The sequence below is a fragment of the Bidens hawaiensis genome, unplaced genomic scaffold (assembly GCF_021521415.1).
Source record: "Bidens hawaiensis isolate Kalapana, Puna unplaced genomic scaffold, B.hawaiensis_p1.1 tig00025819_1, whole genome shotgun sequence".
NCBI lineage: Eukaryota > Viridiplantae > Streptophyta > Magnoliopsida > Asterales > Asteraceae > Bidens > Bidens hawaiensis.
The window spans coordinates 1-61,452 of NW_027494148.1; the positions used below are offsets into that span (position 1 = coordinate 1).

The 61,452-nt window shown below is 34.5% G+C and overlaps 4 pseudogenes across 1 annotated transcript; 2 read left to right on the forward strand and 2 right to left on the reverse strand.

The window, feature by feature from the left end:
* Positions 1-3,046: 3,046 nt before the first annotated feature.
* Positions 3,047-3,527, forward strand: LOC143572380 (ylmG homolog protein 1-2, chloroplastic-like; annotated as a pseudogene).
* A 16,363-nt stretch (positions 3,528-19,890) lies between these two features.
* Positions 19,891-21,134, forward strand: LOC143572374 (putative purine permease 10 pseudogene; annotated as a pseudogene).
* Positions 21,135-26,418: 5,284 nt separating this feature from the next.
* LOC143572375 (protein TIFY 6B-like) lies at positions 26,419-45,721 on the reverse strand (annotated as a pseudogene). The gene is made up of 8 exons (XR_013142247.1): positions 45,682-45,721; positions 32,209-32,264; positions 30,962-31,092; positions 30,790-30,880; positions 28,599-28,902; positions 28,440-28,519; positions 27,395-27,934; positions 26,419-26,771 (listed from the first exon to the last, which is right to left on the reverse strand). The product of XR_013142247.1 is annotated as a protein TIFY 6B-like (transcript).
* A 3,661-nt stretch (positions 45,722-49,382) lies between these two features.
* Positions 49,383-56,243, reverse strand: LOC143572377 (uncharacterized; annotated as a pseudogene).
* Positions 56,244-61,452: the final 5,209 nt, after the last annotated feature.

A 61,452-nucleotide genomic window follows, 5' to 3' on the forward strand; every position in this document is an offset into this window, starting at 1 on the left:
CAGTAACACTTAGAAGGAACTAGTTAGGGTTCCATTGTATCAATATGTTAAATTTTGCAAAAAGAAGATATCATGAGCCCTCAGTTTTTACTTTTTACCATCCAGATCTACTACATACTCTTCCTATCTAGTAATCTCTATTTTCACTAGTTTTTACTTGTAATTTAGTTATGTGAAACATAATATAATAGTTGCTTGGTATTCGATACTCATCTTAGATTCATAAGATAGCCGACTAGATTTAATTGAGTATGCAGCAAAATAGTGGGAGATGACTAATTGCGTCTTTAGGGTGGTGGGTTTAATAGATTTTGATTTTCTGATCTAGAAAAATACTTCAAAGCAAGCAGAAACTAAATTACCGCCAAATTTCAAAAGCCGGTCGGTTATTTAGAGAACGGGCTAAATGCCACCACCCGGACCGCTGTACTTACCCGTTTCCGGTCCGGGTTTCAAAACATTGATTTAAAGACTACATTGCAATTGCATGTACCCTTTCAAAACATAGCATATAAACTTTAATTAATTATAAAATCACATGGTTGCTTGCATCAACTGCTGCTTGTTGCTTTGTAGTGGTCGTGTCTTCGTCTTCAAATGAATAACTCGGTAGGAAGCTCCATGAGTTTAAAATAAAAAGATAACTAATAAAAAGACAAGCACTGGCAAAAATTTGTGTCCGAGTAAATAATCGGCTAAGAAGCTCCTCATCGACCTCCAAGTTTTAATTTCCATGTGTGTCATAAGTTTATGGTTTTGAAATTTTCTCAGTCGATTTCTGACTTTTCGGTTTGGCTAGCTTTGAATTGGGTAAATGATAATACTAGTTAATTATAAAATAAAAAAAAAATCATTAAAAAATAAAGCATAATGTCTAAAAATAACATAGCCTTACATAAGAGCATTCTCATCCAACCCCTTATTTTGTGTGAGGGTGTTTTTATAATTTGGAGGGTGATTTAGAAAAAGTATTGATTTTTCTGTATATTTGAAAAGTTACTGTTCATCCCTTATAGTTTTTTAATATATTTTGAGAGTGGTTGTGAGTGAATGAAAGATAAAAGGTATAAAAATATTATTTAATTGAAATAGAGAGAGAAAATATAATGAGTTTTAGTGTAATTTTTTATTTAGAGATAGAGAGCTAGTTTTCATCTTTTGAAAATGATTTATTAAATTTTCATGATTTAACATCCCCAAACAATTATTTTTTAACATAATAATAACTAGGTTGTTTTAAAAAGAAAAAAAAGTTTGAACTCATTTCAGAAGTAGAGTGTTACAATAACTTTTTATTTATCGTTTATTAACTTAGGTAGTGTTTGAGATTGCTTATTTGAGTCTTCTTATAAATTATTAAGTTTTTAAAAAGTTAATAAGTTGTTTGGCAAACAAAAAGGATTTATGGATATTAACTTATCAACAAGACAAAATAAGGAGGTTTTGATAAGTTAGGAAAGTGTAACTTATTAACTTATTGTATTTGATTTAACCATTACACCCCTTAAACTCTCAAAACCCATTATACTCATTTAAAAAAATAGTTTTCTTTTTTAATCATTTTGACTTTCCCCATCATATAAGCTAATTCAAACACTTTTTTTTAAAAACCACTTTTAAAAAATTCATAATTTAATAAGTCCTTTTTGACTTAAATAATCAATCCCAAACAAGCACTAACTATTATTATTTCTCTAAATAGTAATAATAATTAATATTCTATGGTTATGACGTAAAATTAATGTGATACGCTAAAACGTCTAAACTGTTTTGGACATGTTGACTAGTTTATGTATCTCACTAATTGATTTACCCGTTTGGATCAACCCCATAGACTATAATGTCTAATGTTAATATTTGAGTAGGAATGACAATGGTTTCCGTTTGGAACGGGGGGTATAGGTATTCTCAAACCAATACTCAATTATTAAAGTCCTACAATATGTTGGAGTGCACCTTATACTAGAAAATTGGCTATTTTCCAACGGCGTTTTTCGTATGAAAATTGTCAGAAACAACACAAATTTCAAACAAAAAGGCGTTGTCGAAAAAACCCTCGTAGGAAAAACCTATCTAGACAACATTCCGACAAAACTTCCAACAAATTAGACACAAAAATAAATCGTCGCTAACTTCCCACAAAATTCCCACAAAAACTATTTTTTATTTTTCTTTGTGTTAGCTACAATTTTCCCACAAAATTGTGTTTTCACTATTATTTTATATTCATTGGTAAAATTAACAATTACATATTAATTCTTTCATTAATTAAAATACAGCTAATTAATTTTTTTATTCCGACAACTTTCCAACAACAAAGTTTTCTTTCTACACCATTTTTCGCCAAAAGACAAATTTTATTTTTTACCTTTACCTACAATATTCCGACGAATGCTAAAATATAAAATTTTTTTGTACGTACAAAAATACAGAATTTGGGAAACCCCATTTTGTGTACCAAAAATACATATAAAACCCATTTATAACCTTTCAATTACAAACACATGTTTGGTTACAAAATGACCACAATATTTAGCGCATGCCTTTCACAAAAAAAAACATATAACACACGCGATGCGGTTCACAAAATAATTCTAGACAACACATGTTCTAGATAATACATGTTTTAATAGATAACATACTAAGATTACTTATCGGCCAACTTTTTCATGATTTCTTCAAATTGTTTTGGTAATTGTTGCTCCCTTTCCTCTCGTTCAACCCGCTCTCTTTCACGATCTTGTTCCATTTGTTCTAAACGGTTTTCCAAGTCTTGTCGAGCGTCGCGTTCTTTTTCTAGTTCGGATCGAACTTCTTGAACCTACAAATTGTTGAAGCATATATAATCAAGGAAGAATTACAAATTTTGTCCTTTAAACAAAGCCAATTTATAGATCATGTCCCTTTTTTAGTTTTCTTACAGGCGGTGTCCTTTAAACATTTTTTTCCTACACGTTATGTCTTTTACGCTAACTGGGTTAGGAAAACGCAGTTAAAAAACGTCACGTGAGTCGCATGTGAGGGCTGTTTGGTCTTTTCATCTATAATGGCTTCTTCCTCTGTATCTCCTATAATGGCTTCACAAACCCTAATCCTCCAAACCCACACTCTCCTTCACCCTCACAAGCCCTCAATCATCACTTTCCCCAAACTCAATCCCCAATTCCCTTCAAAACCCATGCAATTTTCCCTAAACTCAAACCCCTAAGAAATCCCTAGTGTTCGCCTCATCATCATCCTCGCAATCTCCAACACTAAACCCAAATCCACAAGTGGGTTTCCAACTCACCGGGTCAACTCGAACATGGTCAACGTTAATTGCAATCGCCGTCAACGTTCTCAAACTATTCACCCACAAACTCACCAGTTTAGCCCTAAATCCAAACGTTCAGCAAACCCTGATTTCCACCAGCGGCAGTTTGTTTTTCGCCACCATGAGTGGGCGGCTGGCGCGGCTGCACACGCCGTTGACGGTGGCGGCGGCCGGAATGGCCAAGTGGCTGGATATCTACAGTGGGTTTTGTTGAGTTGGTTCCGAATATTCCGTGTGACCGGCAGCTGTTGTCGGCTATTAGTTTTGTGAGGTGCTGTTTCTCCGACGCTACCGGCCACTCTAAACTCCGATGCATTTGGGTTATTGAATTGAAGCCCTAATCCGGGTGGGGGGGGGGGGGGGGGGGGGGGGTTAAAAGAGGAGGGAACTGACATACATTTGCAGGTATAGATGAAAAGACCAAACAGCCCTCACATGCGACTCACGTGACGTTTTTTAACTGAGTTTTTCTAACCCAGTTAGCGTAAAGGAGATAACGTGTAGGAAAAAAATGTTTAAAGGACACCGCCTGTAAGAAAACTAAAAAGGGACACGATCCATAAATTGGCTTTGTTTAAAGGACAAAATTTGTAATTCTGTCTATAATCAATAACATAATACATTCAAACAAACAAGTGTGCACATGCTAAAAAAGGTTTAGGTGAAGACGATATGTGCTTAAAGTATGTGCAGATCAACACTAGTTGTAATCAAAACGAGTCCATAAAAAATATTGCAAATAAGCAAATATATAAAATTCTAACAAGAACTTGTTACTGTCTAAAAAACCTATTAAATCAACTAACAACCTAATAGAATAACATTGTAATTTACCAAGGCGACCCGATGTCACCCATATCCAAAACATTGAAACCTACTTAACATACCCAATCAACACATATTTACATACACACATATGCATATAAACATGTTAACATGATTTACAAAGCCGGGCCTAACTCGACAACAATGCCTAAACAAACAATGCAATGCAACATGAAAACAATGATTTCCAAAACCTTTCCTCCAAACCCGGTAACAACTAAGCCAAAAAATATGATCAAAATAGTACAGTGTAATTCCTAAACAATAATAAAAATAACAATTACAATAATAGCAATACCTCCTGTGACTGTTGCCCACCACTGAGTGATCTATGCCCGTAAGCTACGAATGATGGTGTCCCAGCAACCAAGAAATGTGGATCAGAAGATCCTATCCTGAACATCCAGCGACTACTACTGTTGGGATGCAAACTCTCCCACACAGCAAGATATTCACGATCTTTCAGATTCTGATTGCGATCCTTCCCATACAGCCTCTCAAGTTTCTTAGTGAAAGATGCCTACATTTTATCAAAACAAAGTGATTGTTGCTATACTAAAAGTTGATGCACTATATATAAATGATAAAGAGAACTTGGAAACGATTGTTTTGATCGATCCGTAACAAACTCCAACTTTTCCAAGTCATTGACATTAACTTCCCCATCTTGTAATCTTTTTGTGCTTTCCTTAGTGTCGTGAGTATCAATAAAGACTATGTCAAAGCCAACTGGTCCACCATTTCGTTTATCCTATATAAAAAGGATTTAATGTGATTGATAAGTATTTTACATATACAAACAACTACTAAACTTCATAAATATGATCAGCTTACCAACTGGATAGGATGCTCATCAAAACCCATAGACCCGCTTGCATGACAGGATAAATCATTGGAACGATTGTTTCTCCTTGCTGCGGACCTTTTTAACCATTGCGAGGTATTCCATTACTGTAATTGGTAAAAGCATATGCCATGTCCAGTTCGATTCAGTTTTAGCGGGTAAGAACCGTTAAGCGCCAATAAAAATATGTAAAGAGAAATCAATTTAAGAAAAGAAAATTAATGTATTTTCCCAGCCTTGCATAAACTTTTCCATCGTTCAGGAGGCACAACATCAGGCGGAAATTTTCGTGTTATCTCAAAATTCTCTTCATCATCTGCAATATGGTGTCCTGCCTCCCTGGCTTTCTTTTTTGATTCTACTCTAAAACCCTTCATAATATCTCTAAAGCAACCTTTGAGGACGCTAATAAATCCTTCATAAATGTCTTGGTCATCTTGTGGATCCTATTTCTACTTAGTCTGTAAAAATAAAGATAAACATACAAATTAAAACAAATAAGGGTGTGCAAAAAAACCAAAAAAATTGTTAACGCATTTGTTTATTGAACTAATTATGAAGTAAACAGTAGCAACATACATGCACAAGCAGACACACACACATAAATATATATATATATATATACACACACACATATATTGAAGTAATTTTAAAGCAAAAGTAGCTTCATTTGTTTCAAATTAATACATCAGTAAGTTTTTTTTATGAAAATATGCAACGATCTAGAACAAACACTACTAACAACAAATAATTATAATCGAATTCGGTTAAACAAATTCGAATAGACAATTTCAAACTTGGTTTCTTTGGATTTCGGTTAACAAGAATGAAATTCAAATGAACGGGTCCAAACTGATTTAGATCCTTAAAAACAAATAATCATAGCGTATACAAATAATTGGCTGATATTACCCGAAAGGTGTTAAACATTTTCCTCTTTTTATTAACCGGGACCTGTCTAAACGTAGCCCAAGCTCCACCGAAACGTTGTTCTAATATCGAAATGGCACTCTGATAGAAACTTGAAAAACTAAAGTACTAAAATTAAGATAATAGCCACATTCGAGATAGGCTTGATCTCCAAATATAGAGTTTAAGAACCCTAATTCTGATAAATATAAACATCCATAAGCCTAACATTATCTCTGCGGTAATTTAAAAAGAAATAAGATAAACTGCCCCACAATTATCTCCTACATCTCTGGTAACTGACTTAAGTACGTGGGTATGTATCAATACTGTCACACCCCGACCAAAGGCGGAACATGCCGGGGCATAACGTATTGATTGGACAGTAGCTCAAAAGATACTAAATAAAGAGACAGTAATTATTTAACTTCATTAACATTAAACAAGTACACAAATTCAATAAGTAAATACATCATAATTTGTAATTTGAATAAATATCCTAAGGTCAACTAACTATCTTCGATCTTGAATATATCAAATACTTGAACCTGTAACATGTATAAAAATAGAGTTTGTCAACACGAATATTGGTGAGAATACATAAGTTTTAGTTATGTGTGTGTGTGTATATATATATATATATAGGGAGAGGATCAAGAGAAAACTCACATTTAGAGAGAAAATTAAAAAACTCCTAAAAACTCCTAAAGAATTATTTTTAATTAAAAATAAAAAAATATTTTCAAAACTCTGTTTTAGCCATTATTCTTATATTCACTTGAAAAATATAAAAAAAATAAATAAAAACCCCGCTGTAATGCACATACGTATTACTGTGCGATACCGTTGTATTACACATGTGTATTACTATGTATTTTTGAGTTTAATAGTGTTTTATTGCATATATTCAATATTTGTGTATTGTATATATGTAGTAGTGTTGTATTATATGAAAAAAAATAATAATAAAATAAAAGTCGATGTGGTGCACATGTGCGTTAATGTTGTATTACACATACGTACTAATGTGTATTCGATGTGTGTATTAGTCTTATATTGCATATATACAATAGTGTGTATCAAATATGTGCAATAGTGTTGTATTCTATGCAATACAAACACTTTTGCATTTATGCAATGCACACTATTACACATGCGCACTACACCGACGAGGTTACCGACAAGTTTTTTTTTTCTAACCAATAACAATATATAAGAATAATGGAAAAAAAAGAAACCTCAAAAAATTTTTTTAAAAAAAAGTTAAAAATAGTTTTTAGAAGTTTTTTAGGAGTTTTTAAGTTTTCTCTTTAAGAGAAGTTTTCACTAGAACCCACCCCTATATATATATATATATACACACACACACACTAGATTTTATCCCCCGTATTACGGGGGTTATTTTACATTATTCATTTTTAATATTTATTTAAGTATATTTGGATTTTAATTTTATTTATTGTAAGAAAGTTAATAATTAATATACTTGAGGCTTGATGATAAAATAGTTTCACAAATAAATGATATGTTATAATCTGGTTTAAAAGCTATCTAGGTTTGGTGATACTCATTACCCATTTATTTTCTTTATTATAAAATTGTTTCTTAATTATAAATAATATCTTTTTTTAAAAAAATAAAGTAGGATAGTATATCCCTATTTTATAGGATTTTCATATCAAATATTTTATGAGATTAATTTTTAATATAATGAGATGTTATAATCCGTTTAAGAGCTATCGGGGTTTGTGAGACCTTTACCCTTGAATTCAGGTCAAATGCGTGAGAAACCTTCATTTATAAATAAAGCAATCTGATGGCTTGAGCGAATGGTTGTTTTACATTTTCGTTTTTTTAATATTTATTTTTTGGATTTTAATTTCTTTATTGTAAAAAGTTAATAATATACTTAGGGTTTGCTGATGAAGGAATTTCATAAATGAATGATATGTTATAACTCGTTTAAAAGCTATCTGGATTTGGTGACCCATGACCCGCTTATGTTTTTATTATAAAATTGTTTATTAATTATAAATAATATATTTTTCTTTTTAAATTGGATATTAAATTTTAGTATATCCCTATTTTATAGGATTTTCATATCAAATAATTGGTAAAATTGATTTTTAATTTAATGAGATGTTATAACCCGTTTAAGAGCTATCTGGTTTTGGTAAGACCCATACCAATGAATTTGGGTTAAATCAATGAGAGGCCTCCAATTAAAGATTAAGCAATCTGGTGGCTTCCATAAAAGGGGGGAGCGACCACATCGCGACACATAGGATTTTAGGGTTTTCGTTTATATATATTATAGATATGTAAATCACAATTCATATGTAAATGGTAAGCATTACAGCACTTATGAAAATGTAAACAACTAAATAGATGTAGACCCGTTCTTATTGATACAAAATCAATGATACTTAGATAAGTGTATGATCATATTAGATGAGAATAGATGATGATGAGATACCAACCACCAAACATAAAATAAACACTTAAACACATAGAGCATAATCATAAAGCGCGTAATAATCACACATAGACATAATTGAATTGTGTTTTCAATAGATGAATAAATAAAACATGAGTAAAGTTGATAAGGTATACATGCTACCCCAAAAATAATAAAAGATGGAAAAAGGGGGTATTTAAACTCACCTTAACGGGTGGATTAACAAAGACGAGATGACAACAAGTTAAGATAAAAGCGATCAAGCTCCTCGGGATATGCCAACAAAAGTCCTAGTTGTTAACTTTAATATAAATTAGTTATAAGGGAATTATTACAAATACAAGGCATATGACGGATTCGAGATTCGGTCGGGTTTAAGTAAAATTTTAATTAAAAATATTATTAGTTTAAATATCATTAAGTTTTGTAAAGTAATATACGTAACTAGAGAGTATGACAATTAAAATAATGCAAACGACTTTAACGGTTTCTAATAAGTTCAAAAAGATTTAGAGTCCTTTAAGGTTTAAACTATTATCATCATCATCATCATCATCATCATCATCATCATTTTTTGCGTTGGGTTTAATTTCCAATTAAATAAATATGAACTACGGTTAAATAAATGAATATTATATATAATAATATTTATATATTACTGGAATTTGTTCCGACCGTTATTAGGTCATTAGTTCGGTTTAATAAGCGAGTGATAAAAAATTTAGTATATATCTATATTTTTTATCTTGTTTATTAAATGCATGCATGAGTGCATACATACATATGTATACATGTATAATAATAAGGAAACGAGGGTTTAAAAACAAGAAAGCAATAAACCGGGCGTTCGGTTTATAGAATATAATGTTTATCTAGTGCAATGATATAACAAAAATGATTAAAAAGGAGTTTTTAAAAAAATAAATACTCAAACCGGGCCTGGAGGACTCAAACCCGGCCGCAGGCCAGTTTGTGCCTTAATAACACATGCGTTGATCATCAGGCCAACACTGCAAGTTGTTTAGTAGATGAAGATGAAGCATGAAATAGATTTCAACCCAGTTCATGTTCTTCTAGTACAAACCCTTGGATTCAAATTGGCTTAATCGTTAATTGTTTATTAAAATTGAGTTGGGGTTAATGTTTATTGGGTAAAAACGAACATAAGCATATTACAATTACCAGAAAAACGTTCGAATGGATGGTGAACGGCGAATCGGGTTTACGGCTCTGAATGTGATGATGCACGGCTCCAACAGTGAGGTATAATGTAATTAACTTAGGCTTTAGGGTTGGAATATCGTGAGGAAGGTGTGGTGACGTTTAATTGAATTAAGATCGTGTATTTATAGGTGAATTGGGTCAATGAAGCTGCGGTCCTTTTAAACGAATATTCGGTCAAATTCGCTGTCAAACACGCGTTATTACCATATATCTGATTAACGTGTTGGACAAGACGCGAGTGATTATGTCAATTTCCGTGTTTTCCGGCTTGATTTGAGGATCAAAACTTGAAGAAGAAAGAGGGGGGGGGGGGGGGGGGGGTCGCTGTCGTCGGTGGGGAAGAACAAAAAGAAGAAAAAAAAATATAATTAATTTAAAAATTTGCAACTTGGTCCCTAGAGTTTGATTGTGAAGTCAGAAATGATAAAACAAATGTTAGGGTGGTTTTCGTACTAACAAATTTGTTGAACGAATAAAAGAAATCGTGTAACGAGATAACGTAAATAGAACATTCCAAGATAAAATGATTAATACGCGTTATTTTATTTATTAACGGAGAACAATAATAATAGAAAGAATAAAGAGACAAAAAAATTTAGCAGGTCGGGTTTTCAGGTCTGAAAATTGACGATTGTTACAAATACTTCCGGCTCGAAAAATCGACTTGTCCTCAAGTCGAAACAAGGGGAACTCGTTTGCCAACAACTCATAATTTATCCGAGTCACTTCTGTCAACGGATGCCATAACTTTGTTATGTGCAAGTGGACTAACCCACACTTGATGACTGTAAGTGTATCCCCTGTTTCTAGTGTTCAACATACACGACAACTTCACTAGAATTTGATTTTCTTCCAAAATATTCACCTGTAAATTGGTATGCAACAACTTTAGGGTAGTTTGGTCTTTTTCCAAATCACCAACCTTCAATTGAGCAGCATCTCTGATCTTCAATTGACTCCCAAAAACATGTTCAGATTGATCTTTAATCTCCAATTAAACATCAAAAACATGATCAGATGGATCTTCAATAACAATACCTCCTTCATCGTGTTCTAAATCATCGTATGATTCTTCACTATTACAACCATCTCCGATCACCCGAACTTTGATATCTTCAACATCGTCCCTTAAAGATGCAAGAATGATGCCTAATCGTGCTGCAATTGTTGCTAATTGATCTGCTAGATTCCGGGTTGTAGGCGCCATTCGATTTCCCGGCAATGGAACCATTGATAGAAACTTGAAAATCTAAAGTACTAAAATTAAGATAATAGCCACATTCGATATAGGCTTGATCTCCAAATACAGAGTTTAAGAACCCTAATTCTGATAAATATAAACATCCATAAGCCTAACATTATCTCTACGGTAATTTAAAAAGAAATAAGATAAACTGCCCCAAAATTATCTCCTACATACCTGGTAACTGATTTAAGTACGTGGGTATGTATCGCACTCCTAAGAATACGTTGACATGCAAACCTGCATGATTAAAATAACCATATAAGTATACTTATAACATGAAAAACAACATAAAGTTAAATTAGAACATACTTTTTCCCTATGTGTTTAATAAAGTTCCTCTCAGATGTGTTGTCAACCACCTCATCATGATCCTCACCATCAGGAAATCATTAATAGCATCCTCTTCAGCAATATCATTCACAACACCCTCACTAGAATCATACTCATCATCGGGGATATCCTGTAGCACCGTAGTGTTACGTAATACCCAGCCATATCAGCAAACGAATCACCACTAGCCACACGACTATGACTATCAGCAGTTCCCCCGGTTTTACCACCACGCGTTACAACGTATCTCCCACAATAGTATTTCTTTCCTTCAACAGGTTTCTTACTTTTACTTTCAAAACCAGACTCCTGGGATCTACGTCTCCCGAAAGTAGCCTCGGGCTCCTCAATACGAAGAATGTCGCGTCTCCGTGAGATGGGAGTCTGACCAACAACATCAGCACCACTACGATAACTGGGCTCCTCAATATGAATAATGTCACGTCTCCGTGAGCTAGGAGTCTGTCCAACAGCATCAGCATAATTACGACCAGACTCCTCCCCACCACTACCACATTGTCTCCCTGCTGGCGCCTTTCCTCCACGAGTACCAGCACGACGACCACCACCACCACGATTAACTTGACTACCAGCCATAATGTACATCTTGAATTTAATAACAAAAATTATAATATACGATTCACAGCCCTATGAGGTGGGGCGTTTTTGGGAAAATTGAGCTCCGATGTTTCATGGAGACTGCATTTGGGCGTTTTGCTTTCTGGTTTTGTGGTCAATATGCAGATTGTTTCTTAGCTAATGCTGTCAAAAAGTGCAGTTTTTATTGCACTTTAATGTTGTCAAAAATGTAGTTTTTATCTGCATTTTTTTTTCTGTCAACAAGTGCAGTTTACATGCATTTTAGTGTTATCTAAAAGTGCAGTTAATGGTGTTAAAAATTCATTTTTTTTTTCCTTTCAGGAAGTGCAATTTTGCTGCATTTTATTGTTGTAAAGATGCAGTTGGCTGCATTTAATTGTTGTCAAGCAGTGAAAATTTTAATGTAATTTGTTGCTGTCAAAAAAATCTGGCCATGACCTAACTTTGTTGATTTTTTGTGATTAAAATAGGTTAAGTGAAGTAAAAGAAAACAAACAACATTAGTTTCTTTTAGTTTATTGACCCAGCAGTTATTCGTTAATAATGTGTGTTTTACACTTATTATATGTTTCAAATTGTTTTATACTTAGGAAAATTGGAAATAAATAATCTCACATTTTGTGTATTGGCCGATAATAATCTCACCTTTAAAAATCACTAGCAACGGTCCCACCTTTTAACTACTTTTGTCTCACTGGTCCTCCGTTAAAAAATACTTAATGTCGTTATGTTGTTTCCCTACTTTCAAACCGATGTTTTAGGGCTTTTGATCGGAACAACGATATAAGTTGACTGATGTAAAACTTATCTCGAAACGGTGATTCAAATGGCTTGATTTTTGTTAATTGGAAATTCAAGCACCTGAATTGAAACATCATTTCGTCGTTTGGATCACCATTTCGAGATAAGTTTTACATCGGTCGACTCGTATCGCTCTTCCGATCAAAAACCCTAAAACATCGGTTTGAAAGTAGGGAAAAAACATAACGACGTTAAGTATTTTTTTAACGGAGGACCAGTGAGACAAAAATAGTTAAAAGGTGGGACCGTTGCTAGTGATTTTTAAAGGTGCGATTATTATCGGCCAATACACAAAAGGTGTGATTATTTATTTCCAATTTTCCTTATACTTATTATATGTCAAAATTTAGTGAGATCCTATACGAAACAGCTCATGAGCAAAAAAAAAATACTTAAAGCGGCCCGTTTAAAGTATACACGAGCTAGGGGTGTTCACGGTTTGGTTTTCGCGGTTTTTAGGTTAAATCGTGAATCAAAACGTTAGTAATGGTTTTTTAAGTTGTAAACCGAAACCAAACCGTATAACTTTTAAACCGAACCAAACCAAACCGTTGGTCGGTTTGGTTTCATGTTGTAAACCGAAACCAATTTTTTCTTTATTGTAGTAATAGTAGTATTTGTATATGCCACAACAACTACATAATTATACCTAATAATATTATTGTATATACATATTATATAATACTTAAAAAATAATATAACCAAATCATACGGTCCGGTCCGGTTTTATACGGTTGGTTGTTTATATCAGTTTGTAACTAGTTAAAATATATCTTAGCGAACGATAAGTGGTCAATGTTGTATTAATGGACCTTATTGGGCCTTAACAGCTCTTAAATAACCCAATATGCATTTTACGATGTCATATTAGAACTTAAAGAGTTGTATTAGGTTTGTAGTGAATCATATTAGATCTTAACAGACAACAAGTTATAGTATATCCAAGACAGTCATATCCGTTTTAAAATGACTTTGTTGGGCCTTGATAGCTCTTAATAATCCGATCTGGCATTTAATTTATAATGCTATATTACATCTTAGGGTCTATTTGGTATGAGGTAATGAAATGAAGAGAGGATGGAATGGATGAGGGAATGGATTGGCGGCGATGTGGTCAGGTGGCGGCGGTGGTGGTGACAATGGTGGAGACGACGATGGTGGTGATATATGGCGGTGACAATGGTGGAGACGATGATGGTGGTGGTACGTGGCATCGATCATGTGGTGGTGATAGTGATGGTCAGGTGGTGGCGGCGACATCAAGTGGTAGTGATGGTAGTCAGGTGGTGGTGGCCGCAGCAGTGGTTGTGGTGGCGGGTGATCAGATGGTGGCAACGGTGTAGCAGTCAAGTGGTGGCGGCAATGGTGATGGTGGCCCAGTTGTGGTGGTGGTAGTTCTCAGGTTGTGTTGCCTAGAGAATAAGGTGAAGGGAATGGAATGAAAAAAAGGGGGTTAGTTTGGTGGAATGAGATTCTTTGTATAATGGTTGATTCCATTCAGTTAACCAACCAAACAATCATTTTTCATTTCATCACATTGATTTATTTCATTCCTCCTCTCATTCAGGCATATCAAACAGTACCTTAAGATTTCTATTGGGTTTGTTATAAGTCATAATAGATTTAACATAAAAAAAATTTAATTATATTAATTAATAATTAATTAAACAAGCATAAACATATATTATATTATTATTAAAAGGCAACTTATAAAGTTTAGTTCTTTGTAATTTGACCATCAAAAGTTTGTCTTTGTACCGGGCAAAGTTTAGTTCTTTACACTTTGGCCACCAAAATATTCTTTGTATTTTAGTAAAAGTTTTGTTCTTCATACTCTATACTCTGGCCATCACAAGTTTGTTTGTTTTTTTTTACTTTGGCCACAACAAGTTTATTCTTTAAACTTTCGTCACCAAAATTCTCATACATTTACACTTTTGTCACAAGTCTCTCAAACTTAAAAAGATTTGTTCTTTGGACTTTTGCCACCACAAATTTGTTCTTCAAACTTTTGTCATCAACGCTTCCCATCTTTACACTTTTGGCTCAAGACTTCTAGGCTTTCAACTTTGGCTACGAAACTTTTACACTTTTACAAATTTTATAAAACTTTAGCCTTTCAACTTTGTCACAAAACTTTTGGACCTTTTCAAATTCATAAAAAAAACATTTTCACTTTTAGCCCCAAAACTTTTCCACTTTCAACTCTGGTCACAAAATACTTTATTTTTTCAGTAGCATAACAAACCGATACTGACCAACCTACAGCTGTGTTTCGGTCGCAACACGCCATTTTAAAGAAACCACAAAGAGAGGGTTTGAATACCTTCCAGGTTTCAGGCGAGGTAACAAACAGAGGCGTTAGAGTTCCTCAACAAATGAAGTTCGAGCCACCGTAATGTGCGGGGTCTCCAATTTGTTATATTTAATTACTAAAGAATTTAATTATTAACCCTATTAAACTTATAGAAATAATATGTGTTTAAAAAAATCAAGGTTGCAAAAGTCGCTAGGCGCTCCCAGGGCGGTCGACTAGGGAGTTGCGAGTACTCGGTCTAGGTTGGGTGTACTCGGGGAGTACTTGGCATGGTGTTTTATAAAGAAATTAAGTTGTCGAGATTATGTATATGCCAAATATCAAAAGTTTACTAAATATTCTACAAAATATAAACGAAAAATATAAAAACAACTAATAATACTTACATATTAGTTCAAGAACATATCTCTATTGATGAAAGACGTAACTCAATCAAACTAAAATAAGAGGTTTGCGGGTTTAGAACTTCGAATCGAATGATAACAATGGTGGTTGCGAGTTTAAAACAAAAATTAGGTTGCGTCTTAGCGTGAAAAGGAAAAAGAGCAGTGGTCGGCTCTTAGAAAAATTGGTTTTTTTCTAATAAAAGTCAAAATTTTGTTAAGACCGAGTTGGACCGCCTAGGGCAGAGTAGAGCCGCCTAGGTCCGAGTTGGACCGCCTAGATCCGATTCAGAGTTTTTTGACCTTGGAGAATAAAAGTGGTGCAGTGAAGTGCCGAGGAGCGCCTAGGCGCCGAGTACTCGGCCACCTAAGCCGAGTTTTACAACACTGAAAAAAATTAATAATCATTGCTTGATAAATAAGTTACATTGTTTAATAAATAAAATAGCTACAAATAAAGTTAGACAAATCAATATTGTTTTTGTTTTGATTCTCAAATCAATTCTCCATTATTAAAGTTCGACAATACGTTGAAGTGCACCTTATGGAGCACTCCATGAATCCAGACATTAAAGTTAGACATTCATTTGTCTGTTATTGTTAAAATAACATTACTACTAGACTACTAGTAGTAGGTTTTTGTTTGTTTGTTTGGTGAGTGTGTGTTGGGGGGGGGGGGGGGGGTGTTTGGAGAGAGAGATATTGTTATGATTGTTTTGTTGTTGGATACAATTTTGTTAAGGCCATAGTTCATGTTTGAAAATTATTTAGGCTGTTAGGTTGAACTTTTTGCAAATTTGAAACTGAGAACCAGGCTAATTCTTTGCAGGTTAGGGCCACATGAACATAACATAAGCAAAACACCACACCAATTTGGCCCGCAGCGACGCGCATATACGTGCAATTACTAGTCTCATGTTTAAATGGACCTATGATGGGGCAAGAATCAACCAAAAAAATATGGGAGGGGCCTAACGTTGGTGTCTGTGTGGTGGTGAGAGCATTTAGAGAGAGACGGGGTTTTTTTCTTATAACTAATTTCTTTTATTTCCTGGGTGTTTAATATATATTGTGTCTGTCATCAAGTCATTATTAATCATGTGAAAGAGAGATAATAGAGTGTGGAATTTAGGATTGGAATAGGTCCAACAAAGCACAAACCAAGACCTTTTTGGATTGGTTTCTTTTTTAATGGATGATATTTTGCTCTTTATAGTAAAAGGTTAAAAGTGAAAATGGAGAGATTAAAAGCTAAAAATTGATTGAAATTAGAATGAAACTAAAGCGACCGTAAAAAAAAAAACTATTGAACTAAATCCTTTTATTTTAACATACCATAAAACTATATAGATTTAGAGTCTCTTTGGAATCTTTTTAATAAGTTCATTAAGATTGTGTTAGGTTCACTAAAAAAACCACTTAATTGTTAATGAGATCTCTTAACGGTAGATTAAGAATCTAAGGGATGCAGAATAATTCAGAATTACCTCTTAGTCAGTGGTCTTCGAATGATTCAAAGGTTACTAAACAACCTACTATCTAGTATATTAGCTTAGCAAATTTTAGGAAAATGATCGAGGGTGGCTTAGTTTTGTCTACTTCCCGTAATAATTAATAAATAATACGTTGATTTGAAAAATCAAATATCTCGAATTTATATAACTAGGATTTAGGAACCGCACTTCGTGACGGGATCATTGAACCGAACAAAAAAACATACATCAAAACGTTAAACCATGAACGTGCTGGGAGTTGACGCGAAATCATCATGTATCAAGTTACAACATTGGAACTAAACAAAATAAATAAGCCCGTCAATGCCAAAATATAACAAATTATCATATGTAAAATCAAAAAACCAGCACATTATAGCTGCTAACCGATGCAAATTCAGTTAGTAATGGCGGCACCAATACAAATTTGTAAGCCAAAAAAAACATATTTTAAAGGCGCGGTATCAAACATCGAAGCGTGGATATAAAAACATGTGATGATGGAATATTTTTAAATTATGATAAAAATATTGGTCATTGTAGGATCAACTATAAGAAATACGAAAGTAAAGTTAAAAAAAATAGTTTAACCAACAAATAAAACATGTAAAGTTGACACTTGTCCAAGTTTAAAGTTTAAATTTTAGTTTGTTAAATTTTATAATTAGGTGAAAAAAAAAAGTAAAGTAAAAGGAATAAAAACCAAGTGACAGTATATAGATCTCTAATGTATTTTAAAAAAAAGTTAAAAAATATATAAATATAGATAACAAATATATAGTAAAAGTTAATTAATAAAAAAATAAAATACAATAATATATTATAAAATTGAATAGTAAATTGAATAGTGTTTTTCTGAGGGAAAGAAAATCCTCTTTTGAATATATATACTAATTTAAATCATGATAAAAATATTGGTTATTGTAGGACCAACTATAAGAAATACGAAAGTAAAGTTAAAAAAAATAGTTTAACAAACAAATAAAACATGTAAAGTTGACACTTGCTCAAATTTAAAGTTTAAAATTTTAGTTTGTTAAATTTTATAATTAAATGAAAAAAAAAGTAAAGTAAAAGGAATAAAAACCAAGTGATAGTATATAGATCTTTAATGTATTTTAAAAAAAGTTAAAAAAATATATAAATATAGATAATAAATATATAGTAAAAGTTATTTAATAAAAAAATAAAATACAATAATATATTATAAAATTGAATAGTAATTAAATAGTGTTTTTCTATGGGGAAGAAAATCCTCTTTTTAATATATATACTAATTTGCAGTAAAAAATAAATTAAATCAGTATATGTGTTATATAATATTTTATTGATAAATATATGATGTTTCAAAAAAGTTGTGGGGTATAATTTACACCATGCTTTTGATGGCCAAGTGAATTTTGATTTGATATCACCTTTATTTAAAAGTGAGTAAGATAAATTTAAAAGCGAGTAAGATAAGAAGATAAACTAAATACGGAATTTCATATTAAAGCTACTTGTCATTTTGGTCTTATTATATAAAAGGAAAATTAATTATATTTGAAATTAGGGCTGTAAACGAACCGGACAAACACGAACAAGGCCTTGTTCATGTTCTTTCGTTAAGAAAACAACGTGTTCACGAACACTTACCAAACGAGATTTTATGTTCATGTTCGTTCATTAAGGAAATTAATATGTTCATGAACGGTTACAAACACAAACGAACACAAATAAAATCGGCAGAGCCTAGAGATTGAGGCAGATGTATTCATCAATGTGAATAATGAAAGCCTGTAAACGAAACGATTGAACACGAACAATGGCATGTTCGTGTTCGTTCATTTAACTTTAAAATAACACGGACACTTAATTGAACAAATATTTATGTTCATGTTCATTTATTTAAAAATGGACATTTGTGTTCGTTTGTTTAAAATCTAAATGAATATAACTGAACAAAGATAAATGAGCATGTATGAACAAACGTAAATGAACACAAATATAAACGAACTTAAATGAAAACACATAAATGAACACAAATTAACAAATATAAAACCTTTAAGCAGATGACCTATGCAGATAATATTTAATTATTTTCTACTAATACATAAACGAACATAAATAAACAGACATAAACGAACGTTCGTGAACATAAATGAACGAACGGAATATGTTTTCATGTTCGTTCGTTTAATTAAACGAACAAAAATTTTTTGTTCATGTTCGTTCGTTTATTAAATAAACGAACATAAACGAACTACCCACCAAATGGTTCACGAATAGTTCATCGAATGTTTGGTTCGTTAATAGGCCTATTTGAAATACCTTTTCCTATAATTAAAATTAGAAAACCTATAGTTAATTTTATAGATGATAGATTAATGAAAAGTGTAAACGGAACGATCGTCCAATGAACTGGTCATCAGTCGTTTAACGGTTAGTTCGTTCATGTTTGTTTTCTAAAAACCAAATGGACGTGAACATAAGTTTTTGTTCATTTAATCAAATGAATTAACAAGCACATATTGCATTTGTTCATTTATGTAATTGTGAACGATCGTTTATGTTCGTTCATTTAAGTTTGTTTATGCTTGAGTATTCAGCTATGAGTAAGGATGTCCACTTTCGCTTTAAAACTGTGACAACATCCAAAATGATCACCATTTTGGTTTCTCGGTTGGATTTTCTTAACTTGCGATCCGACGGCCTTAATAACTTTTATTACACGGTTTGGTTTGTGGTTTATAACAAAAGTCAGTCGTATAAAATCATACTAAACGTCACATTTTGTTATATTTCAACTTAATTTTAAAATATTATTAATCAATAAAATATTCCATTACCCCCTCCTCCTCAAGTTGGAATTGCGTAGATCTCAAATGCCCAACTTGAAACAACTACTTAAAGGTTGTTATATAAGGGACTTGGTGAGCAAGAGTCTGCTATTTGTAGTTTTGAGTCATTGGCAAGTTTACTTCCTTAGAATTATTAGAATATAAATGTGAATTTAAAGCTCTAAGAATATGATTTAAAAATTAATGTAAGATTTTTTTACTAATTATTTTTATAAAAGTGAAGCAACTTCCATAAATAGGCATTGCATAGCTTATAAATAAAGACGCTTAGAATTCTCTCACACTCATCTCCGATATCAACAACAAAATGAATGTAGAGTATGCCAGGGGTAAGTAAACACAACTTGGATCGGTTTAGATTTTGCTTTTATGTTTGGCGTGTATATATATATAATAAGGTATTAACGCAAATTCCTTTTTTGGTTAGCAGAAATCCGGTCCTCGAGGGTTGTTCGGCTGAAACGTTGGACGCAAATAGCATTGCTCACGTTCTTCGTGCTTTCAGGCGAATCGACAGCAACGATGCTAGCTAGACTCTACTTCAACAAGGGAGGAAATAATACATGGATTACAGCTCTAGTTCAAAATATCGGATTCCCACTCATGCTGCCTTTGATCTTGCTCTATCGACCGTCAAACACACCCTCAACCGCGCTGCAAGAAGTTGCTAGAAATCCTTATTGGATCATCCGTTGGATTCTCTATGTGTGTCTTGGGGTATTCCTGGCTGCCGACTGCATGCTATACGCTTACGGGTTAAAGTTCCTACCCGTTTCAACGTACTCGTTGATCTGCGTGAGTGAGCTCGTGTTTAACGCGCTCTTTTCGTACTTCTTAAACGGGCAGAAGTTCACTCCCTTGATTGCGAATTCGCTAGTTCTTCTTAGCTTTTCGTCTTTATTACTTGTGTTCCAAAGTGGCTCTGAGCAAACCGCAAAAACCTCGAGAAGCAAGTACATAATCGGGTTTATATGCACGGTTGCTGCTTCTGCAGGTATTTTTGATGGTTTCAATTATTATTGGTCAAAATGTGAGCCAAATAGTTACTAATTAAAAGCTTGGCTTCAATGTTTAAGACCCTATGTAAATTGGACCATTGCAGGGCACGCATTATTGCTTTCTATAACGCAGCTCGTCTTTGAGAAGGTTCTGAGATCACAAAGCTACAAAGTCGTGTTCGATTTGACCACCTACCAAAGCATGATAGCAAGTGTTGCAATTGTGGTGGGACTATTTGTTAGTGGTGACTGGAAGGATCTAAAAGGGGAAATGGAAGGTTACGAGACTGGTAAAGTGTCATACATAATGAACTTGGTATGGACTGCGGTTTCGTGGCAGGTTTTCACCATCGGTTGCGCAGGCTTGATTTTTGAGGTTTCATCCCTGTTTTCGCATGTAATTGGCACTCTAGGGATCCCAGTTACGCCGGTTTTGGCAGTCGTGTTTTTCCATGAAAAGATGAATGGAGCGAAGGCTGTTGCAATGTTGTTGGCCATATGGGGGTTTGCGTCGTATATCTATCAGCAATATCTCGATGACTTGAAGGAGTAACCAGAGGTTACAACTGCGCAAGACGATCTTATAAATGTATGAACTTGTTGATGTATGGAGCACGTTTGGATGTTATTTTTCAATATCATGTAACTAGAAGATTACACGATTACACATATATTTAATCCCATGTAACTCAATGACAAACTTAACTTATTTATCTAAATATATGAAACAAGTTAGTGGTTTGTGATGTGTTGTAATTAAGTTGTAAACGATTTAAAGCAATGTTTTCAGACCCGGACCGGACATCGACCCGGACGTCTTACTGGGTCACAGGTCGGACCGGACATCAACCCGGATATGTCTTGAAATGAGCTGAAGGTAGTCCTTTTATTTTTCAATAAACCTGATTAACATATTAGCTTAATTAAGTATAAAATGTGATTTTGCTTATAAATTTGATTAATTACCGTTTTCTTTGTGAAAGTTCCTTCTTGTGATTTTGTGATATGATTGATTGATTTTGTGAAAGTTCCTTCTTGTGATATACACGGAATTCTGCCATACCTCAGGAGCTTCTTTCCAAAGTTCTTTCATATCCGGGTTCGACTTAGCTGAAAATTTCCAAAACGATGTATTTACATATCAAAAAAGTCTAACTCGTGAACCGAAACGTAAAACTATTATTTGCAAGTCAACCGAGCCCATTTTGACTCGTACTAAAAATTGCTTGTTTTAACCCAAAAATCACTTTTTTTTGAAACACGAATATATTCGTTGAAACCAACCAAACGATTTACAATGAAGTGGCAGGTAAGCGGGCAACAAGTTGCGCCGCAACCCCCTTTTGGATAGCAAACCCAATCCTACTAAAAACAAAGTTTTGATTCTTATGAGCCGATAAATTGCCATGCATGACTTTTTGAACTCTGTTTAGAAGGTCCACGGCATTTGGAGCTAAGTAACCAAAAGTGTCAAAGGCAAAAGGGATAAACATGTGTTGATTCTCCAAACAAGCTTTCTCGTGTTTAACAACCTTACCCAAGGCCGCCTTCAATGCTGCCTGACAAGCAACAAACCCATCACTCGTTTTCACACAACCCCATTTTGACCTATACTAAAAATTACTCGTCTTGACACAAACCTACTCGTACTAAAAATTACAAAAATTTACTCGTGACACAAATACCCTTGACATGAAAATGATCAAACTGACCTTAGGAATGGGAAGTCAATAGGTCAAATACCGAAAAAAAAAACAAAAAAAAGCCATTTTAAGGATACTCAAATTAAATACATTTAAATTTCTTTGGCTTATTACGATTTAGTCTGCTTTTTCTAAAATTTTTCAAGTCCAACAAATTGTTGCTCACATTCATTTTTAATTGGTGTCCGCTCAGTTATGTGCGTTTATGTTTGTTCATTTATATCCGCGAAACATTTGATTATAATATTAATGAACGAACATAAACAAGCACAAACAAGAAAATCTTGTTCGTTAAAGTGTCCGCGCCTGGTTGTCTGTTCAGTTAAAGTTAAATGAGCGAGAACATGAACATGCCCCGTTCGTGTTTGATCCGCAATTTTCTTACCAAATCCTCTTCCCTTGCCTTCAAGATGACCAACCTACCTTCAATTCTACACTCCTCGATGAAGAAACTTAACTGAAATATCAAGAATCATATTAAAAATAAAAACAAAAACAAATAAATATTATGTTCAAATGCTGAATTTAAACAATACCTTATGAGCGTATATTCAAGTTCGTGTTGTTTCATTCTCCCAAGTAAGAGTGTTCTTTCTACATATATAGCATCTGCATAGATATGCTTCAATAAAGCCTTAGGATTATCTTCAAAAATATCCTGCAATGCAGATTTGAGCTTTTCCTGGTTGGGGTATGACTTTTTTCATCCCACTTTTTCTGAACCGTTAGATTAGAATACCAATCAAGAACTTCTGAAATACAGATTTGCGCCTGCAAACACAGTATCATAAGTTCATATAAACAAAATAGTTGAATAAAACTAGCATGAAAAGTTTACCATTTCATTTTGTAGATACCGGAGATACCTATCCTTATTGAGAGCATGTGTTCGACCAAACCTGTAACATGAAACAGTTGGAAAACAAATAAAAAAAAAAGGTTCACAAAGCATGTTAATCATGATAGCAATGTGTTCGACCAAGCCTGCTATCCATAAGAGTCTTCGTGGCCTGAATGTACCTTCAGGGATCAACAAAGGTTTGGATGTAAAAGTTAAAACACAAATTAATTCATGATAATAAAAAAGACGCATTCTTACTTTGCAAGTTACACATAACGTGTGGAGTTTTCCATAACAAAACTGGCCATGTATTTCGGTATTAGATCCAGTTTCAGTTCCTCCTATTAAACGCAAATAATTTATAACTGGTTAGACGGTTTTTATTAAGATAATTGCAACACTAGAAGGTGTTGGAAACAGCGGTCAAAGACAACTACATCATGTGTTGGAAAACTCCGGAAGAGCCGCTTGATGTTAAAACAGTGGTCAAAGACAACTCCATCATGTGTTTGAAAAATTTTATGTAAATAAAATATATTTTAATTATGAATTTCTTTATTTTATATGATTAATTGAAAAAACAAGATCTAAACATGAGGCTTGAGGAGTGGTGAACAACCTTAGAGACAAAAGGTTTAAAGATTAGCCGATCTAAGACGGAGTACCTCCACTGTGATTTTGGTGGGATAAACGACAATGAAGACGCACATATCACAATTGAAGGGCAGGTGGTCTCGCAGGTAACGAAATTCAAGTATTTAGGATCATTTGTACAGAGCGATGGGGAATTAGACAGTGATGTGACCCACCGAGTTCAGGTAGGATGGTGTAGATGGAAAGCAGCCACAGGTATATTGTGCGACAAGAGTTTCCCGACTAAACTAAAGGGAAAATTCTATAGGGTGGCAGTTAGACCTGCAATGCTATATGGAACAGATTGTTGGGCCATCAAGAAGGCACAAGTGCGGAAGATGGAGGTAGCAGAAATGAGAATGCTACGTTGGATGTGTGGGCACACAAGGCTAGACCGAATAAGAAACGTTGTGTTTCGCGAGAGATTATGGGTGACGAACATAGCAGACAAGATAAGAGAGTGGAGATTGAGATGGTTTGGACATGTAAAGAGAAGACAGACGACGAATCCTGTTAGATCCGTAGAAAACATTACTATAGAGGGGAGGAGGGGTAGAGGACGACCGAAATTAACTTGGGATGAGAGGAATAGGCATGATTTAATAGACCTAAACCTCTCCGAGGACATGGTTGAGGATAGGAATTCGTGGAGAAGTAGAATTAAAGTTAAGGATTTTTAGAGAGAATTGAATACCTTAGGGCTTAGACTTAACTTATTTAGGTCACATACCATAATGGTATTTCCCTTACATATATTATTATTATTATTATAATTATTATTAGCTTTTATATAGCTATTAAACTGTGATCTTATTATTAATATTATTATAATTAGTAGTAGTTTTTATATAACTGTTAAACTTTGATTTCCTTTATTTTGCTTCATACATATGTACTTAGAGCCGAGGGTCTCTCTGGAAGCCACCTCTTTATTCATTTGGATAGAGGTACGGTGTGCCTACATCCCACCCTCCCCAGACCCTACTTATAGCTTTGCTGTCAGTGGGATTTTACTGGACATGATTGATTGATTGATTGATATGATTAATTGAAACATCTTTGATTTAGTTAAGATCATTTAATATGTCATTAAGTTTTAATCAAAACTTAAATGTATTTGTTAATGTTGATTGGGGTGTTTCATTTTCTCCTTTAATGATGGTTGAATGGTTTCAACTTTCTACTAGTATAAATACCAAGAAAGCTCCTTAGTTGTAGACATACAAAAAACACCAAATAACACATTCTCTTTTGTGTTTTCTCCAACTTTCTCTCTTAAAAATTCCAACATTCTTGATCATCTTCATCATTTCTTCAAGGTACTATTCGGGTGTTAGAGCCCTCCCCGGTAGTACATATGGCTTAGGCCGTTGTACCCTGGGAAACAAAACTGGAGAGAGACCCGGAATTTGTTTTAAGGGTCCCGCGTAAAACACGATCCTCGGCCACAAATACCATGACACTATTCTTCTTCTACACATTTCTTGGATTATTTTATTTCGATTGTATTTAATTTTGATTTTTTCCAGTGTAATTCGTATTGTAATTTACTTGCTTTCCTAGATAGGTTTGATTCCTTGTATTGTAATCATTTTATTAACGTGTTTTATTTTTATATGCAAACGGTTTCCTACATCATGTTTTGTCAAAATGAAGTCCCAACCGCTAGTGAAAATGAGGAAATAATGGATTTGGTGGACTCATTTACCTTCGTGGATCACCGTTTCAACTTATGGGACTATGTTTGAGAAGAACGGGTTTCAAACTGCGCTCCAAGTTCCATATAGGTACGTTTTCAATCGAGTTTAAACCACGACCACAACTACAACTATGACTAGTGATATGCCCATTTGAAACCATTTTATGTTAACAAGTTTTATAAAATGGCCCAAGTTGAACTATTGCATGATTTGAGTTAATTAATTTGTAGTGTTATACAATTTGACTAGTACCAAGCAAGCCATAACTAAATTGAATTTATGTCTTCACCAAATCAGTTAAGCTCTTATAACCAATGTTTTCATAACCGGATCGGACACTAAACCGGTTGAACCGGTCGGACCGACCGAACCCAAAAATTATGAAAAAAATGTTAAATGGCAAAATATATACAAATCCCATAATGAATTGGTTGAATCGGTCCGGTTTTGCGGTCGGACCGCCGGTTTTTTGGGAAGCGGGTGAACTATATCGAACCGGATCGGTCGGGTGACCGAATCTCGGTTCCGACCGGTCTAACCGGCCGAACCGGTCCGGTTTTAAAAACATTGCTTATAACTAACACCTGTAACTTTTTCATAGGATTGAAAAATCAACGTAATTAATTTATTTGATGCATAAATATTGGTAATACACGTAATGCTATGGTTATTTGTAGGGCAATGCACACGGTTGGATCAGAGGTACAAGATCCAAAAATAGAAGTTCCAACATTGGTGACCATGGGTGAGAAAGATTACGTGATGAAAATTCCAGGAATGGAGGATACGCAAGGAGCGAGGCAGTGAAGAAATATGTACCGAACCACAAAACAACTAGTACTTTACCCGTCCGGTAGACGGGAATATCAATGCGGGAATATAGCGCTACACAATTCAGTAACATGAACGATAGCTATACTTGCTAAAATCCCATAAAGATACTTGGCAAAAGAATAACTATATATCATATAATTGAAAGTGGTTCAATACACCACAAGAAAGTAGATCACAAGTTTGTATGAGAACAAAACATTTAAAAAAATAATAATAACCTATTAGCCGTATGCCACCCGTAGATTGGATCTTCATATACATCAACGAAAACCTGCAAGAAAGTAGGTTAACATATTATTTAAAACTTGCATCACCAAGCCAACCAAGTAGTTTTTTGTGGATATTAAAGAACTTTTATGTGTTTAACAGACGTACAGTGGTCATGATGTAAACTGGTCCAACCCGACCCCTTTTTAGATTTCCAATTTCCCATTTTTTTGTTTATAGTTAAAGCCAAAAGTAACATTTGGGTTGCTAATCTGGGACTGATATGTTGATTTGGGTGTGGGTGTGGGTGTGGGTGTGGGTGTGGGTGTGTGGGGGGGGGGGGGGGATTTATTGGGTTTGGGCCATGTTCTACATTAACAATATCAGCTTAAACGTTAGATATTTTGAGGTGGTTCAGCTTACATTGCTTCACAGAAAAGCACATTGAGCCTAGAGACTGTGGCCAGTCACCCACCCTTTCTACCCGGACAATTTCTAACATAAACAAAATTATAGGCTCTCTTTCCTTAGTTTAGTTTAATTTTATTTAGGGTAGCCTTTTGTTTTGTTTAGTAGTATTTACATAATCAAGTTTATTGAGCGGATTAATTTCATTTATTTTGTTTTTATTTGCTTTTTTCAGACCGGGCCTATTTTGACCAAACCCAATTTAATTTGACCTATATTTTGACCCCTCCCCAACAGAAAATTTGTAGATCCACTACCACAACTGGTCTATTCTGACAGCCATTAAGATCAACTACTACCAAAAAAAAGCTATGTTCTCATAGTTTCAAATTACATCAAAATTAAAAAAAAAAACACTAAAAAATAATTGCTAGATTTTCAGTAGCAAATTGTAAAAAAATGGGGGCCTTAGCAAAGAATTTCTAACCTTATGAAATAAGCCGACATGTTATTCACCTGCATAGCATTTGAGCTTTGTAGTCTTCAAAACCATTCACTGAAAATAGTTAATTTTGACTCGTTCATGAAAATCGATAAGTTTGACATGTTTCATGTCATGAGAAGTTTGACACGTTTATTAAAAACAACAATTTTATCTCGTTTAAAAAAATGGTAATTTTGACACGTTCACTTAATATGATAGTCTTGACCTGTTTGCTAATTAAAACTAATATGTTGGCCCCGTTTACTAAAATCGAAAGTTTTGACCCGCTTACTAAAATTATATTTTTTACCCGTTCACTAAAAATGGCATTTTTTTACCTATGCGGTCAACATCAACACAAATTCCCTTATACGCTTCACATGCAATAAAACATATATCAAAGTTCCTAAAACACGCAATGAACATAAAACATCCAACACTAGTTAAATATACCGACATCAGCTGCAGCTACAACATTCATGTTGCTTGGTCCACCGCTGACAATTGAAACCTTGGTCACAATGTAAGGAACCGAAGACATTACTTTGTGTAATCAAACACTAATATAAAAATGTTATCTTTAATAGTAAAAGCTACAAACACAATTAAAAAAATCATTTTCAAAATGACCCGTTTTGATCCGCACCCATTTTGTTCAAAACTTGTTTTGACCCGTAAGTCACCCAACCAACCCAACCAAATCCTTCTGTTTTGCGAGCCTTACATTTGTCTATTGGGTTAAATGTCTAAAATACCTTTTTTAAGGTTTAGTAATACATTTTTGTTTTTGGTTCTTTGGTTTATTTAATTTATTAGTAAAAAGAGTGGGGGCCATGAGATTTTAATAACTCTTTTTTCATTTTTAAACTTAGGGTATTTTGGTCATTTCAGGTGCACTTTACAGAAAAAAAAATAACCTTCATTTATTTTAGGGGCCAATGGTGATATGTTTGTGCCAACATTTGGTCCAAAGTAATAATTTTTGAACCTGTTTTGACTTGTTTTTACCAAGCTTACATTTGACTACTGGGTTAAAAGTCCAAAACACTCTTGAAGGTATATATATACCTTTCTTTATGCTTCTCTATAAACTGAGCCAAAGTTGCCTTCCTTGCACTTGGGGAACAGCTGAATATCACAAATTGATTGTTAACTTCCCTATAAATAACTTGAAACATGTTGGAAGAAAAATCTTACAAGTAATAACATGTTACCTGATCTCATAACTTCTTCAAGTGAACTAATAACTCTTGAGCTATCCACTTTGCTAACATGTAAACATGAGCCGCCGAACGTTGTAGCACCTTCATCTTTGTAAGTGGGGCCAAGAGGGCGTGGGACACCGACATCGGGCTCGAGATGGCTAAGCAAGGCTGCGGGTTAACCGGTTGGGTCACATAAACCATGTTTCCTACGGGTGTTCTTGAAACCGGCACCTGGGCTTGAACCCTAGCCTGAGGTGTGCTTGTGGATGCACCATTTCCCACCAACAACATGATAGGTGATGAGGTCTAAAATAAACATATTATTATATAAATATTCTCTATGCTTTTAGATACTTTTGAGCCATGTTTTTATTAGATGTTATTATTACTTGATTCATATCAATATTTTATTGATTTAAGGGACAACAAGCTAAATTGATATATTTGATATTAATTATTTACTGTGTATTCAAGAAAATATATTTGAATGTAAATAGAAGAATGAAAAATAACAAAAGGTTGCACGAATATATGTCAAATTTTTGGTTTAGTAAACCAATTATTTTGTTGACTTTAGTTCAAACCAATCTTACGTAATATCCATATTTCAGCTTTCAAAATGAAAGCTCACTTATTGTCTACATTGATTTATTATTGATTTTTGCTAGGATCAAATCAAGATGAAAGGGGCTCGAATTTAAAAGATCATATGGGCCAGAATAAAGGATAAATTAAAAAGCCCAAACAAGTAATTTAGTGTGTTTCTGGAAGTCGGTGGACTAGAGAAAAACGAGGGGTGAGGCCACCATTATTTTATATATTATAGATAGGAGCCTAATAAGAATTGGAAAAGAGGGAGGAACCCTACGGACAAAAAAAAAAGAAGAAAAAGATCGAAGGCTGGGGTTCGACCAGAATCAAGAAAAGACCAAGAAGAAAGTTAGAGAAGAAAGAGTTCAGCACCTACTCATTCAGACATTATTATTATTCGGTTTGAATTTATTTTTTTCGTCATGAATTTATTATTTGAACCTTATTTATTTGGTTTGTTCTTGAGTATGGTTGTTGGCTAAACCCTCTAGACCGCCTAGGCTTATGATGAACCTTTGATTGACGTTTGATTTTATTTGAGATTTGCTTTTTGTTATGGTTTTATGAACTAGTAAAAGGTTTAATTATATTGAGTTGATGCGGATGTGTGCTTGAGGTTGTTTAATTAAGTTTTATTATTCCATATTGTCTTGATTATTGTTTGTCATTATGATAGGTTTCTATTAGGTCATCTACTTTGTGTTTTTGACTATTTTATGATTGATTTCGAATAAGATCATAGAAATAATATTATTTAATTAAATAAATCTAAGTGTATTGCTAACCTAAATAGCTGTAAGGTGCTAGGTTGTTGATAGGTCTTTGTTGATCAGGATTACTAGATTAGTTCTTCATAAGGAGTCCGTCTATGTTTGATTGATCAATTTTGTCTATCGAGTTAATTAAATATTTTAGACTGCCTTTGATTTCCGCGTTGTAAGGTAGGATTTCGTATAAAGGAACCAGTTTGTAATTAATTAGGTGACCGTAAGGAAACTTGATTTTTAATACTGGTGTGCGTTAAAACTTATTAGAAACCCATAGGTGTCTCTTGAGAAGGGTCAGGGGTCTTGTTCAGGTTTTCTTTTAAGCGCCTATTTTACGATCCCAGTTCCATAACTAAGTATTCTCCCGGTTAATTGATAACTGAAACTTAGGGGATTCTAGCCTAGGTGGCTGTTTGTCATCATCTGAATTAAGTCCAAATTCTAAGTTTAGTCGTCTTTAGTTTTCTTAATTAGTTTAAAAATTAGTTTATTAGTAAAACCCCCCTTAAGCAAATAATAAATAAATAAGTCGTGTCTGTAGTTGAGTCTAATTAGCTAGTAAACGTAATTAAAGAGTCTTGTGGGTTCGATATCTGGACTTACTTAGCTGTACTAGAGTCCATCGGTTCACTTGCCGGTTAGTAGTTTAGTTAAGTTTAAGAGTCTAGAATTTATTACTTCGTGTCTAGATTAGCGTAATTTTAGTTAATAATATTAAACTACTTTTAGCACATCAATAGGTTGAGCCTAAATAAAATAGTCAAGAAGATAATAAAGACTAAAAGTTTTTATCATCAATATTTAATTTTTGACAATAAAGATTTGATTTATATACCTCAAGGGAGATATCATCATACACATTCACCATCCTGCCATAAAAGATGGTTAGTTGAGCGGGAGCACAAGAAACCTTGGAATTATTATACCTTCAATTGACCCAAAAATAATAATTAAAAAACCATAATCTCAAAATGGAATAAAAGTATAAGACAATACAAAATTCATACCAAGGTTTGGTGGTTCCAGCAAGAAAGAAACCAGTGGATGGAACCGTAATTCCATGTTGCTTAAAGGATACACTGTCAAACTTTGACAGAGCCCGGTAGAACGGGTGGCTCACGAATATAGGAACCACTTGCTTACCAATGGTTTTCAGAAAATAGTAAAATAAAAACGTAAGCAATAAATATATATTAGTTTCTAAATATATCCAATAATGCTGTACTAATTATTTTGTGACTTATAATACAATTTCAAGAAAATCTTTTAATGAAAGATCAAAAACTAACCTGAAGTTCACCGGCTTAACGGTTTTTTCATGCCTTCAGAACCATCTGCACCTGATACATCAATCAACCAAAAAAAGTTAGCTTCAACTGTTCATAAGGTTCATCAACAACCTTAAAATACATTCAACTATTTGAGAATGTTTTTACAGTTTAGACAAAGATCTTTGACAGAGACCAGTTGACTACAGAGTTCTTTAAGTATGTAGTATGGACTTGGAAAGCCTGTGTAAGGACATGAAAAAGTTGAATAGCTGCAGCTTCATCAATCACCAAACACGACCCAAATCAACCCAAACAAAGATAGAACCATTTGACTCACTTTAGCACGCGTTTGAGATCGAACACAACCCAAAATTCAATAGCTCAATATTGGTTGATAACTTGTATCAGATGGTGAATACCTTGTAATGCCTTTTAGCTCTGAAACCCGTAAAATAATAAATAGAATCATATTTCTATAAATTTTTATGGAACTTTGAAATGTGTCATATAAACAAAGAATTATATCATTCAAATGATAATCTAACTTTGAAAATAAAAAACCATCAAAGTAGAGTATTCTATGCGTTAAAAATACACTTTTGACAAATTTATCATTGTAGTGATTCATTTTATCTATTTATATTATTTGGTTTTTATGTTAATCTAATTTAGAAAAAAAAAAGAAAGAAAGAAAGAAGATTTATGAGTTTTTATACATTAAAAACAAACTTTTCCGCATCGTTCGACCCATTTAACCCAATTCCTTTTAAGCTAACATTTCTGATTTTCCTGGTAAACATAAGTCACACAAAACTAATTCTTAACATCAAGTGGCATCTATAAATTGATTCAAGGAGCACATAAGTACTTTACTTTCTTCGTGCCTAACTTCCTTTGCTGCAAAAACTTTAGGACAAATGGCACTTCTGAGTTACTTGCAGAAAAGGTACCAAAAAAAAAAAAAAACAGCCACCAATACTTACCTCCAAATCTAAGTGTATTTCCCAGAAAAACCCGTTGGCAGCATCACATATAAGATCTGGTACAAGAAAAGTTTTGTCATCACCATTTAAATTAACTGTTGCGCAATTTGTCAGTGTTAATTCTGAACTTTGTGTGTTTCTTTTAGTTGGTGAGCCCCTTATCAAAAAAACAAAGTGGAGCAAACTAAGGTGCTTGTAAATCAACGTATAACAGAATAACTTTAAAATAAAAATGGTTAATGAAGTATCATAAACATGAAGTTAATGTGTATTCTTTAGAGAAAAAAAACCATGAAGTCATGACTCACTCATGCAATTAGTGTCAAACGGTTATAGTTAATGTGTATTTTTAAACGACTTTAACCGAAACCAAACCGAATCTTTGAATCTCATATGCAGACTAGTTTATTACGATTTGGGCAGTTGAATTTAACACCCCTGCCTGTTAAAATGGGGAAAAAAAGTAATGTTACTAATCCTAGTGAAATAAATGCACCATTTTACTTCTGCCATTTTTTTAATTAGCTTTTAAACTTCCGCCCAGTTGAACACTCTAATCCTCTGTATATTCAAACTGAGCTTTGGTGCAAAATTCAAGTTGAAAATAAAGATAATTATATAGATTTTAGTTGTTGACGTCACATGGCTCCTTGAGTTTAGTTCGCTAGAATCACTTTTATTTAGAACAAAGAAAAAATATATATTGGATAATTAACCAATCTTAACCAAACCGACCCATAACTGATGGTTAACTCATCGTTTATGGCTATGGTTAAGCAAACTTCTATAACCGAAGCTTGGTTATGGTTAATCCTCCATAACAGAACCGAACCGACTTTGCATGCTCCTAATATAGATGCTCAATGCATCACTATATCTGGTTTAACTGGTAGTGTATTTTTAATGAATTTTCAGTATACATACCCTTTTTGTTCTGTGAGTGATTGCCGACGCTTCTAGAATGAGCTATCCTTCACACAGAAAGGAGCACGGTTTACTCACAACATGCATTCTTCACACAGCTTTTGAGACAATAACTAGAAGAAATTAAGTAGGAGATGCAAGATAAGGTAGGAACATCAAATATCTGTTATGAATGAAGGATTGCAAATGATGACGATAAACATACAAATTAACGAATACAATATGGATTAAATTAGTAAAACAAAATCAGTAACACAAACCTTTTTAATGTCTTCATTTCTTCCTGAAATTTTCACATGGGTGGGGTAGTTGATATACCCCTGGCCTATTGAAATTAAAACTAATCATCAAACAAAGTAATGATTATGAATGTCACACCCCAACCTAAGGCGGAAATACCGGGACGTGATCCGATTGCTCACAGCTCGAAGATACTATCATTGAATATAAGTGATAATATCTAATTAATTATTTTATTCAATTATACACACATTACTCAAATACAATAAACAATTTACAATACACGAATATAAGTTCAAATAAAGTTTAACTTGATAATATCGTAAAGTCTTGTCTACATGTCCAACTTCAATCTTCAATACTAACAACCTGCATATGCGTAGAAAATGGAGTTTGCCAACGACAAATGTTGAGTGAGATGATCACCAATTTTGACACATTAAATAATAGTGTATATATATATATATAGTTGATAAATGATGTGACACTCCGTAAATTAATCCAGTTTCCGTACAATTTCTAAACATGATTTATTCACGTTAATTCCCTCTAGATTAAATTTTGTAAAGTTTAAACACAATGAGTCTAGCATAAGCCTACATGCACAATACTTTTTGAAATTACTCGAACTTTTGGATTTTATCTAACGGATACGAGCGTTGGTGATAACTTGTTTAAACGACTCAAATGTATTTAGCGAACAATAAGATTTGATCCTATATTATGCGATTATATTTTATAATTATATATTTATAAAATACCAATAACGAATACAGATCTAGTTATTGAGTGTTTAATAATTAAATAGTTTTGTACCCGCCGCGTTGCGACAACACGGCGATACATTAACGTACAATATGTTAGTGTGTGGTAAAAACACGAATGTTAAGGTAGCAAATCTATTCAAATTTTTGGTGTCGGTACTCCGATTCGTTATGGTAGCTCATTACTGTACTTCGGCCAGTTGGGAACTTGAGCGTTGTAGCAAGGAGTCGACACGAACTTGATCAGTTCCGTTTACATTTGTTTATGTATCGAAACAAAAAAAAGATAATTTATGTATTTAAGGAAAAAAAAGCATTAAATTTCGGTGGCGTTGCGACGCCAGCCACCGATATTTATCTATATGTATAATTTGGGGTTCTAATTACTAAACACGAAGCATGAATGCGTTTAACTCTCGTAAAATAGAATCAAATCTCCATAAAACTAACACCTAATTATTATTATATGTCTAATTCTATTCTAGTCCAAAACCACAACCTCAAAATACATGTATACATATATGGCTACATGCATGAACACTATATATAATACACCAATAATTCCACCTTCTCCCATGGGTGGCAGACTCAAAACCCACACACACACACGTTTTCTTTCCCTGTTTAAGAATCAAAGCCATGATATACATGTATATCAATATCAAGTCAAAAGATTTTACACCAATTTATCATCATCACTTCTGGCAAAAAAAAATCTACCAACCCCAAATCTCATTCCCATACTCTATCATTCCATGTCTAACCCACATCCTTATGTTGATTTTTTTTTCACCACAACACTTCACATAGATTATTATATTGCATGCATCAAACACCAAAGATTATTCATATACAAACAAGCTTGGATACTTGGATGATAAACTCCACTGCTACAAACGCACACATACATTCACGACTCCCTTTCTCTCTTAAAGCACCACCACAAAACACCATCAACCACCACTCCTCTCCTCTTCTTTGGTATTTCCAGCCCCTAACTGCCACCGTTACCGTCTCCCGCTCTCCTCACGGCCACCGTAACACCTCCGCAATACATCACCACAGGTCGTCGCCACCGCATACCACCGGCCGGCACTGTTACGTAGCACCGTCACAATTGTAACACCACTGCCTCATCACTACGTACCAACTGCCACCTTCACCAGCCACGACCACCTCCACCATCGGCAGTAACCATCATCGCCACTTTCCCTTTTTAGTCTCAAGGCAACAGCAGCACCACCCGTCACCCAGCACCACCTTCACCTCCTTTACGGAAACATTCTTCCACCACCTTAAACCACCATCATCGGCCACCCATAGAAGGCCACACACGCTCTCTTGAAGCACCACCCGGAGAAACCACCACCTTTCAACGCCAAACACCACCTCCACCGGTACACCATCTACCACCGACCCTCTACCCGGTTATAGCTCCAAAACCGACCCGAAACACCCTTCAGTCTCTTCCCGTAAACCGAACGCATGGTGCCGTTGCCAGTTTCTAAGCTAAAGCAAGGATTTTGGAGCTTTAAGTGTCGAACTGGGCATCACAAAGTGGAAACTAGCGCAAGCTTTCTTGTTTCATCATCCTAAACGAACCCAAATATTAGAGCGTCGTGAGCATTACGTACTCTTCTAAAACTATCTTTATATTTATATAAAGTGCGATTATGCTAGCTCCACACCCAACAATCTAGATGAACACTAATTTGTTTAATAAATTTTAAATACATGAACCGAAACAAAATGTGCATAAGGGATTTGAAAGAGTAACTAATAAAATGTTGGTTAAAAAAAATAATAAGTTTTAATATGCTTACACACTAAGAAAGTGTTAGTTGTTTAATAATATATATATATATATATATATATATATATATATATATATATATATATATCTTAAGAAGGTTTGAAATGGAAGAATGATGTTAATAAAGTGGACATATGGTTAACACTTGGTTAAAAAGGTAACATATCTAGACATGAGATTTGTGAAAAATATAACTTTTCATGACTAAGCATGTTGTTTAAGAGATTTCTATGAGAAAATATGTTTAAACAAGTACACACGATTTCAATACAAAATAAAAGAATTTTTTTAAGTCCAAACGCATTGTGTAAAATAAAATAAATAGAAATGGATTTTATAAGTTTTGAACATGATTTTAAAATAAAATCTATATAAAAATTGTCGTTGAAAAATAACGAATATAAATATTATTAACGACAAAGTAACGAAGAAACAGACTTAATGAAATATATGTTATGGAGAAATATATATGTTAGGCGTAAAAATAAAAATTTTTACGAGTTAAACGGCCGAAACAGTATATGAAGGTGGTTTGGATAGTTATGAACGAAAATATAGTTACATTATATTTTACTAGAATATTTGTCGTGACTTAAAGAATCAATGCTTAGAAATAAATGTATATTTATTACTCGATCAAACGAATCAATTATGTCTAAATAAAAACAACACCAAGAAGAATTATATTCTTAATATTTATAAAAGTATATAAATATTTACTTTCAAAAAGAATACAAAATCTTGTCACCAACGGGTCATCCAGAAATCAAACGAAACGTTTGGTTGGTGAAAGCAACCGACATAATATAATAAACGAAACGTCTGGTTGGTGAAAGCAACCGACACAAATGTAATAAACGACACGTTTGGCTGGTGAAAGCAACCGACACAAATATAATAAACGAAATGTCCGGTTGGGTGAAAGCGACTAGCATAAACCGACTTGCGAGTCGATAACGGTAACTAATTGACCTTACGCGTTTAGGACGTGTGAAGGCAGGGGACCCAGGTCCAAACTGAAATTGCTAACAAATTGAATACTGAACGTACGAGGTGAGTTTCACTAACACCTTTAACTGTTTTACCGTTTTATTGTTTTATAAATCCGGGGTGGAAAACATATACAACTGCTTTTATATACGATAATTAGAAACAAAACACCAATCCTTATGCGAACATGAGTTGAACTATGTAGTGCTAAAAGTCCCTTGCTTGCATACTATAACCATTAGCTAACGGAGTTAGCCAAAGGAATATACGGATAGTACTATTTACGTTGACATTTCCCCCTATTTTAGGTTAGTCGCTCTAACCTCCGATATTGCATCGAAACAGGGTGCGTATATTCCATCTGTGAGATTTGAACAAGGCAAAAGGATATAAGTCGTGGTTTGATTATAGGCTCAGGGTTCGTCATATTAATTCGTAGATTTAGCTAGTCTACGGAGGATCATCGTATTTGTTTCAACAAATTATCGTATACTTGTTTGCGAACTGATTAAATGATTTATGAATAACGTGATTTCATATTGAATCTCAAAACCTGGCAACTCACCAACCATTGTGTTGACATTTTAAAACGTATGTTTCTCAGGGAACTAACAACACACGTAAGGAATCATAAAGACGGGACCTCATTGTACAATTAGGATACCATTTTGATGTTTAACTACTTTTGCTTAAAAACAAATTATGGTTTGTAAACACTTTTAAAACTATTGGTATCCTAATACATTTATGTTGGCGATAATCATATGCTTACGGTATGCATGACGTCACGCGCCCGCGTTTCCATTTTAGCGGGGTGTGACAGATTGGTATCAGAGCCATTGGTTATAGCGAACTAGAAGGTCTAGTCTATAACTGTTGACTCAAATAAACATTTTCATTGCATACATACCACATTTGAATAATATATACTACTTTGTACGGATAATGATGTCACATGGATTTCGTCCTCCTCATCTACTCACACTGCGTTTCCCGAAAACATAACCATTAGTCTCCTAATCGCCACCATTGCATAAGTTGTGACACGCTAGTCATGGAACTCGCACTAACCACCCGTGCCGGCAAGTAGTGGGACCCGCACCCTAGTGGAGACCTGAGACATTACACTTAACCACCGAGGAGCTGAGATGACTCAGCAACCTCAATGTACCTTTGGGGAATGAGGACTGACAACTCCAGTAATGGGAGTACCGAATTGACGTAATGCTAGCAGAAAGCCACAATGATCAGGAAACGTCCCACATGGCTGCGATTATGAGCTGGCAAATAGTGTACGCTTCCATAGGGTGCGCCTGAAATATTTGTGGTCATATATCATGTCACACCCCGACCTAGGGCCTATGCGTATGACCAATAGTTGGTACCTGTTTTGTAAATATATCAAAGTTTCGTTTTTTTAGCGGAAGACTTTTTGAATAAAATATCATTATATTGAAAACTTGGGATTCAATACCCGTTTAAATATTTCAAATACCTGTCATTTTAACATATGATTCTTCACAGTATTTTAAATAAAATATCTGAGCCATCAGATCACCTCTAATGACTATATCTCCAATCTTTTATTTTGTTTTGCTTGTCTGTTCTAACCTTTATTGTTTCCCTGAAATGTGGGGAAAAATACGTCAGCTATGTGCTGGTGAATAACGCTGACTCAACAAAAAGGTTTTCATAATTCATTATACATAATCATATACAATTCATCTTCGTTATGACACAACACCAATAGCATTCAACGACTCAGTGGGCCTCATCCCATCTCATCAGAACTAAAAATACCAATAGACCACATAATCGAACTTCACTCGCCCTAGAGACAGTCACTTTCCTCATGGTCAGTATGATTGTAGTGGCCTACTACAAATCATATATGACTGGATCCAGACACATGTATTTTAGCCTGAGTGTTTAGTACTACCTTGTATCAAAACGTTTTTAGAGGATTTGAACCAACCCTCATGCAAATACTTTCATAACTCTTTACATATGGATAACAGTCCATAGTTTCAAAGGGTAAATATCATTTCAAAATATACAGTACATAGACGTATTCACGCCATAAAACATTTCACATTATAAAAAGGTTTGGACGTATTCACCTTTGTTCTTGATCAGTGTATCTTTCTGATTTATACATTCTTTCTATCTCGGACCTATAGTACGAGAACAACCTTTGTATAAATATCTAGATCAACGATCTAGCTTCAGACCTATAGTCTGTTTTGTATAGCTTAACTTTGACAATTCATTTCTTTCTATAAAACATTTGGATCTTTAGTCCATTTGTCTATTCATTAATCATATACTATGTTTCTTCTTCAGGAAGAAACATTCATATCGGGTTTCTTCTTCAAGAAGAAACTTTAATCTAATTATAACCTTTACATACACTTCTTAATCACAAAAAATACTATTTTATTCCTTACGTTTCTTAATCACAAAAAAACAATACTTTAACTATAACCTTTATTTATGAAAAGGTATATTATACTTAATTGTAATCAAGGTTCGGCTATACCCCCGACTATGGCCCAAGCCATTATAATAAAATAATACTTAAGCGGAATCCCTACCTCACACGGGTATTCAGAGTTAGACGCCTAAGATTGATCGAGCAGCACTTCTACTCTTTATCGCGATTTAAAGCTTAAACCGTCAGTACCCTTGCTTCTAAATCGCTTGACAAATCTACGGGGTGTCGGAACTTCAATTCTTGCGTGAATTACGAGAAATCAAGACCTCGGAACCTCACAATTATCGGGCACGCATCCCAATGTTAAGTGTGTGTAATAAAAAGTGTTTTTGGGATGAGTTGCCTTCAAACCCGTAGCCCCCTTTTATAAGCAAAATTTTGGGGACCGTCGCGTAACGCGACGCCCTTTTCCTTAGGCCGTCGCGTAGCGTGACGCCGCAATTTATAAGGTGATGCCACGTGTGGACACGTGTTTGGCCACGTGGCACTGATTACTTAACCCGGTCATCGCGTAGCGCGATAACCCCTTCCTTCTGGACCATCGCGTAGCGCGGCGCCCCTTTTTCTAAATTCCTTGGAAACACCATCGCGTAGCGCGATGATCGGCATGATCTACCCATCGCGTAGCGCGATGGGTCTAGAAACCCAGAATTTTATTTTCAGCCCCTGGACTTTGTTAACTCGTCACTTCTTGATCTATCTTCCATAGTTCAAAAATACTAAAGGGACCCTTATGTGGCTCGCGACGATGCGAACGTGCGAAGTGCAAAGTGTGCCATTAAAACGCCACATTACGCCCATCGCCTGAGTCCGAGTCCGTGTCCGTGCACATGCGCGTCGGGTGCTTCGCACCCTCCGCTAGGACTAGTGCGAGTGATTAGCCATACAAGAATATTACCATGGAAAACTCATTCCTTATATAGTGTTTCCATTTCTTTCTCACTTTCCATGTGGGATGAAATTTCCTTACATAAAAATTCTTTCTTATCTTTATCTTACTTTTCCCATTACATATCCCATAAATATTTTTGGTCCTTTATCTTTATAAACTTGTCAAATTTGAACCAAAATTTTGTGGGTGTTACATATCACATAAGATAACCCGTGCCAAAATCTACTTGAATTTTCACACAATAATTATGTTTGCGATTTTGAGTATATATATAGAATAGAAAATATGAGTAAGTAAGCATATGTCCCCAAAACGTTAGAAAGCAGTGTATAAAAAGGGGAATGATCAAACTCACCTGATCGATTAAGCCAAACAGGAATGAACATGACAAGAAAGCGATAATCACAATCTTCGAGAATTACCGACCAGAATCCTAATTAAATAATATAATATTATGAACGAGTTATAAATGATGTAATACGTATAACGAATTTAGGATTTCGATATGGATTGAGTTACAATTATGATTGGTATGTTATGGATTGAACAATTGATCTCTACAATTATTATTATTTAATTATAAAAATTCATTGTTTAATGTATAATCAAACTTACAATTAATTAATTTGAATAAATATAAGTTGAGATCTATTATAATAATAATCGTTTAAATGTATAATTATAATAAAATTTATATCTTAAAATCGTTAACGAAATCCAATGGTAAAAATATATTAACATGTTTAATATATTTATTATAATTTTATTTAAAACAAATAATATATATATGTATATATATTGATATAAATATATAGAATATAATAAAATATAAGCAATTTTTATAAAGATATTTTAACAATAAGAAACACCAATATTAGTGTCGGTTTTTAATAAAAAAAATGATTTATTATTAATAAGAAATATATACACACACACTAAAACATGTAATGAAACTAGCCGACACAAAACGTTTAATTTTTATGACGTCGGTTTGCATAAAATATTGTTTACTTAATATTTAATATTAATTATAATATATTTAAATAATTAAACCAATTAAAATAAATAAAATACCAAAAATATCGGGCTGGGTGGGGTTCGAACCCGCGACCCCCCAGCCAGAACCCTTAACACGCACACCCTTAGTCCAGTGGCTAGGGGGTTTTGTTTGATTAATACTTTGAACCAGTAACTTATAAACAACATCCAGTTTACATTCAAGAACCCTAGATCAACAATTGATCAAACCGTTAGTCGTTTGATAAATTAACGTTAGAGCTATTGTAAAGCGAAGCAAGACGAACAAAACCATGTAATTGATTACCTAAATCATTGATTTAACACGGGTCAATCGCGAGTATACAGGGCCGCAAAGATGGCGACGAACGGGGTCTCACCAGACGATGTTAATCCAATTAACCATGGGGCTTTGGTTGGCGATGGTATTAGGGAGGTTCAGGCACGAGGAATTGAGTTATAAACAATCCTAGGTTATATATTCAATTTGTAGGTCACGGAGGTTAGTTTATGTGTCAATTCGCGTCGTTATAAGATCTTGTTTCCTAATTATGTATGACGGTTAGGCCGTTAATGGTAATAGCAATCTCAACCATGATTCAATTCCATGTTTAGATCGTTAATTGAGGTTCAAGTAAACTAAACGGGTCATAGTTACGGGTATTCGGGTATGGATACGGGTCTGGGTAACTGGGTTATGAAGATGATATGTATAATTTGCAAATTAGCCCTTAGAGATTTCATATGGAAACAATAAGGGTTTAAAGTTTATGCTTGGGTTAAAATTGTATACTTTTCAAAGCTAAATGTATTTTAAATAAATATATAAATAAATATAAATTGTATAAATATTTCTCGATAAACGTGATACTTTCATCGTTAAAATTTCCCGATCCTAGGACGGGTCAGGTTATAGATATAAGTGGTATGCGGAAAAAAAATCCGAGTTGTTACAATGAACACCCAAAGTAATGATCCCTGAAAGTTTGAAAACTGAGAACATAATTAGAATTACAACTTTAATTTTATGCTCCTCCTCTCTGGCATCATCAATCAAAGTATATCACACAGGAGGATTCGAAAAACCTTTAAAGACCGGTGTGTATAAAATTAATCCAAAATTAAATATCAGAATCATCAAACAAACAAACACCGAGCCCTAAATCAAATGGTTGTTTCCGATTGTCGGTGGTTAAAGCGATCACCTTTCGGCCGCAATTTGGGTTAGCTACGAAATTGAAGGACTGATGGTGGGTGTGGCAAAACTGAATTTGGAAGATGAATGAATGTGATTGTACGTCGATTAGGTGTCACACCCCGACTAGCACAATGCAGAAGCGTAAAACGGGAATGTAACAGACACCTCTGATGTCAACACATTGTTTATAAAGAAACATTACAAACTAATTTACAATATATTACATTTCTTCGTTCTATAATTGTTTTACAGTCTAGGCGATACAAACAAAACTAGTTCGTTAACTATACATTCTTACTACTATCGCCCTTGCTTCTATTCACATAGCATCAACCACACACCTCAGGCAAGTAATAGATCACAAAATCATTCCAATTTAGGTACACCTGAAAAGCAGTTTAAAACGGATTAACTACTAGAGTTAGTGAGTTTCACGAGTTTCAAGAAATCAGTAATGAGTATTCACAAGTCAACACTTGTAATCAAGAAATAAGTATGTATGTATATAAATGATGTAATTATGCTAAGCTACAGTGAAGCCTTGACTGTATGTGCTGCGTGCATCCATTTCCCACACTCCATTAACCACTGTGGCCCCTTTCCGCCCACAACATGCCCCGGTAGCTATCTCTAACACTACATAGCCTGTTTGTATAAATATGGTCATGTGCAAACGGCGCTATGTGACACGGAAACCAAGCCGATTCCGTTTGGGTTTGTCAAACCAATAGTACTATTCACAAGCCACCGGCTCGAAGTTAATCACTGTGATCGTGGGGACTTTTGTGTGTTAGCACTTAGATAATTCACATCAATACATGTTTCAGGTATGTATATGTAATCAAACATGCTTTTCACCCCAAAAGTTCGTGAAACAGTTTAAAAGTGGGGTCATGAAACTCACGGTTTAGTAGATATTCAGTACTGTATAAGCTCGTGGTTTGTTCGGTCTGCTATCAGTAGTTCCTATAATCAATATTATAATAATATTAATATTTTAATATTATTATAATCTCAATACTAAACTGGGCTGTATAACTAATCTGGGTGTAGCTGGAACGCCCAGAAAGTGGCAATAGGCTTAGGTTGTGATGTTATTCAATGTCTAATACTTAAAACGAACTTGGCTCAGATTCCCGTTTTCCCAGCTGGGCCAAGTTACTCGTTTACGCGTTCAGAAAACAGTATGGGAAAATAAGCTTGGGTAAATGTATTGATTAATAACATGATTAAGTTATAAAGAAAGATCACATACTGGGGTCCCGGATTAGCCACGGGGCCCGTTTCCGTTTATTCAGTTTGATTTAAGAAGAAACGCGCACAATCCATCCGGATTGTCCAGGTTTTTCATAGAAAAGTTCGTTTTTACTTAATTAATCCAAAAATATGATTTTTGATCACACTTGGTGTTTTGATATTCCGGCAGATTCGCTAGTCGCAAACTTGCCGGTTTTTATAAAAACTGATTTGTTTAATATTCAAATTAGCATAATTAATTAACCGTTAATCATTAAATTATGAAAATTTAACCACTTATCAATTAAAATATGTATATTTTTATAAAAATATTTCTGGAACTTATTTACTGATTTATTAATTTATAAAAATTCATTTTATCAGCTATATTTCGCCTGAAAATCGTCCGTTTATCCCAAACAATTTCCAAAAATTCCACAAAAATTCCTGAATGGTCAAATCATATCCCAAATCAACCTGTATCAATTCCAGAATGTATAAAGTTCGTGCGATATTCTTTTCGGCCCAAATTCGGCTATAAAAATTCACACGAACGCATATAAACAAAATACCTTTAAAATTCTCCAAATGATTCCAAAATTCATATGTTATAAAAATACATAAAATCTGAGTTCTCAGAAAAATTTCATAAATTTTGAAGTATTTTAGCTATTTTTCTCAAATAAACGTCCAAATTCGGTAATAAATTCGCCAAATATTCTCGGTTGGTTGAAAAATTACCAAATTTGAACAGGGACTCATTGACATGGTCCCTAATGTTTCTGAAAAATTTCAAGGCCTAATAATATGCACATCACAACCTTAACCTAAACAGCCCGTAAGCGAGTGTTTCGGCATTACCTTAGCGGGTTTGGCTCGTTTCCGACTTTTTAATCAAGTTTTCAGGTTCTTGTACTTCTAAGAAAGCTAGGTAAAAGTCCTATATCACAAACCAAGCAATTTTTCATCAACATAACAGCCCTTAACTTAGGGTTTCGGCTAGTGCACAAAAACGAACTTTTGAACCGTAAAAACGCCGTTTCAACCCTTTAATCCGTGTTTATGGCCAAAAAACTATCAAAACAGGTTCCTTACCATGTGTATGATCAAAACATGTTTATGGACCATTTTTAGGATTTTTACACGGCTAGGAATGATTTTTAGTAACCAAGACATGTTTTTATGGTATTAATCAAGGTTAAACAATTACAAAAGCTACTTATTTAAGCTCCTTACCTTAGGGTTTGAAGGGTTTCTGGAAATTCAGCTTGCAGCTGCTTGGACCTCAGTTTTTATAAACCAAAATGAATAAACAAGCTTGTAAAACAAGTTTATAAAAAGAATGGGGGGGGGGGGGTGGGTTGGGCTGGCCGATCGGAAGAAAGATTGGGCCCATGATGGGTTGTTTTGGCCCAATGATCTGGTTTCTCAAGCCCAAATACGAAAAGCTCGGTCCAAATTTAGTTCGGGTTTGGTTTTTGGTGCGAAAAACTTATCGGGTGCGTTAAACAGCGCGAAAACGAGCGTTTTTCGGCTAGTCTTGTGTAAAATTATAAAAACATAGATATTTGTAAAAATCAAAAATATTTTCACGGATCGCTTAAAACATTTCAAATAAGTGTTTGGTAAGTCTTTTTCGGCTTAACGGGTGATACAATGCTTGGTTTGTAACTATCTTTTGCGTTTAAATCTATAGCGGGTAGTTAAACGAGCATGTTTTCGTTTAACTTGTTTGCTATCAAACTAAGACCATATTTATAATATTTTAGCTTGTATAGATCGTATATCACTTATAGATGGCCCCTCGAGATATCTGGGTCATAACCCGACCCGTTCGGTTAATCGTTCGTTTGTTACACAAAAGGCGTTTATTTGCTTAATCGGTAAATATGTACTGAGGTGTACCTTGTTTTGGCTCAAATATCACATTAGGATTCTGAGCCATGGATGCCGGAGCAAAATATGGGGGTGGGTTGGGGAAAACCGCCAGTAACTGCAGTAAGAAACCTGATAGCACGTGAGGAAAATAAATTGTTTTTTTATCTTATTGGAGGGTTGAGAATCAATCTTGGTTCTTATCGAACGGTCAGATTTAAATTTCACTATAGGCTTATCGAAAGGCTGAGAATCAATCTTGGATTTTTATCCAACAGCCATGTTTAAATTACACTCTATGGTAACTATATATATAATATATGTGTCTAATGGGTGTCATTTTGTTCACGAGCAATTCCCTGACCATGTGAATCAACTCATCCCTGCTTTCCTTAATCGTAACAAGCGTCTTGCACTAGTTTAGCTAACGTCAATAAGAACGAAAACTAATAATCAAAGTTTCGTGATATCGCTAAATTTGTGTTTGAAGTACTTTATTGAATAAAGCATGTTTCCTGTATGCCATTTTATTACTACGTAATATGTTAAGGGACTTTGGGACAGATCCTCTTTACACTTAGGGATGATAATTTTGTTGTTAGGATCTGCACACACACGAAAACAACAAACGGCATGAGGATTTAATGTCGTTTGGTCTAATCTAACCGGCATTCACGAGTAGCAACTAGGTATTCTTTATTGAGTAACAAATGATTAATACAAAGTACATAAGATCATATATATTGATAAACAACTAGGGTTTCTATTAGTAAATGAGAAATATAACCAGGCTGGGCTTAGGGTCGCCTGCCCCACACATGTCGCCTCTTTTAAATTCAACTAAGAAATCAGGACTAAAATACAAAAGGCCTATAAGGACCCAACATTCTTCTACTCAAGGCTTTGAACACTCTCGTCAGCATTCCTTATTGGACTTCTTTAATCTAAACATTAAGCTTCACATAGTTGCCATCGCCTTCTCTTCAGTTAACCTAGAGGTCTGGGGAAGCTCCCCCGAGTTCCAGCATATCAGTCACAGCTAAAACTATGCATGACATGTTCTTTGTACCTACTGGCTCCCATTGAAACAAAGTGTCAGATCCTAAGAAATTATGAGAACAAAAACTCTTCATATTCAGCAAGTAATCCATCTGAGATTTCTTTTTAGTTGGAAATAATCAGGGGAGGATTCAGTGTTGGGTTAGGGGGGAGCGTAGGCAACCCCTCAAATTCATATTTTCTTCAATAAATTTCTAATATATTAAGTTCAAAGACCCCAAGTGCCTCATTCATGTTTTTTAGTGCCCTAAACCCAACTTTCTAAGCCTAGTTTGTCAAAAGCAAGCTTAATTTTGCTTTACACAAAATAACAATTAAGGTCAAATTATTTAATCGTTTAACCACTTCATTAATTAGTTATTAATATAGTGATAAATTCTTGAGTTTAATTGGACCATTATGAAAATTGGCCAAATATAAGATATTTAGAATATCATTTCATATTTATAGTTCTACACTATTTAACTTTGTAATATTTTTAATGGTATATCTTTGAGCTATGATAACTATGGAAATTTTGTCAATTTATATATATTTTGTTTATTATGTTTTGATTAAATTTGTTGCTTACATTTCTATATGTGGTTTATTTAATATAATTATTTTGACCTGATCCATTTTGGTTTGACCTGTTGTTTTTTGTTTGACCCATTCTAGGTTGACCATTTTTGACACCCGTTGACTAAAATTACTAGATCTGCCACTTGGAATGTTGGTTTTCTTAATCCATTTTTGACCTGGAATTTAACCGAAACACGACCTATGCTCCCACTGTCACGATGTCCTTTGAGTGATGTAACCTTCCTAGCTCGTTAATTATGGATTTTCACTTTAGCTATGGGTTTTTTACTTGCAAAACGAACCCAGCTCTTCTACTCACGAGATTCTATGAACTGAACTTTGTCTTTCATCAGAACTAGATCAAAGCATTCTGATAATACGTCGACAATATATAATGATCTCCTTTTCTTGCCATGTTCTAACATGAAATTTCCCACTGCCCATTCAACTTAACATCATGCCCAACTGAAATCAAACGATTTTTGATAGTTACATTGTTCAGTCCATGGTAGTCGGTGAACAACGAGTCCCAATATTTATTAATGAAAAACACGTAAAACCATCTGGACAGAAAAACTTATCCCCCCCCCCCTTTTCCCCTCCCACATAACTCCACAACAACGATTAAATATATCCCAAAAGCTGGTTTAACCATGTTCATAGCCTGTTCTTTTCCCAGTCTTCTGCATTAACTGGCCTCGGACACTCTTGGTTATCTAGAAATTGTTATTCTCTAGGAAGAGCTTTAAAAGTAACATTAAGCTATTTGTTTTTGAGTTCACTACAAACTAGCACCCAATCAATCTTGCTTAGCTTACCCCCATCATCAAAGATGTACGTGAATTGTTGTTCTCCCATGAATACTCCTATAGAGCCGAAATTTTGACAAAATCGTTGAAGACTATACTTGCATTATAATGAACGCTAATTTCCTTCGCTCCTCATTGAAATCACCAACCATGATCGAACACAAATTACATGATGCTTCGTGAGTTATACTACTTCACTGTACTTCATTGTTCAAGGAATAGTAAATTAACTCACATCCAAAATTTACTAATTGATAGTTACATTGTCAACAGTCGTAAGTGAAAATATATGTTATTTTTCTATGCCTGCAAACCTGTCAACACCTGTAATCTTAAGGCCGCAAGGACATTTAAAAACACTTCGTACATTAATTATACATGTATCAAAAGATATGAATATAATAAAATAACCATGAATCACTTTTTGTCGTGTTAATGCATTCTAAATTGCACATTTTTTGTGAGGATGAGATCTAGTTAAAACTCCTTTTAAAGAAAAAACTTAAAAACTGTTAAAAAACTATTTTTAACTTTTTTTTAAATTTTTTTTAAGTTTCTTTTTTTTCCATTATTTTTATATGTTGTTATTGGTTCAAAAAAAAAACCTTGTCGGTAACCTCGTCGATATAATGTGCATGTGTAATAGTGTGCATTGCATATATACAAAAGTGTTTGTATTGCATAGAATACAACACTATTGCACATATTTAATAAACACTATTGTATATATGCAATATAAGACTAATACACATATCGAATACACATTAGTACGTAGATGTAATACAACATTAACGCACATGTGCACCATATCGACTTTTATTATTATTATTATTATTATTATTATTATTATTATTTCATATAATACAACACTACTACACATATACAATACACAAATATTGAATATATGCAATTAAACACTATTAAACTCAAAAATACATAGTAATACACATGTGTAATACAACGGTATCGCATAGTAATACGTATGTGCATTATAGCGGGCTTTTTTTATTTTATTTTTATTTTTTTCGAGCAAAGGGTAAGAAAATAAAGAATAATAGCAAAAACAGAAATTTGAAAATATTTTTTAATTTTTAATTAAAAATAATTTTTTAAGAGTTTTTAAGTTTTCTCTCTAAAGATGAGTTTTCTCTTGATCCTTTCTCTTTTTTGTGAAGTTCTAATTCCAAGAATCATATTAGCTCATGCCATATAAATTAATTTCCAAGCGAAAGCCATTATCATACCTATTAGTTATTGTCCATTACAAAAAGTACACCAAAAAATCCAATAAATCATGCTTTCCTATGATGTTATCCTAGACTCACTTCGTTTACCAAAGATCCCAGGACCATATGTTGAAGAGATAAGATCAACAAGCAAAGGTAACTGTAATGTCACAAAGGAAGCAATCGGTAGGCATGTTAGTGTAGCAATTGGGATCAGGATCCATGACTTTTGTCGTCCAAACATAATATATAATGTTGCACTAAAGGCAATCATCATGGACGTCACAGACATGAATAACATGACAAGGCCGACTATCAATCTGTTAGGTAACCTGTAGAGAAAATCATCTTCTGCATAACGTGCCGTGAGAATAGATAAGAACAATAACAAGGAGGTGGTGGATGTGAACAATGAGATTGCATCAGATATAACAAATATGATGAAGCTAAATTTAGTTTCAAAAATTGCTTTCCCAGTCTCATTGTTTCCCCCCGGGTATAGTAATGGCCGCTGCAAAAACTATCGTGATAATAAGTGCAGCTATGATCGTGCATGAATCTGCTGTTTTTTTCATCCACTCTTCACCTTTCTGTCTCAAATCCTCATGTTCTTTTCTGAAAACCATAATTGGTGTTTCTTGTTTTCTGTTATTAGCTTCCCTCTCCTTGGGACGCATAAACTTGCTCACCTCCTATAAGTCAATAGATGTTAAAGCAAATGAGTTCAACCTAATTTTATATTTGATAGAGAGAATAACATTTTCACCTGAAACCACTGTAGCTCCCTTTGCATTTGCAATGCCGTCCCAGTAACCATATTGAGTTTGTCTGTGGGCGCTAATTGTCCAGCCAAGTGCAAAAGGTTATTTTCATCTTTATCAACACGTACATTATGTAAATACTTGTCCTGAGTCACTTCATGCACTAAAAAGTTGTAAACATGTTCACATCGGTTTATTATTGAAAGTTGAGGAAGTGAATAATCATTCGCGTTTCTGGTCCAAATTGCTTGTGGAAAAACTCGGTTGATATGCTCTATTACCTCTGGAGTATTATTATTCACCGCCACAATAAATGCATCACCATAATGTCCAAAATGATCAGATCTTAATTTAACAACCTCTTCACATATTAACTTCAATATCGTAAGAGCTATATTGTGCTTCATTTTGTCCTCCTGAAGGTGTTTGATATGGAGCACTGCATAATGACAGCATGCTTACTTTTGACTTAAATTTTTTCTAGACTTATTCTATTTTTAAAACAATTTCAATGGAGTGTAATACGCAAATATATTATAATATCTTGATTACAAATAAATAAATAAATAAATAACTCTATGTTCGAAGTGTAGAAATTAAAATGACAACGTTTAAGACCGAGTAAAATGATAGAAAATGTGTACCATGTAGTAATGCAACGTCCCAAAATTTGACATGAATCTTCTTGATGACTACAGAAGAAACCAGATTCAGTTATATGAAAATGTAAAACTTTAAATTACACGTAATTAACCAAATAAATGACAGCTATGGTATAAACAATTGGCAAGACGTTAGTTGTCAAAGTGTAACACCTTAGCCTCACAATTATTTGACCAAAGTTATGGGTTATTGGTAAAATTAGTCGAAAGAATGTTTTAGTGTTTATTATGTAATTATATCTAGTAAGAGGGGCTGGTATGCAAAAGTAAAATTTAGAAACTATATTTATAGGTCAAAGTAGGCGACAATACGATATTTGGCTCACAGGATACGTGAAGGAAGAGAATTTTCTTGACACAATAACCTCGAAAACAATCATGATGATTATGTTAGAAGGGAGGAGAATGCCTCACAGAATAGGAAAACAAATATAAGCATCGAGTATAACAAAGGAAGGAATTTACGAAGGATTGTGCAACAAGAATCAATGGAGAAAGAATACGAGGAACCAATACTCTTAATAGCAGTTTCTAGCATCAACAAGAGTTGAGACGAAGTTACACAACTCAGTGAAAAGATAGAAGAAGAAAAAAATGAAATGATCGACCAAGATTGGAAACATCTTATGCGAACAGAGAATTAGAGTCCCTGAAGTTAGCCATGGAATCATTTGCCGCCAAAATGCAATATATGAAACCATAATATTAGAAAATTAGTAATAAAGAATCCGAGATGCTTCATGTTCTTAAAGTCAAGGAACAAGAATTTGAGACCAAAGTAAGTGTAATATACGAGAATTCGAAACAACAAGATAATAAAGTAATAACCGTCGAGTAGTTGGGGTCAATTATTAGAAGTGTTAATATCTCGTTAAGCATATGGAACGTTAACGAAAAATAGTTGAACATTTTAAATAATGATAAAAAAAATAAGTTTAGGAGTTAAATTAAATACTAAACCTAAAGGTTGTTTTATAAATATTAAATTAATTATGAAACAAAGTAGGAGGACCAGTTTCGTCATATACCAAAACTTGATTTTGAAAACCACTTCATCTTCTACATCAACGATATTTCCGGCGAAGATTAGATCGACTAATCCGATTTATATAATATATATATATATATATCTAAAAGCCTCATAAATCAATCCTCACGAAACCCTACCAGCTTTTGCATGTTCTCTGCCTCACCGCCGCATCACACCACCACCCGAAATTTGCCTCGCAATGAAGATCGTCCGCCACCACGGTGCCACCAACGGCCGCTGCAAATCAAACGACAACCGACAACCGCCACAAGTCAGACGCCACCGGTGTCTTAGTTAGTTCACATCAAATTCCGGTAATATTCGTCGTGTACCGCCACTCGTTTCGGTTAACCGCAAACACCGACCGTTTGAGTTTCCGCCTTCAATTTGTTCTGTTTAGAGGAACTGACGTCACGCTTCCGTGCATGTGTTCGACTACTTAGGTATCATCTGATTCCCTTCTTCTGTTCAGTATATGATTAAGTTATTCGAATACTGCGTCTATGGTTGTTGATTTGTCCGGCACGGGAAACGTTGTTTTGGTAGAAATAGTATTTAATATATATATATATATATATATATATATATATATATATATATATATATATATATATATAACTCATGCATCCGTGCATGAGAGGAGACAAAGAGATGTTGTATGTGATGATTCCTTTTTATGTATTTATTTATATATTTAGTTTATTTAATTATTTATTATTATTATTATCTTGGTAAATCGATAATTTTTGTCAAAAATAAGCCACCGATCGTCTACAAAGTTAACCAACCAAACCTACTTGATATCTATATTAGTTTTATGAAACAAATTTGTCATCATTATTTTTATAAATGAAAAGCAACTTATGGCTTACATGAAAATCAGAATTCATTGGAATTAATTAGTATATTAAGTAAAAGTTTCAGCTAAGAACCCTAAAGCTTTTGTCGTCCGAAGGTCAACAACTCAACGGGTCGTATAAGTAAGTTAAGTTTCTTCAAAATTAATTCGATCCATAATTAAACCATAGGTCCTCTTAATTGTTGGAGACGAGCCAATTTGTTTACTTTTGCTTAAACAACTAAGGTACGGTTTCTGTTTTTGTTTACTCGTAGTATAAATTATATTCCATTTTATATTCGGTGTCCGTTACTTTGTAGTGCGGACTTTTCAGTTTGAGTTCGGTTTATTTATTTGGTATGTTTTATATTTGTTTTTGTAGAATGCAATAAATTATATATTTTGTACTTGTTATTGCATGTTCCGTTAGTAGCATTTTGTTGCATATTTATATGAAATTAGCTTTTGTACTCTGTCACCCGAGCATGTCTGAAATGTCGTATGGGTGTCAACGGCATGCACTTATCGTGACAGTGCGTAATAAAAGTTCACGGCGTCTCTAGCTTGTGCTTTGTAGCACTTTGGCCCCTAGAGGCGTATAGATCGATCTTAGCTCTGAGTTTGCGTTTGTTGTGTGGAGATGGAATAATGGGTGTACGCCACGCTCACCGTCTCATAGGTGCATGGACTAGCTAGCCGTGTACCAGTCTATTCTGTTTAGGCTCATGGGTGTTTCCTTCTCACGTGACTTTTGAGTTCTTGATATATGTAATCATGTGGTTTAATGTGTGTGTATATTCTGTATGTGTTTAATTTTGTTCCGACCAAGTGTTGGATTATGCGTCAGTTTATGTTTAGTATTTTTGTCAGTAAAAAGTTGATTTCGAGTTTGAATCAAAGTTCTTAGACTTGTTTTTCCTTCGTCCGTCCTTACCTATACTATTGTTCTTTCCGTTACTGGGAAATTTTTGGCTCAGTCGTATTTTCTTTTTTGTTGTTTTTCTTATTTGTTTACAGGTAATCTAGGACTCGGGGAAGTTAGTGTGAGAGAGACTAATGAAGTTCAAGAATTTAAAAAGTTAATTCATTTTGGTTTAATAATATGACTTAGGTTGCTTTGATTCATTGTATTTTGGATTGTGGTTTTGATTTGATATTTGTAATAGTGGCACGTTAGCCTGTTCTGGGTTGGAAAGAGAGAGAGAAATGAAGTTTGTAAAAGTTATAATAAGTTAGAAACTGTATTTATAGTTCAAAGAAGGAGATTACTCGTGAAAAGGCATGAGGATTGAAGAAGCACAAACCAAACTCGGATCGAGTTAGATCTATGTTTCAACCAGAATGAACTATAACACGAACCACTAGTCAGATGAAATTAGATCTCAGCTGTATTCCTACAAAACAGACACCGTGAGACTCGTTATGGAAAGGACAAGGGGGGGTCTTCCCATAATCACACTCCAGCGTGAAAATAAGTACTGTACTATGAACAGAGAAAAGTATGAAGTACACAACAATTGATGTAATACGTGGGGAATGAATGAATACCTTATGAAGATGATGAAGGTATTTATAGCCGGGGATGAGGGAAGGCGATTGGTGGAGTTGTCACTGTCTAGGATATTCCTTTTTACCTGAATGGACACATGTTGCACGCTTATAGGACGAGACAACTTGGCCACGTTCAGGTGGTTGCCAGGTGTCTAGCTGCCCTTCTTTCATTGGCTGGTGTCGCTGCCAGGAAATGTTGTGGTAATCTTCTAGAAACAATTTGTTAAAGCTGCTCTTGCTTATCACGTGGGAACTTGTTATTATTTTTCCTTCGTGTGAGGTTCCTTATGCGATCTGCGGATAGTTTCCTTAGCTTGCGGGTCTTTTACTACCCAACATCTATAAGGATGTTTTCTTCCTTATCGGGTCTATATATACATATGTATGTAAATCAACAAGACACGTGTAGCATCCCCTATATATTCATCGTAATTCAGTGTTTATTGAATCAGTTGTGTTTATAAGAGATCTTGGTTAATATAATATTATTCAAATTCTGGACTAGCCGACTCCCTAAGCTTTGTCGTATTGCATTAGAAAGTGGGGAATTGTCGATTAAGTGGGAGCTAAGGGATGAAATGATGGTATAACTAAACCCATATGATTAAACTGTCTAATCAGCTAAAAAGATGAGGACATTTGTTACGTTTATAAGTTTATTGATGATCTATATGTTTTTGTTGAGTGTCATATACCAATAACTATGATATATATAACCATTTGAGTTAAACTTTATGGTTAATATAACTAGAACTTTTGAGTCACAAACTAACCAGGGTAGAGGTAGCTCTTCATGCACTTGGTGAGAAGATTCTCCTTGTACGTGTATTGGTTCTCAATATTCCGAATCTTATATTTGTCATCTATGTCACATGTCTTTGTCGGTACATCTTCAAAAGGAAAAAAGAAATGTTAGTTGGATGATGATCCAAGTATTTAATTCAACTCAAATAAAGACTTTGATGACTCAGCTAATCTATAAACGTATTATGGTTTGAGGTTTGCCAAAGTATTTTCCCTTGAAGAAAGATGGAGTCAAGAAAAGGCAATTAACATTGGATCTTGAGTTACTTATATCTTGATCTATTTGGATGAGTTGTCATGATAACTATAGTTACGGATAAGTCACTATAATAAAAACATCCACACAAAGAATATTTAACGAAATTAATTAGAGCAAGTTGACACATACACGAATAAACAAATCTTTGGTAGAAGTTGTATGGTTTAGCACTTCGATATGCATCCCGCATTTGCGCAATACACCATAATGGAGGCATAATACCAGGGACCTTTGTTGAAGCAAGTTCACGGTAGCCCTTGAGCAAGTCATATGCAACATCTGCAAGTAGCATTTAATTACAATACGCATGAACTAAAACTCACATCTCTGAAAAGTTTGATGCGTATAAATTTGAAGACAACTCTATATATAAAAGGGATAGTAAAGCTCACCTAAAAACCCTGACAAGATTGTATAACAGAGAAGCGAAACACCCTTTTCGCCCTCAAAGGGGTTGTGATATCCGTTCGTTTGGCTGAGCCAAATATGTTCTTTGCACACTTGAAGCAGATAAAGAAAAGTGGTCTTGTGAGAATTAAAAATAGCTATCTGGATAGGCAACAAGTTCTGGTAGTCGACAATGAATAACAAACGTGGGTTCTTGTCGACCAACTTCTTCGCAGCCATTGTGTTGTCAAGTATTGCAGCATAGTGCAATCCGTTTTGCTGTTTATGATTCACTAGAGTTGGAAGTGACTCCCGGTCTATCCGCTCAAGGAGATTCTCAAGAAACCCAACATTTTCAGGACTACCAATTGCAACATGAAGTGCTCGGTGTCCTCTAATGTTGAGTATATCAGTCAATGCATCTTCGTCGTCATCGAAAAACTCTTGAGCTTCCTTCCAGTCTCCCATTTGGATAGCTCTACATAATGGGACGTACTCTTCCTCATCTATATATTGCCATATGATTAAAATGGTTATATATTGCTCTACATGATATATAATGGGTAACAAGTTCACTAAAAAAGTAACAAAAGAGAACGATGGGAACATACTTTTTCTCCTGGAAGTGCTTGAGTCATGAGCCATTAGAGTGAGATTGGATGATTAACGAGGAAGACTATTAATGATGCAAGGGATAATTAAGTGGATCTGTAACCCATGTGCGTCGAGCCGTCTACCGACTACCCTTGTGAAATGAAAAATAGGTTGGATAAATATCATAATAGTTGTTATCAGACAAAATAGTCAAACCGCGTGAACAAGCACGACTTTTAAAAGTAAACTGCATGTTATGTCTTTTTGTTATTTTTTCTTTATATGTAAACGCTGATATCCAATTAAGGGGAAAGACTTTTTAGATTTTTATGCATTAGTTGGTCATTTTGTTAGAAATTAATGATCATACCCAAACAGTAGGAAAACACATTAAATAACATCTTCATGTTGCAATTGTAAACCAAAAACCCACCCCACACACCCCACCCCAACCCCCACACCATAATAATAATAATTATTATTATTATTAAAAAGTTACAAATTGTTTTCATTCTTTCATTGTTACTATTCATTTTCCTTCGTACATATTGAGTTTGCGTTTTCAGCATTATTTCTGGTAATGGTAATCTTTTAATTATATATTCATGTTAACACGTCTTTTAGTACATCTTCTCCATTTTCATATGTTACACGCGACCTTAAGGTTTAGCCGTATGACCAATAATTGGTATTAATTTAGTCAATTTATCAAAATTTGCAACGGAAAGTGTTAAATAAAATATTTATTTTCATAACATAGGGGAATTAAATACCCTTTTCGTTTTACAAAATTACTTGTTTAAAAACAAGTTTCACATATATTTCTTTTACAAAATTAGCTGAGCCATCAGCTGTATTCTATGTCTAGCGTCTTCTATCTTCACCGGCATATCCACCTCTAAACCTTACTCCTGATTACCTGAAAACACTTTTAAAAATACGCTAGCTATATGCTGGTGAACAACACCGACCCTATAAAAGGTTTTCACAATTCATTATGACACAAAACCAATAGCGTTCAACGACTCAGTGGGTCTCAATCCCATCTCATCGGAACTAAGCATACGCACAAACCACTTAATTGGACGGTCACTCGCCCTAGAGACAGTCACTTGTCTCATGGTCAGTATGTCTGTAGTGTGCCCACTAAAGTACATATATGTAAGAATCCAGACACATGTGTATTTTAGTCTCAGTGTTTAGTACTACCTTGTATCAAAACATTTTAAAGGATTTTAACCAACCTTCATGTAAATACTTTACTAACTCTTTACATATGGATAACCCTCCATAATCTAAAAGAGTAAATATCTTTTGAAAAGACAGCACATAGACGTATTCACGTCGTAAAGAAACTTTAAACATATTCATGTTATAAAAAGGTTGAGCGTATTCACATTTGTTATAATCAGTGTATCTCACTTATATATACTTGATTGTTACCTCGGACCTATAATACGAGAATAATATTTTATAAATAACTAAATCTAGAATCTAGCTTTAGACCTTTAGTTTATTTGCATAACCTTTACCTTGATATTCATTTTTTTTTATAAAACATATGTTTATACGTTATATTTCTTCTTCATAAAGAAACGTGTATATCAAATTTCTTCTTTCACAAGAAATATCTTTATATAAAATGAAGAATAAGATTCCATCTATAACTTCGTCTTATGAAAACTATATTTCACTTATCTGATTAGGTATATACTATACCCCTGACTATGGACTAAGTCATAGATAATAAAATAACCAGCCAGAACTCCTACCTTATATGGCTTGTCGATATGAAATGCTTAAGCTTGACGTGGGCAGTACTTCTACTTGCGCGTACTTCTAGATAACGAGCGCGTTGGAAATGTCGGGATTATGGCACGCACTTCGAGGTAAAGTAGGTGTGAGTGGATGAAGTGGAACTCACCCTAAGGCCACCTATTTATAGGCTGAAATGTGCTCCTTCGAGTAGCGCAAAGGATTTCATTTTCGCCGTTCGTGTAGCGCGAAGGATAAACTAGCCGCCTTTGATATTTCTTGTCTATCGCATAGCGAGAAGCATCACTTCGCGTCGCGCGAAGTAGACCAATAGGTCTGGTAAGTTGACAACTAGACTTGCCACGTGTCACCACGTGTCGTTCAATGACACGGTCACTTAACCGTTACTTCGCGTAGCGCGAAGATGGAGAAGGTGATTCCTTCGCGTTGCGCGAAGTAGCAAAGTTCCCAGAATTTTCATTTTTAGTCCCTAAACTTTTGTGGCTCGTCACGTCTTGATTTATCTTCCACAATTCAAAAATAATAATGCGGCTCTCAAGCGTGCGAAGTGCAGAGTGCACCATCAAAGTGCCACATTTTGCCTTTCGCCTGTGCTCGTGCGCATCGGGTGCTTCGCACCCTCTGCTAGGACTACCAAGAGTGGTTAGCCACATAAGAATATTATTATGAAAACTTTCTTTCTTATAAAGAGCTTCCATTTTCTTCCTTTCTTCCATGTGGGATGAAGTTTTTCTTTTTTACTTAACATGAGATGTTTTATCTTATTTCCCCATTACTTATCTTATGAATATTCTAGGTCTTTCATCTTTATAAATTTGTCAAATTTAGACCAAAACTTTGGGGATGTTATGTAACATCCTAAAATTTTTATATTGATAAATAAAAGAAAGTTATGTTTAGTAATTTCACGTTTTAGTTATTTAATGTCGAGTAAGGAACGGGTCTTGGGCTTAGTTATTTTATGAACTCGGCCTGTCTCGACCCGTAGGAAGCCAACCCGAGCCTAACCAAACCCGTAGTATATAAACGAAAGTTCTTGACACTTCCACCATTTTTCACCATCTTCCTTCACTTACACCCACCCAAACACTCTCATTTCTAGAGAGAGAAGCTAGAGAGAGAAAGTTCTCAAATCACAAATCCGAGTCCACAATCTTGTTCCTAATCGTTTTTGGTAAGTCCCTCTCGAAAATCATCCGTTTTCATAACCATTTCGGCCTCAAATCGAGCAAAAACGTAACTTGAGTTTTCGGGTCAAAAACCGCCTTGTTTTGGTGTCAAAATGCAAGCTTTTGTGTTTAAAAGTACTAGGAATCGATAGCCCTTTCAATCCCGAGCATTTCCATGTCAAAAACTTCGATTTTGGGTCAAAAATCTGGAAAATCTGGAAAACCCGTGGGTTTCTCCGTCGCCCAGCTTGAAGGAGTCGAATCAGACTCATTCGATCGAACCAGTCGATCGAATCAGTCCATTCGATCGAATGCGTAGATCGAACAAGTCCAGTCGACCGAATATGGAAGCAACCGAATGGTCTCCAACTCATTCGATCGAATGAGTTTTGTATTCGATCGAATGAGTGTTGTATTCGATCGAACGTGTTCCTATTCGATCGAACGTGTTCCTGTTTGATCGAACGTGTTCCTATTCGATCGAACGTGTTGTATTCGATCGAACGTGTTCCTATTCGATCGAATCAAGCCAGAACCAAGTTGTTTCCAAGATTCGCCTGAAGTGAAGTTCGTTTATGAAATAAATTAAAAAAAAAAAACCTAATGGAAAATGTGTTAAGGCGGTTATCGAAAATGAGTAGTAGTAATAGTAGTAGCAGTAATTGATATGTGTAAATATTATACAGTTAGCCGAGCCCAGTTAAAGAAAGGAATTACAATCAACGGCGAGCGTAACAGGATCCAGGTGAGTCTCTAGCCCCATTCCTTGTTATAATTTCGGGGCTGTGTGCATACTTGATGTGTTGTTAATACATTTATCCTAAGTGATAAGTGTATGCCATATGTGATATATGTGATATGTATGAATGATTGCTTGATGGTTCGTGAACGATCTTCGGATATTGCACGTACTGTCAGGTTGTAACGTTATAAAGCCATATGTGATATATGTGATATGTATGAATGATTGCTTGATGGTTCGTGAACGATCTTCGGATATTGCACGTACTGTCAGGTTGTAACGTTATAAATATGGCAAGTATGATATGTATGTTTATGTGTATGAACGTAATAAAGTTAATAAAAGAAGGAAATGACGGTTGTATGGTTGTATGGTTACGAAAAGGGTACCGAGCCCTAATAATACTCGAGGTATGATGTATGGTTGTATGGTAACGAAGAGGGAATCGAACCCTACTAATATTCGAAAACAGGGGACCAGACCCTAATAATATCTGTGATGTTAGGGACCAGACCCTAATAATATCTGTGATGTTAGGGACCAGACCCTAATAATATCTGTGATGTTGGGGACCAGACCCTCATAATATCTGTGATGTTAGGGACCAGACCCTTATAATATCTGTGATGTTAGGGACCAGACCCTTATAATATCTGTGATGTTAGGGACCAGACCCTTATAATATCTGTGAGGTTATAGGGCGAAAGGCTCTTTAAAACGTATGATTATGAATGAAAAGAAAGTATGTAAGTAAGAAAGAAAGTATGTAAGTAAGAATGAAGGTATGAGTACTTATGTGTGTATGAAAGAAAGTTATGAGGTTAAGTACGTATGTATGTAACAAGGTATTGCATGGTAGTGTATGTTTAACTAGAACTCACTCAGCGTAGCTGACTTTTAGTATGCACGCAGGTGAGTAGGTTGAGACAGCTGGCTTGAGTGGAGGACACATGGCAGAAGACTAAAGCCTGGCATCTGAAGATCCGATATGTTTTATAAGTTACGTTTTGATTTTGAAAGACAAGAGGAATGTTTAAAGACATGATTATGAATTGATATGTAATGTTTTATGAAAGTTTTATATTCCGCGTAAAGTTTTTAATTAACTCTGATATTTAGAACTGTGTTTATGAGTAAATCCAACACGAAAGTAGGGTTACCGGTAACGGGGCCTTACAAGTTGGTATCAGAGCAAAGTTCGAGAGATTTAAGCATCCTACATGCTTAGACTCGAACAGAGAATGGGATTTAAGTAAGAAAGGAAAGAAGATGCCAGTTCAAGAATGCCATGTGTCGCTCAAGCAAGATCAGTGAAGGTAAGGTGTATGATTAAATGATATATATTAATGAGAAAGGAAAGATATGTGAACGTCAGGGATAGGAATAATTGATTGTTTGATTTGACAAACTGCTTAAGTAGAACCAGCACAAATAGACTCATAAAGGGAAGTGTATAGGACACGGAAAGTAACGTGATCAGCTAAACACAACTGGCCACTGTTATTACCTGTTAGCCTTACTATCCTTGTACTAAATAGTTCCTTGAGTGATGATGTTTGTGTTTTCTCATATA